This window comes from Lontra canadensis, unplaced genomic scaffold, assembly GCF_010015895.1.
Source record: "Lontra canadensis isolate GAN:19392208 unplaced genomic scaffold, GSC_riverotter_1.0 scaffold283, whole genome shotgun sequence".
Lineage (NCBI taxonomy): Eukaryota > Metazoa > Chordata > Mammalia > Carnivora > Mustelidae > Lontra > Lontra canadensis.
This window is the reverse complement of record NW_022631277.1, coordinates 29,410-100,085: the sequence shown is the minus strand read 5'-3', so window position 1 is coordinate 100,085 and position 70,676 is coordinate 29,410. Positions and strand designations below refer to the sequence as shown.

At 48.7% G+C, this 70,676-nt stretch overlaps 1 protein-coding gene and 2 long non-coding RNA genes across 4 annotated transcripts; 1 reads left to right on the top strand and 2 right to left on the bottom strand.

Annotated features, from left to right (window-relative positions):
* Positions 1-9,703: 9,703 nt before the first annotated feature.
* Positions 9,704-13,494, top strand: LOC116862639. The gene is made up of 3 exons (XR_004381668.1): positions 9,704-10,115; positions 12,057-12,111; positions 13,359-13,494. It is a non-coding gene; the product is annotated as an uncharacterized LOC116862639 (long non-coding RNA).
* A 5,701-nt stretch (positions 13,495-19,195) lies between these two features.
* LBH (LBH regulator of WNT signaling pathway) lies at positions 19,196-48,151 on the bottom strand. Of its 2 annotated transcripts, XM_032849992.1 has the most exons (5): positions 48,033-48,151; positions 47,753-47,907; positions 47,273-47,323; positions 39,588-39,690; positions 19,196-19,525 (listed from the first exon to the last, which is right to left on the bottom strand). In XM_032849992.1, exons 4-5 carry the CDS (start codon positions 39,663-39,665, stop codon positions 19,337-19,339), a joined length of 267 nt encoding a protein of 88 aa, XP_032705883.1. In that variant the 5' UTR covers positions 39,666-39,690; positions 47,273-47,323; positions 47,753-47,907; positions 48,033-48,151; the 3' UTR covers positions 19,196-19,336. The 2 variants fall into 2 exon arrangements, with proteins under 2 accessions (XP_032705883.1, XP_032705882.1); XM_032849991.1 differs by lacking the exons at positions 47,273-47,323; positions 47,753-47,907; positions 48,033-48,151 and adding an exon at positions 42,305-42,533.
* Positions 48,152-58,660: 10,509 nt separating this feature from the next.
* Positions 58,661-61,786, bottom strand: LOC116862636. Its single transcript, XR_004381666.1, has 2 exons — positions 61,756-61,786; positions 58,661-58,964 (listed from the first exon to the last, which is right to left on the bottom strand). It is a non-coding gene; the product is annotated as an uncharacterized LOC116862636 (long non-coding RNA).
* Positions 61,787-70,676: the final 8,890 nt, after the last annotated feature.

Below are 70,676 nucleotides of genomic sequence, written 5' to 3'. Positions count from 1 at the left end.
CCTCCATAAAGCTGTCTACTGGGAGCAAGGGGTGTGTGTATTGGGAAGGACTCTTCAAAGGTGGGTGTTAGGAGGCTGAGAAATCTGAAGAGAGTTGGCATTTATTGTAGAGAGATGAAGGTTGAGGTGACCAGAGAAACATTAGAATGTGGGGCTGTAGGACAGATCTGTGGAAAATGCCAGTTAAGAATTTATAGTAGTGTGAAATTCTAGAGTGGCTTTCTAAAACCTAGTGGGACTGTATTATGTTGATTATTTATTACTGTTCATCAAGTTATCTCAAAACTTGTTAAAGTTTTGTTTACTATCTCAGTTTTGGGTTAGGAATTTGAGTACAGCTTAGCTGGGAGACCTGTTTCAAAGCCTCTCACACAGCTCCAGTCAGAGTGCAGCCCAGGGCTGGGGTCTCCTTGGAAGACTCCACTTGGGAAAGATCAGCGTCAAGCTGTTGGTGAGATTCCAGTTTCTCACAGGCTATTGGGCTGAGGGTTTCAGCTTCTTGTTGACACTTGACCTATAGCTTCCTTCAGTTCTTTACCTTGTGGGCTTCTCTGGAGAGCAGCTCACAACATGGCAGTTGGCCTCCCTCAGGGCAAGTGAGAGTGAGAGAGGTTGTGCAAGAGAGAAGCCATTGTCTCTTGGGACTTAATCTCAGAACTGATACCCCATTGTTTCTGCCTTACTCTGACGGTAAAAGCAAACCACCATGGCCTGCAACTCTCAAGAGAAGAGGATTACACACAAGTCAGGAGATTGGGTTGACTGGGGGCTGCCTGCCACATTGCACGGAGAAGGCCAAATGGGAAAGGCCAGGGAAGGGGTTTGGTCAAGTTGTGTAGGGCCATGGATGCCAGAGTAAGAGATTAGAGTTTCATTCCCATAGACTACTAGGAGACAGGAGCAATTCTGAGGCAGAAGGGGGTTAGATGAGTTTTTTAAAGGTTTACTCTGAGGACAAGGAGATGTCAGAAGAGGTTCAGGAAGAGCCAGGAACCCATGGCAATCATCTCCTGAGAGGATGGGGACTTCAGCTGGAGCCTGAGAGTGGTTATGGGGAAGAAAAAATGGATTCCAGGGACAGCTGAGCAATATTACATGGTTCTCAGCCAGCCCACTGGTTGTCGCTCCAGTGAGGAGTCAAGGGGTTCTTTAAATGTTGGGACGAAAGACAATGTGGAAACTTCCAGCATGAAGCAGTAGCTGTTTTCATCTTGGTGACACCAACAGGCCCAGGGTTGGGGTAGCCTCCAAGGGCTGTAGGTGAGCCACATCATTCAGGGAAGGTGGGGACTTTCATAGAGCAAAGGAGCTTTAGGAAAAATGCAGATTTTTGAGAAGCCAGTGGAGGATGGGCTGATTCAGAGTCACCAACTCAATAGGAAAACACACGGGGTAAGAGAAGGAGGAAACAGGAAGGAGCGCTGCTGGGTGGAACCCGGCTGGGTGGACTAAGGTGGGGGCTCAGCCACCGAGCTGAGGCAAGGCACCGGGCCAGGAAAGCCGGCCACGTGGCTCCGCAACAACACAGTGGGTCCTAACCACATGCCCTTCCATGGCACTTGACAGCCCACAGGACCCTTCCATGTGGGCTCCACTGTACTTTCACAACAGTGTGGAGAGGCGAGAAGGGCAGGGTGGCTAGTGTCCACAGGAGAGGTGGAGAGAGAGAGCCTTGGGGCCCTCCGATGATTTGTTCAAGGTCATGTGGCTAGTACTTGGCTGAGCTGGAGGGTAAACCCGAGCCCTGGAGTTCACGCCCAGAGCTCTCTGCCTCATGGCACTACCTGAAATAATCAGTACTCCCCTAACTCCTGCCACCCCCCATTCAATCCCCCCACCCCGCACAGAAGTTGCCGCTCCTCCAGGGATGCAGGTGGCAAAAGGCAGGGCAATAGAGCAACACAAAGAATCCCAGAGTTCGGGCTCTGGGGCTCACTTAGGAGAAAGGGAGGAAGAGGTGGGAGTAATGACAGAGATACAGGTAGATTCCTTTGGTAGAGCCTGGAGGGCCTCTCCAGGAAGTATGGGAATCAGGAACCCACAGCTGTTAGGAACCCTAAAGACGGTCTGTCTCCCTCTCTCCCAGTCTCCAGCTTCCCACTTTCTATCTTTGTGTCCATCTCTCTGGTCTCTCCCTCTGTCCATGTGCACCCCTGTCTCTGGGCCTTCCTTTTTCCTCCTACCTGTGCATCTGCTTTACCATCTCATCACCAACAGTTTTCTCTGCTTCTGTGCATGAATGTGATGCTGAGAGAGGAGGGTACAAATGGGCTCACCCCATGGCTCTTGAGGCCATGGCACAGCTCCACAACCAGACCACTAACAGAACCTCCTGGAACATAGGATATAATACGGCCAGCCTGGTGACTCTTAGAAAAGTGGGTCCCTGTAAACTGGGGCCTGAGCATGGGGGTCTTCAGGAGGGACCCTGGTTTGATGCTGTACCAAAGAAACAACCCCTGGGGCCATGATAGTGACTGCCCTCAGCCAGGTATCCTTCAACCTCAGGGCCTTTGTACCTCCAGTTTTTGCTCCCTGGAATGCCTTTCCTAGATATTCATATAGTGGGGTCCCTCATATTGCCCCAGTCTTTGCTAACATGGAAGTTGCCCATGAGACCTCTCCTGACCACATGATCTACAACCATGCTGCCCTTCCCTCCCCATATTCCTTACTCCCGGCTTCCTTTCCCTCCATTATACATCACCATCAGGCTCACTATAGGTTTGTCATTTATTTTTTTGTTGCCTCTATCCTCCTCCTGCAATGTAAGCACCACAGAGGCCAGGAGTTTTTACTGTCTTGTTCACTTTCCTGTCCCCAGGGCTGAAGCCAGAGTGGGTGCTCAGTGAAGATTTGACAAATGTCCTCTGCCCACAACAGTGAATGTGAAGCAATGGTCTTGTGAAGTGGGGGTGAGTGGGCTCCCTTGAATGGATGAGAAAACGATTATGAATCCAGAGGTAGACCTTTACAAAAGATATCTTTCCTTCTCTAGTGCTTATGGGTTGGCAGAATGAGCTAATGGTTTGGGAATGAACACAAATACAGACTCTCTAGATAAGATAACTACAGATGTGACAAACCCTTTGAAATGGAGTGAGTGTTGTAAACATTAGTGAAGGGCACCATGGTGTGGGGTTCCCCATGGCTGGACACCTAGCCTTTAAATGACTAAGGCTGGCTTCCCCTGGCCTTGTTCCTGCCCTAAGTAACACAAAGTGTGCTACCAAGTGAGGAACCCTTGGCCAGAGAGGTTGTTGCCCAGAGTGCCAGGAGGAACCATCCAGCTTGGTCAAGACCCAGGTGGGGCAAGGCTTCTGATGAGGCAAGCCAAGTGCTTAAGGTGCAAAATTTAAGGAGGCATACACTCTGGGGTTAGTGATGGATAGGATTGGTCCTTGCATGATATTAAAGCTAAAAGCCTCCTTAAATGCTATGTCCTTCATAGGACCCTTCATAGCTCTCAGAATGGGAACCATGAAGACTTACAGGGCCCTATGCACTTCTGCCTTTGTGGACCCCTTCCTTCCTAAAAAAATATGTGTCAAAACTTGTATTTTCAAACTGTGCTAACAAAAAGACTAATATAATCCAAGCTGTATTCTATTCACATTTTTCTTCTGATTTTAAAGATTTTCATTTATTTATTTGAGAGGGAGAGAGGGTTTGAGAGAATGAGTGGGAGGAGGGCCAGAGGGAGAAGCAGATTCCCCAAAGAGTGGGGAGCCCGATGCGGGACTCAATCCCAGGACCCTGGGATCATGACCTGAGTCCAAGGCAGATGCTTAATAGATTAAGCCACCCAAGTGCCCTCTTCTGATTTTAAAATAAAACATTGTAATGGCCCCTAAAATTGTCCTGGGCCCTAGGCACTGTGCTTGGTGACAACGCTGCCCATGGCAAAGGGTTGTGTTGCTTGGGACTGAGTTCTTCTGTATTCTGCCCCTTAGATGGCTTATTTGCCTCCCCCTAGTCACAGCCCCAGACACAGGAGTATTTACCATCCCAAACTTAAAACCTCTTTCAAGTGATTTTATCTCCTTCCCTTCTCTGAGCTTCAGTACCCTCATGTCTCAAAAGGTTATAATCAAGTAAGAGATGGTCATTGCAATATAAGTAGGAGAATCTACTAAAATCACCACGTGACCCAGCAATTCCGCTCCTATGTAACACCCACAAGAACTGAAAGCAGCCACCCAGATACTCCTTCACCCATGTTCACAGAGTCCTTGGGGGAAACAGAGGGAGACACAAAATTCAATGCACACACACCGTGGAATATTATTCATCCAGAAAATGGAGGGAAATGCTGACACAGGCTGTAGGGATGAATCTGAAAATATCAGGCTAAGCGAAATAAACCAGACACAAAATGACAAATGCTGGAGGATCCCACTCATATGAAATTATCTAGAACAGGCAGATCCATAGAGACCAAAAATGGTACGGAATTTCTGTTTGTGACGACGAAGTAGTTCTGGAAACAGATAGTAGGGATGGTTGCTCGATACAACGAAAGTATTTAGAGCCACCGACTGAGACATTTAAAAATGATTAAGATGCCACATTTTATGTCTATTTTACCACACTAACAGAATATACACCCAAGTGCTTCACACAGGGTAAAAAGTGTCACACAAAAGTAAGACATTGTTATATTATTGTTATTGATAATTACTACAGCGCCATGGTAGAGGAGCGTTCCAAAGTTCACAGACAGACAGGCAGACATAAAACTGCTTTGTAAACACAACCTTCTCCAGCCCAGACCTGTTGCTCACCGCCCACTGTAGCCACAGATTTAATGCCCAAGTCGAAGAATGCATGGACAGTAGCCAAGATTCTAGAAGCCTTGGGTATGGCAGAGTGTACACTTTCACTCTTGAGACTCGCCATTCCCTGCCTTCCAATAGCATTTCCCTGGGGGGTGGGGGACATGGGCTTGGCTAAGAGTTCGAAGACAGTCTTGGTGTTGGTGGTGTGAGGAGTGACCCATGAGAGGTCAGGTTGCCCACAGGGCCCAGATGGTGGGCACTTTGTGCTGAGCTTGGCCTGACCCTGTCTCCTCATTTGGAAAGAAGGTCTTGGTATCTGAACTGAAAGGAGAGCTCTGGGAACATTCTAGAACTTCTCCAGAACCTGGGAGGGGGGCCCATGGGCCTCAATGTGGAGCTACTTCTCCTTCCATGAGCAAACCCTATTTGCCAAGATGAATCTTCCAAAACACAGGAAAGGGGGTGAGGTGGGATGAGGGAGTTCGAGGACAGAAGGACACCTTGCAAAGAGATTCCCCACACAGTTTCTTCAGATAACAAGTCTATCCAGGGGCAGCTGGGTGGCTCAGTTGGTTAAGCATCTGCCTTCATTCAGCTCAGGTCATGATCCCAGGGTCCTGGAATCAAGCCCTGCATGGGGATCCCTGCTCAGTGGGAAGCCGGCTTCTCCCTCTCCCTTTCCTATTTCCCCTGCTTGTGTTCTCTCTCTCTCTCTCCCTCCCACATAAATAAATAAAATCTTAGAACCAAAAAAAAAAAAAAAACCCACAAATACCTAAGTCTATCCTATCCTGTACAATTTTGGTTCCCAGGACACCTGCCTCTTAGGGAAGCCTGTGAATTCCCTAGAATTGGCAAGCAGTATGCTGATGTTTGTGGGGAAAAAGCTTATAGGTCCCATCAGATTTCCAAAGAAGTGCATGAGCCCCCCAAAATGCTTTTAAAATCACTGTTCCTGTGAATTTAAGGACCAGTATTTGACCTACACCCAGTTTCCAGCAAGCATACAGATGGCTTCCAACTGTGTGTTGGGCTGCACGCATCTAGCGGGAGAGAGATGATGCTTTGGGAAGGGACACTGTACAATCCTCCTACCTTCTCAAGTGAAGCAATTGGTTTTCTAAACATGCAAGCTTTACATCTGGACATGAAGGCTCGCACCAGGTGACAGCACATCAACCTGTGGACTGTGGTCCCTCCTCCTTCCTCTCAGCTTCAATGAGACGCCCAAGTCACCACTGAGCCCAGAGTACCGAGCCCGTAGAAGAATGACCCCCACAAGCCTGACTGATCCCAGTCTGTTTTAAGCCCCAAACAGAGCCTAGACAATCTGCAGGGACTTCAAGCCAGCTGGCCTGGCCCCGTGCTTCCCTGCACGGAAGACAGTAAGGAGAAGGGTCATAACGCATGGGTAATTTAAAGGCTCTGAAGAGTGACTCAGACATTCCAATGGGGCTTTTCTTTTTCCTTTTTGTTGATGTGTGAAATGTAATTGTAGTCATTTTTTCCGATGAGTTGATAAATGGTGATTGTCCGTGTCAGCTTGCAAGCTAGGGCCATTAGGAACAACTCCAGATGCCAACGTTTTTCTCTCTCCCACCCCCAACACCTAAGATAACCACCCCAAGGCCAAGGGCAGAGGTTTCCTGGTCCCAGGAATCGAAGCAAAGGAATAGGTGCAAATGGTCCCATGAGGTTATCTGGGAAGGGGGTCCCACGGAGGGGTGGGAAGCCTGTGAGGTCAGGCCGATCACGGCCCATCCCACCCCCAACTCCTTCATTCCCTGGCATGAAGGAAGAGCAGAGAAATGGCTCATTGCACATCAGAGAGGTGTTCATCAAGAACGGGAAAGACCCATCACATGGGGTGAGCACCGTCTCAGGGCCAGGAGCTGAGGTAACTGCGCCCTTCTTTCCATGGGTAACATTTCATGTTGCCCTCATAACAGTAAGGACTGTTTGAGCCTGAATGTGTACTTAGTGTCAGCGATGACACGTACCCCATCTTTAGGGCAATCTCTCTGGTTCATTATGGTCTTCTTCCAGTTCACCGAGGAGAAAACCGAAGCTCAACTTCAGTCCCATGGTCAGCTACGGTGTGGTGGGAGGATAGGTGTATTGAACCCGGTGTGACTTTGAAATTCCATCTGTTGCTGCCACACAAGGCTGCCTCCCATCAGAGAGCTGTCCGTTCAGGACCCCACTGGGGCCACGGAATTGAGCTTTCCACGGATTTCACAGGCTCACCAGCCATAGAAATACAAGCTCCCGAAGAGAACTGCTCTGTGCATCAGCTCGTTCCTCACTAACAGACACGCCAGGGAGGGACAGTGGACAAGAGGAGCTGGGGCTGGGGGTCCTGCTGGGTGTCATTGCTGTCCGCTGTAAAATCTGCCTTCCTCCAGGCGAGGGGACAGGAGGACAGACCCTTCGATCGGCATTGCACTATAGCATAGCCCTCACTTCTGTGGGGAGACTCTCTTTGGTGGCAGGACTGTTGGGGGACCTCCCCACAACCCGCCACCCAGGACGCCGGAGCCTAAACCTAGCTAGTGGTATTGGGTAAAGGACAGAGAAACAGGGCAGGACTGGGTGGTTCTTTTGTGGACTGCTTAAGGACATTCTAGCTGGGCTGCACCTCTCACGTTTGGGGAGAAGCCCCCCCACATAGTGCAGGGTCATGGCCATGGGGCCGGGCCAGGGTGGGGTAGTGACAGAGGTGAGAGAGGGAAGGGGTGTTTGGGAAGGAAGTTCTGGTGAAGGTCTGACTGGGCAGGGCAGAATCGGAGGACTCAGATGTGAACAAGAGATGGGAAGTGAGATTTTCAAAATGGACCTTTCTCTAGTTCAGTTTGTGCTAGACACTGGGTGAGGTTTGCAAACCCTAAGATCAGTTTTCTTCAGACCCTAAAGTTTAGTAGTCACAATTTTAAAAGGAAGTGGTGAGAGAGGGATGGAGGTGCCTTACCCCAAAGAGCCTTGGTGTCTCGGAATTAAAACAGCCACTAAGACTATGGGACTTGGAGCTACTCTCTCCTTAAGGTTGGGGATATCCCTCTTCGGAGCTGGTTTTGTTTTGAGTACGGGGAGGGAGTTTGGAGCCACTTTAATATTAAATCCCCTGAAGTTAATCATTTTTTTCTTTCTGGCTGCTTTTAGGATTTCCTTCTTGTCTCAGTTGTTCTAGATGTTAATTTGTTGCATTTAGCTGTGCATCTCCATCTTTTGAGGGGGGCATTTCTGTGGTCTTCTCAAATCCATGGGATGTTGTAGCTAATCTGTTATGACAAATTCTCATCCATTTCTTTGTTGACTATTGTACTCATCTCATTTTTCCCCCATCTGCTTCCGAAGCCCCAACTGGATGCGTACTAGATATTCATCTCTGCTCTGTCTCTACTGGGTGTTTTCATATTTTTCACCTGTGTATCTCCAACATTCTTTTTTTTTTTTTAATCTCCAACATTCTTAAGGAAGATGTTTGGCACGTGAAAAATCATTGCACCCTTTTCTGGTAAAGGTAGGTAAACATAGTTACCTGGCAGGGGGATAGGGGAGTAAGTCTTCTATTTAAAAGGCAAACTGAAAAACGCATTACTACAAAATAGATTTATACGCAGAAGAACTAAGATGCAGAATGGCCCTCTCTGTCTTTGCTACTCAAGGCCTTTTTTCTGGACTGGTAGCCCTGGTCCTACTCAGCAGCTTGTTAGAAATGCAGAGGCTGGGGCGTTTGGGTGGCTCAGTGGGTTAAAGCCTCTGCCTTCGGCTCGGGTCATTATCTCAGGGTCCTGGGATCAAGCCCCACATTGGGCTGCTTGGCAGTGAGCCTGCTTCCCTTCCTCTCTCTCTGCCTGCCTCTCTGCCTACTTGTGATCTCTGTCTGTCAAATAAATAATAAATAAAATCTTAAAAAAAAAAAAAGAAGAAGAAGAAATGCAGAGGCTTAGGGCACCCCAGCCCTCTTGAATTAGAATCTGCATTTTAATAAGAGCTCCAGAAAATTCATACACACTGTAAAGTCTGAGAAGAGCTTCTTCCTCACAAACCTGCCTGAGAATATTAGCATTGCCTGAGGAATTTCTAAAAATACTGGCACCTGGGTTTTCATTCCCAGCAACACTGAGTTCATGGGTCTGGGGTGAGGCCTGGGCATCCAGAGGGTTTTGTGTTTTTTTTTTTTAAGCTCCCCTGGAGATTCTAACGTGCAGCAAGCACAGAGGCAGTCAGGTGGGATGGGTGTCTGGGCAGGGGGAGAAACAGAAGAAACAGAGGAGGCAGGCTCAGCCAGCGGGAGCCAGTCCTGGCTTTTTCCCAAAGGCGGCCACCGGGCTTACAGGAAGAAAGTTACGCTCAGATCCTGGGTCCTTACCCTCCTTCTGCCTCCCCTCCACGGGCTGTGCTCCTGAACCTGGTCACTACCCGTCAAGTGAAGGGCTAAGTGAACCACCCCTCTTCGATTCCTGGTGTCCTTCCTGGAAAACAAGGTTACTTATTCCCTCTAGCCATAAGGCCTGGTATTTTCCCTACATGCTCTCTACAGCCCCACCCCCTGCTTCGTGGTCCTTTTGAAAGGGGGGCTCTCCCAGCACTGGTCCCCTAAGCAGTTTCAATAGGGCAGGTGTGTCCCTAATGTGTACAGAGTGCAAGATTCCCTTGATGTGAAAGTGGCAGTGGTCAGAACAATGGTTACCCTTTGGAGTAAGGCACAGCAAAGGGACACTCAGAAGCCTTCTGGGGTGTGCTAGCACTCTAGATCTAGACCTGGTGTCTGGTTTTATGGGTGTATACCTCACTGAGCTATTCACCTGGGAATTGAGCACTTTATGTAAATTATACCCCAATTAAAAACAAAGAGCCAGTGGTGCTCGCAGCCGGCCCCAGGGGAATGAGACGTTCAAATCACTTGACCAGCAGGAGCTGGGGGACCACGGAGGGTGCTAAAGGAGAAATGGGGTGGAGGGGCAGAGAAGGAGAGCCAGAAACCCAGATAGACACACGCAGATTAAGGTGGACAGAGAAGGTGTTTACGGGAAGAAGTCAACCTGAATTCCAGGCAGTTGAATTAGTCCTAGGAGGAAAAGGTGGGGTTTGGCTTCCAAGTAGGGTAACCAGTTTGCCCAGGACTCTTGTTTCGGGCACCAAAGATTCTGTATTCTGGGAAACGTCTCAGGCCAAGGCAGTGGGGACAGCTCAGCTCTCTGCTCCCAAGGCCTGGCTCTGGGCAGGGGTGGGGAGGAATGGAGTGGACCCAGGAGGTAATAGCCACCACCTTTGAGACCCTCCTGTTTCTCCAACAGCCTTCTGTCCAGTCTCCACCTTCACAGCGCCCATCAGGTTAGTGCACAGTTGTTGATTTGCTTATTGGTATTTTCTTGGCTCCGAGCCCCTGGGGGGTATGGGCGAGGCTTCCTTGCCTTTGCACACTATTCTAGCTCTGCTGGGCGCCCCTGCACCAGTGCTGGGGGGGGGGCGGGGGGGTTCTTGATCTTTTTGTGCCACAGAGCCTCCCGGCAGCCTGAAGACGCCTCAGAAGAATGCTTTCCATGCACAGGATCAGATGGGGAGGGTCACACAGAACATCTATTACGCGGAGAGACTGCTGGCAAAAGATTTTTGTTCGCGCATTTGCGATCAAGTCACACACGTCCTCCTCCACGAATGCTTTACCTACTGGAACCCAGCAGCGTGTGGGGTGCCAGAGTGCTCAGGACGACGAATGGCCGTTCGTGACCCCGCAGCAACCGCACCGCAGAAGGGGGACTGCTTGCGATGTCCGCTGGTGGCCGTCCCAGGTGCCAACGAGCTTGCTGTGGTGGGCGGCCCCCACTCCCACCAGCAGGGAATGCTAAGTTTCACTTAGTAGTTCATGAAAATATAGGGGTAATTTCTGGCCCATCCAAGTTCACCCGTACCCCTGAATTCTACCCATGTACTTCAGGTGAAAAAGCACTGTGTGAGTGAAGGAAAGGCAGGTGCAAACTGTAGAGTGCAGGGCCCTGGGAGTGCTCTGAGCCCTTGAGGGACGTGGGTGCTTCTGGGATGGGCACGGGAGGCTGAGAAGCAGGCTCAAACCAGATTATTAGCCGGCAAACCTTGAGGCCAGAAGCAAACAGGGGAGCCCAATCTCTGTATCTCAGAGCTGGCTGTCGGTTCTCAGTAACAGGCTTCATGGTAATAAAAATAACATTTGGCGTGACCCTGGCCTCCTCCCTCCATTGCCGTGTGTGGGAGGATAGACGGCTGGCAGAGTGCAGGCCGAGGGCAGCCGGGGAGCCCGGGCTCTGCAGCCTGGAGAGAGTTCTTTGGGGACCAGGGGGAGGTGCCTTGGGGTCAGCCCACCACCTGGCCAAGGGAGAGGCTTTGAGGGCTGCTTGGCAGCCTCATCCCTGAGGCCTCCCTGAAGAGACCCCATGGAAGACCAGCTTCAGGGAAGCCCTCCTAAGAGAGACGACCCCTGGGAAAGGTGGTACAGTCAGGCCTCCAGGTCTTAGCAGGAGTGATTATTTTTTATATATCTCACCCTGTGCACGAGTGCAGGAGACCAGAGACCCTGGGGGAGGGAGGGGTTTGCTGGCCCAGCCCAAGTGACCTCCAGCTGGAAAACTGCCTTCTAATTAGCAATCAGGAAATCAAGGCCTAGCACGGCGCCAAGCAGCGTGACCCCAGCCGTAGCCTGGTGACATCTCCACCCTCTAGACAGCATGCCCTGTGCTGCACATCAGGGCTGCAGACCCCACGGGTTATTTTTATCTAATGGTGCTATTGTTGGTCGTTGAGTAGCTGCTGCGGTGTGTTCCAGCAGCCGTGAGCTCACAGGGACGGTTTCCTGCGCTGCTTCCTCTCGTGAGGTTCCCTCCCTCCACCAGGGCTCACAGGCAGGCCACCCCCAAGGGCTTCTGGAGCTTGGCCCTGGCCTTGGAGGCAGCCAAGGGCCTTCTCTGGCTCATCCCCCCTCCTTCCCACCACAAGAGTACCCCAGCCTCTCTTCCTGTGCAGAGAATGGGGGCAAAGCTAGTTCTTCTAGGTGCCACTCTCACACGCCAAGGCTCTAGGAGATAAAAGCACTGCTTTCTAGCAAGCCAGCTACACCAAGCCAGTGGCTCTCCCACTGTTTAGACTGTTGACTGGCTGCAAGAAAAAGGTCTTTGTTTTTCCTAACTGGGGACATACATCATACCTCCGTAGGAATGAAAGGTTTCAAGGAAGAACCATCTTCCCGTGTCTGGGAAAAAAAAAAAAACTCTGATTTTTTTTCCCCCCTCTGTTCTATTCTAGTTTTTCCTGTTTGAAGATTCTGGTTGCAACCCAACTAAATCAATTTCACAACCCAGTAAGGATTCATGATTCAGTTTGAAAAATATGGTACAAGATACCTCTTTCTGGAGCTGGTTCTCTTTTCTGAATGAAGGGCACTGGGAGTTCTGGAGGTCCTCTGAACCAGGCACTGCCCTGGTTTGGAGTTCTGTTCATTTTGCAGAAAAGGAAGCTGAGACTCCCCAAGCCTGAGTGGCTTGCCCATGAATCAGCCCCAGGGGGATATTTACAGCATGGAAGATGGCAAATGCTGCAAATCAGGGCTTCCCCCCCCCCCGCCCCCGCCCTTGGAAAACCAGCCCTTAACACACTTACTGGTGCAATGGTGCTTCCCACCCTGCTCTTTCTGGTTCCGCAGTCAGTGTATCTTGAAGCCTTCTGACCTCAGCTTCCTCATCTGTAAATAACATTAAAAAATGCCCACTTCATGGGAAAAATTCTATTCACTGAAGACAGTCTGGTAAGAGGGACAATGACTGGAAGGAAACAAAAATGCAAATAATTATTTGCCTCTGTGATGGGATTTGAAATGAAGTCCCAAACTCCACTATCTTGTGTTATTTCCATCACTGCTAAATGGAGTTTGTACAGGGGGAAAAAAAAAAAAAAACAAATACAAAAAACAAAAAACACTTTGCAAAACTGTTGAGAATTAGAAGAAAGGCAGCCTATAGCCCAGCTATGAGCGGTGTAAACGGAAGAGGGAATTTGTGTTTTTCTAATTGGAAATAGCAAAGAAAGTATTGCAAATGGATTGCATTTCAAAGCAGGACTGTCTATGCAGACAGAAGAGAGAAGGGAGTATTTTGATAAATATTCTGATTCCTAGACTATACCGACAAATATATCCTACACTAATCACTAATTTTCAAAATTCTAGAATAAGGGCTTTACAGCTTCATTTATCCAGTCCAGTGCAATGGTTGCCCCCCTCCTCATCTGACGGATTCCTCCGCCTGGTGACCCCTCAGAGTAGAGTCTGACTGGAACCTTCTCCCGTTCGTGGCCACCCTGCTCTCTGAGGCCACACAGGATATCCTCATCCTCGCCATATTTATAATAATAATGGCTGTATTCATTTCCCATGGTGGCTGTCACAAATTACTACTAATTTTATGACTTACCACAAACTTAATATCTTCTCGCATTAGAAGTCAGAAGTCTGGAACGGGTGTTGCTCAGCTAAAATCAAGGTGCTGGCAGGGCTGTGTGCTTTCTGGAGGCTTCAGGGAGAATCTTTTCCTGGTCTTTCCCATTTTCCAGGGGCACCCACATTTCGTGGTTAATTGACCTTCCTCCATCCTCAAAGCCAGCAGCATTTCACGGAGGAACCTCTCTCTGACGGGGGCACTCACGCTTCTGCTTCCCCGTTTTGTGATAAGGACCATTGCAATTCGATTGGGCTCAACTGGGTAATCCAGGGTCTCCCAAGCCAGTCAGCTGATTAGCAGCTTTAATTCCACCTGCAACCTTAATTGCCACTTTTACCATGAAACACAGCACATTCGCAGGTTCCTGAGATTAGGATGTGGGCATCTTTATTCTGCCTACCACAATGGTTAACATTTTGAGTGCTTCCTATGTACCTGATATAGTTCTAAGCATGTTACTTATAAAGATGTGTTTAAATCTCACCACAGCTCTGTGAAGTAGGAATTGATTTCATAGAGGAGGAAAGTGAGGCCCAGAGAAGAAAACCAAATTGCCCAAGGTCACACAGCTAGTAAGAGGCAGGGCTGAGCTACAAATTCAGGAATCCAATCTCCAAGCCCATTCTCTGAAGCCATAATCACATTTTAGTAACTGAAGGATAGATGTACAAATATAATTCTACTTAGCTTAATCCTCACTTGATGATCTAGAAACCCCTACAGAATGTGACAGTGCCTCAGGTAAATTAATAATGACTGTAATTTGCCAGTGATCAGACAACTTTGGATGGGCTGACCGGTGGATTTCCAGGAGCTAGGATGTCCTATAAGTCTGCTTCCTTCCCCAGTGGGCTTCTCACAATGGGCAATAGTGATTCTCCACTCTGCTCTGTGGTATCTTACCTCAGCTACTTCTCTTTCCCTCTACTCCAGCCATGCTAGCTTCACAGACATCCCTCAAAAAATCAAGTCAGTTTCTACCACAGAACCTTTGCACGCACTATCACCCCCACCTGGAGTCTCTCCCCAGTATACACAAAACTCAAGCATCACTTCAAATAGGTCTCTGACCAAGAATCACCTCTTTAAAAAGGAGCCAGGAAATAGGCCCATCTTTGTGGGTGCTGTCTCCCTCTTCCCTCTCCAGTATTTTGGTGGAAAGAAGACAAGACATTAACATTCTCTTCTTTTTCCTGCTTTCTCTCTCTCGTGGTGATGAACATGGATTTGCATTTGCAGGAAAGGAGGGTCTTCACCTTGAGATTTCCCTTGACTGTGTGTGTACAAATGATCCTGAGCAAATAGCAGGGGACAGAAGGCAGGGACTAGTTTCTTAACTGCCAGATCTTTAAAGGGAAGAGAGAAAAAATCTTGACTTATGGAGCACCTACTGAGTGCTCAAAATTTCCTAGTACTAGGAAAAGAATGCTGTGGTTGCTAGACATTAAGAAATTGGTCCAAATTACATGTGGAGGGACTGAGTAGACCTTGAATGCAAGTCAGCCTGAATAACACAGCAAGGTTACTCTTCCTTTACAGAGAGAGGAGGTGAACTGGGATAAAGCAGGGAGAGTATTGAAGCAATTGGCCATAGAGGAGGAAATTTTTTTTCTCTAAATGAGTAATTATTCTATTTAGAAACTCACATGGAGACAATGGGAAACAGAAGTGAAGACTTTGTTTCTATCCCCAGGAGATATTTGCATATGACACACAACTGTTTTAGCACCACATGTAGAAAAGACTTCTTTCTCCATTGAGTTGCCTTGGCACTTTTTGTCAAAATCAATGGACTATATTTGTGTCTATTTCTGGACTGTCTGGTCTGTTCCACAGAACAATTTGTCTGTCTTGATGCAAATACCAAACTGTTTTGATTACTGTAGCTTTGTAATAGGTTTCATGATGAGATCTGGGTCCTCTAACTTTGTTCTTTTTCAAAGTTGTTGTTTTGGCTATTCTAAGTCTTTTGTGTTTCCATATGAATTTCGGAATCAGAGTCTCAATTTCTGCAAAAAAAAAAAAGCTAGCTGGATTTTGACTGTTGAATTTATAGATCAATTTGGAGACAACTGCCATCTTAACAACAGCTAATCTTCAGATCCATGAACATGGTATACCTGTTTGTAAGTTTAATTTTTCTCAACAGTGTTTTGTAGTTTTCATTGAACAGATTTTGCACATATTTTGTCAGATTTATCCCTATACCTCATATTTTTTATGCTCATGTAAGTGGTAATTTTAAATTTCAATTTCTAATTATCCATTGCTAGTATATAGACTATAGCTGAGTTTTGTATATTGAGCTTAGATCCTGCAACCATGCTGAACTCATTTTGTCAGTTCTGGTAGGTTTTTTGTTTTTTTGTTTTGGGGAGGGTTTTTTGGTGGATTTTTGGTGGGGTTTTTTTGGTGGATTTATTTTCCTATATAGATGATGTTATCTGTGAATAAAGACCATTTTATGAGGGGCTATCTCTAAGAAGGCTGTGTTCTAATAAACTCCATCCTCAGGCTGTTGGAAGGAAATAGAGGGACAATCCAGGATGAGAATGACACAAGGCTGCAAGTTATTCTCAGAGCAGCCGATCTGTAAATCTGATCGTTTTATTTAGGCTAATGTTAAAATGGATTCATATTCTATTAATCCTGGGAGACATCCTCAGCACAGATCACTTGATTATCTATACTCACTCGTTATGAACCCAGATATGGGCTAAGTAAAGGCAAAAATATCCAGCCTTAGGTTGGAAAATGTCAGAAAACCCTTTCCACAAAGCACCATCTCTTTTACTCCCACCTCCATGAAGCCTCCTTCTTGAACTCTGGGCCTTCCATCTTGTCCCCTCCAATCCATCTCCACAGAGATGGCATAAAAAAATGTAAATGATACCATTCTATGCCCTGCACATAGAATAAAATCCAAACTCTTCACCAAGGCATTAGCAGCCCTCCTGGCACTCCTTCCCCACCCCCACTAGTTAAGCTCATCCCCAGCCTTCTCTCTGCTATTAGCACTCTCTGTGCACCTCACCCCCTTCTTTGGAGGTCCATCTTGGCCCTTCCAACAGATACTCTCAGGGCATTCTATTTTTCCTGTGTGGCCCTTACTATCCTTGTCATTTGATTTACATTAAAGCAACGCAGTGAGGGCTGGGACCACGGTTAATGGTGTTTATCTCAATCTGTGAACGATGCCTGACAAATCATAGGCACTCAGTAAATGTTCTGAATGGCTACGAGAGCTCTTGTTAGCTGTATACAAGCCCATCCACTCCTCCCCCAGAGTCTTTGTGAATGACCTTTTAAGATATCATGGGTATTTGTCTTCCCTAAGAAAGGTGACTTAAAACTGTGGCTGGGTGTTGAAAGCTCCCCATGATTCTAAAAAAATAATAATAATAATTAGTGCTCGGCCCACATCCTAGCCCATTGAAATCCAAGTCTCTGGAGGTAGAATCCAGATAGTTGTACTTTTTAAAAAGCTTTCCTGGTGATACTGATGTACATCTAGGGTTGAAAACTGCTGGCACAGAAGGGAAGGCTGCTTTCGTTCAGCCAAGTGACTAAAACCCATGGATGGACTCACCCCGGAAGGGCCAACAGGCAAGATACATCCAGAACCTCACTTGGATCTCCTCCTGACTCAGCCTCCCATGAACGTGGCATCTCAGGGCTGTGCTCTGCCAGTTCCAGCAGAGGTGGAAGAAAGAAGGGAACTAGACCAGAGTGGAAAGCATTTTCAAACTTTATTTACAACTGTCACAGTGACAAAAAGTAGTTTGGAAAAAAAAAAAATGCTAGTTTCTCCCTGAGCCTCAAAAAAGAACAGATAGAAGTTACAGGAGGTTCATCTTACAACAGGCATTTTTACTGAAATACTATTTTTTTTTATATGATCAGTTAGAAATACACACAAGTTACTTAAAAAAAAAAAAAAAAAGAGGCCAGATAGGAGCTCAGCCACTTGTCCAGGAGTGGCTGGGTCCCTCCCACAGGCTCGCTGCTGCAGGTCCCGACTCGAGCTGCCAGCCCTTGGCCTGCTTGGACTCCAAAGGGTCATACAAAGGTGTCTAGCGACTGACAAAATAACAAGTCACCCCCATAAACACACATATACACGAAATAGATTTGTTATGCAGTTTACAAGCACGTTCCCATCACACGGCAAGACCAGGACAGATGAGAGGGACACAGAAACACAGGATTTTAAAAGGCAAGAGTCCATCCATGAAGGGAGGCAGGTGCAGGAGAAGAAATGCTGCTGCGAGGGCATGAGGAAGGAGGGAGGAGTCTGTGCAGCCAGAACAGGACCAGCGGGAGCAAGGGAGAGACGCCCTGGTGGAGCAGGCTGCAGGCCTCTCCCAGCCCCAAGGAGCTGGAAGAAGTTATTGCCATCGGTGTGTATAACACAAGCAGACAACACGGGTCGGGGGGGGGAGTGGAGGGGCGAGCGTCAGCTTCCCAGAACCAAATCCTGCCGCGATGTCAACCACACACCCTCATCCTGTCCCAGATCCCCCGAACCACACTAACCTTGAGGTATTAAATACAGCTCTATACACAAGTCCCAAACTGGGGTCAACCCAGACCCACGGGAGGGCTACCAGCGTGCCTCCATGGGCCCAGTTCAGCCTCCGGGAGGCTCTGGAGCTCAGCTGTCGGCTGCACACTTGTGCTGAAAGCTAGAGAAGGTTCCAAGAGTGTGTCCTGCAACCGGCTGCTCCAGATGGTTCTTAACTATAAGAAGCTCTAAGTCTGAGGCTAGCTTTCTCGTGCAACTGTGCCCTTGTAGGGGACAAGTGAGGGGCAGAGAGGGATGAGGACCAATACTCAGTGCTCCCTCACCATGCCATCCATCTACCTACGTCCAGAGCACAAGGAGAAACCAGGGGGATCTCATGACCCCTTCAGTTTCACACTTAGTCCCCAGGCTGCTGCATGAGAGCCCTGTTACCCCCATCAGATAATCCCAGATCTAGGACCTCCCTTAAAGCTCACTTTCCCAACAAGAAACAGAAAGAGTCTCCTCTTCTCTCCACTCAGCTCCCACCAGAAAAAGGGACCGGGAGCCCATGCGGGAGTGGGTACCACCGCGGGTCAGGCTGGGAGTCACCTCCGCCTGACTGCTCGGCCCAGGGGCTGCAGAGATGGTGCTAAGAAGAAGGAGGGCCGGCCTGGTACAGCCAGGGCTCTGTGCCTCTGCTCAGAACAGAGCAAGCCTGGGGGAGCAGGGGGGAGGGGTCTTCGTGTCCAGCGTCCACCTCAATGTCCCCCCCAGAGTGGGAAGTGCTCCCGTTCCTCCTAAAGGGCTGGGGGAGGGCAAAAGGATAAATCAGGAGAGAGAAGCTCAAGAGTGCTGCCTCTTAAGAAACCTCCAGAACCTGCCACAGCCGGAGCAGAGGCTGGAGGAGCAGGGAATCCTCCTTTCCCACGCTTGCCTCCAGCCGGCTTTGCAGACGCCGGTTTCTGCTGCTTTTCTTTCCCAGCCTCCTGTGAACAGACCAACATAGCTGACATAAAAGCAAAGGCTGGTGGTGGGCAGAGCTGGAGAGAGTGAGGAACGCGTCGTTTTCGATACCCCAGCAGCCACTGGCGGGCAACTTCCCAGCGGCCCTCCTCTGCTCAAGGCTTCCTTTCAAACGGGTATTTTATCTTCCTTCTCCTGTCTCCCATTGGTTCTCTTAACCTGAATGTTTCTTACTGGCGATGCACAACTCCCTACCCCCCTCCCCAGTCCCCCAGGGCCCCCTGGAATCCCGCCGCTGCCTCTAGCCTGCGCCGGTTCAGATACCCATCTCGAAGACGCACCACCTCCCTCCCCGCACCCCCCACCCCTGCTCTAAGCAGCTTCCTTTCTCAGAAGGCCTTGCAAATGGTCACAGAGGGCTCCACTGCCCAGCACATTTCAAAAAAAGAAAAGAAAAGAAAAGAAAACCAACTCGGTGATTTGCAGGTGCAAAACGGAAGCCATCATTGGACATTTTCAGAACGACTGTGGCTCACTTCCTTCTTCCATCACAATGGGAAAGAACACAGTTCAGGGACAGATGCCGTCTGGTGTGGCCCCCGAGGAGGTCGACAGGGACTCTATTGCTCCTTGTTGTCTTTCTCTGTCTCTTCACAGTTGTCCGGCTCATCCTCCTGGACCAAGAACTCCTCGGGGGGCCACCGGAGCTCCCCGCTCTCCACCTCGCCCTCCGTGGGCTCCACCACAATGGACGGCAGGCGGTCCTTGAGCTTGCAGCAGCGGTCAAAGTCCGACGGGTCGGGGAAGATCTAAAAGAAAAGCAGAGCGAGGCCCCATCACCTACAGTCCCCGAAAAGAGAAATCCCGTTCCTCTGCTGCACACACACGGGGAGGATTGAGCGGGAGCCAGGGAACACACACATTCTGCGGCCCAGGAAACCGGCCCCCAGCAGACTTTAATCCTGAAGCTGCAAGTTTCCAGGGCAGTGCCCCCAAATCTGTGGGGTGGCTCTGTTCGTAGCTTTTCTTGTCTTTTACTTGCAGATAAAAGAACTTAAAATCATGTCATCATAGTACACCGCAACTGCCTGCAGCCAGCACGTGACCCTGGCAGCCAAAAGCATGGCTGCAAATACCTTAGCACTGACACCCCCCACCCCTCAGGGTGACCATCAGTGCCTAGGAGGAGCCAGTTTCCAGGTGCCCTACATACATCGTTTTGAACCAGTACAATCGTGCTGAAAACACCTGCTGCTAATACTCTCTTAAAGACTCAGGTTTGAAGAAGGAGGTGGCCTAAACCAAACAGCCTGGAAATGAGTGGTAGAGGAATGGGATTCAAACCCAGGTCCGTTGAAGCCCGGTGCGCATGACCCGCTAACACCCCGCCCCTCACATAGATGGGTCCTGATCTCGCTGCGACTCTTAAGTCAAGGCCAAATCAGGGTTGATCAGGGACATGTGCTCGCATGGCCGCAGTCACAGGGAAGCCATGAACAGAATTTTTCAGCTGTGAACAGCTCTTGGCTCCTTGGCGGTTCTACCCCTGGAAGTCTTTTCAGAGTCCCGTCAGTGAGGCTGTTTTTTTTTAACGCCTACTGTGTGTACCGCCCAGCGCTGGGAGAAACCCCGCACCAGGCCATAAAATCAAGGGCCATGAGGGGATCTGAGGATCCCCTGCATACACACTGCCCTGTGGCTACAGCTGACCCAATTCTTGGCCCAGCAGCTTAAATACTTAATCCAATGGGCTGCTGGTCCCTTGCCATCTACAGCCCTCGGTGACAGACCCAAGAGCGGGGGAGAGGAGCCTCTGTCTGGGACACTGAGGCTCACAGGACACAGACATTGAGAGCCACGTGGCACCTTCAAGGCCATCTCTTCCAATGTCTCCATTTGGTAGATGAGGAAACCAATGGCAAACCAGGAGGTTTGCTCAAGGTCACAGAGCCTGTTAACAGCAAGAGAAAGGAAAGCAAAATCGGGAGTGGGGGGAGACAACATTTGCAAGTGAGCCTGGGCATTGCCTGAACCAGGCACCGATCAAGACAGGCCCCCAGCAATGGGCAAGCGTCCTGTATTCTCAGGAGGGAGAAGAAATGTCTCCTATAAACTCAGGCCTTCCCAGCTCCTGTGGTGCCCGATCTCCCTGCACCCCAACCCCCAGCAGTGCTGGCTCAGCCACAGACCACGCCACAGGCCACATCACAGGCCACATGGGGCTTTCGGGAGTCACGGGCCTCAACAAACCTCCCCAATCCCTGTAGACAAGTGATTATTAACCATTTATCCAATAAAGCCCTATTGCTGGGATTAAGCCTTAAGCCAGCTGCACAACCCAGCATCATTAAAGACTTAACAGGCTCATAAAAAGTATGGTAATGGCAGCCGGGAGGAAAATTAACCAGAGGAGGGGCTAGACGAGTTGGGGCAAAAGTAGACCCCCACTCCAGCCTTTCTCTTCCTGATGCAGCCGACCTTGTGGTTCTGCCCCGGATCTATGCTGGGCACACATATCTGATGCGCTGAGCAGGGAGAGGGTCAAGTTGTCTATTTGGCCTGTCCTCACTGCTCCTCACTGGACCAGGAGCCCCTCCATGGGGGTGAAACACAGGTGCCCTCCACGCACGAGCTTTGGGAGTGAGGAAGGGGAAACCCAGCCAGGGGAAAGCACACTACAGTTTGCAAAGCTCTTTCAGACCTCACCTCACATAGGCCTGACCATGCCTGAGGAGCCGTGAGATCCTGGGCTCTGAGGGACACATGGAAGGGCCAGGATTCAAACCTAGATCTGCTGTTTTCAGGGCCTCGGCCTTTTGAAAAGTGAATGGATGCCCATTTTACAGATTGAAAACTGACCAGGGAGGGTGGGCAAGACTTGGTGTCAACTGCCGTCCAGCTCAGGTGCCAGGATGACCTCTGGGCAGCTCAGCCTTTTAAAGATGAGCTTCCTGGTCTAGAAGATAAGATTCCTGGTCTAGAGAGTTGTTCTAAATCTTCCGGGCCTGCGACAGAGCTATGAAATGTCAAAAGGAGTTGGACACCTGGCTCAGCGCAGACCTTGGCCCCTGCCTCTACCCTCTGACCTACCTGCCTCTACCCTCTGACCCACCTGTGACGTCCCAGCAACCGGATTCTAATTATGATCGCCGGAGCCAAGGAAGAGCGAAAGGGACAAGACAGAGGGAGGCCAGCTGTAGGAAGATGAGAAGCATGGTGGGAGTGGAGAGCGTGTAATTTTGTTTTAGGCTGGGAATAGGTCTTTAACTAAAATTAGGGGGTTAGGATGTTAAAAAGATGATGGTGCTGACGGAAGAGAAGCCAGGCACATTTGTTGGGCAGAAGCTCAACCTTCACAATAATCCTATTAAGTATTGAGTAGTGTGAGCCAATTCTACAGAAGGGAAAATTGAAGCACAGAGAAAGCAAGCAACTTATTCAAGGCCACACAGCTAGGAAGTGGCTGAATGGGGACCTGCCCTCAGAGCTACAGGACTTCAGATGAGGTGCTCACTGGATAACACACTGCGCAGAGCTACAGACTCCAGGTCCTCACTGTGTCCTTGACATCACTTCCATAACCCCAGTCAAGTCCTCTCAACCGCCCGTGACTCAGTTTCTCCTTTTGAAAAGCAAAGCGACCTTCGCGTCTCACCAGATGGGTACAAATTCTTGGCAGACACAAAGATGAGAAAATGCTTTGAGGACATATGCTGAATTAAAATCGCAATGTCCTCTTTGGAACTGTATCAACAAGATGACAGTAAGTACGCATTCGGTAAGCAAGAGGTGGCAATTCTCACATGGTAATTAAAATAACTCCAAACAATGCCTTCCCTACCAGGAGCTGCACAATTAAGTCTCTTAAATCCTTGGGGGGAAGGCTGAGCATTGAATTTCTGATACTGCTCAGCTGCCAGAGAACTTTGCTCCCTGAATTGCTCAAAGCAGGTGCTGTTAAAAAAAAACAAAAAAACAAAAAAAAACGACAAAACAAAAAAACTCTTTTTTCCTTGACAAAGTCTGCTCCCTGAATTTTAAAAAAAGCACTCTAATATTCTCACCTTTCCATCAAAGATTTTAATTTTGTATCCAATAATACCAATTGATACCTCTGGAAACTGGAGCTCTCTCCCAAGACAAACAACATGCACCCGGAACCGATCAGCTTCTCATTTCCTCCCGTGAAGACAGAAAGCCTTGCAGAGTGTGGCTGAGTATTCTGCCGGCACAATCTTATCTTCAACAGCTGCTTAAGAGGCTGACCCTAAGGAGGTTGAGATTTTTCCACTAAGTCATGCTTTTTAATCATCTAGGCAGCAGAAAAATGAGAGGTTGCAATTGCAGTGTGACGGGGTAGGGAGGCAGTGGAAAAAAGGACTCAAGTCGGACTTGCCGAGCACATGACAGGTAGGGCTGGGGCGGCAGGCCAGACTGCCGTGCTTTCTGCCTGCAGGAGCTGGCAGGGAGTAACCAACTGCCCCCGGTCCAAAGAGAAACTGCTTCTGGTTAAACCTCTTACTCCAATGTGCCCCTTCTCTCTGCAGTGGGGAAGGGAAAGCAAAAAAAAAAAGAAGAAGAAGAAGAAGAAGGAGAAAAAAAAAAAATCCTTTTCTCTTCCCTCTGCAGCCAAGACTCCCCTCCAAGAGGTCCAGAAAGGAAGTGGAGAGGCTCTGAGAAGCATTTTCCACCCTAACCCCCACCGAGGGCAGGGCAGGTCTAGAAGCATCCATCCCCAGCTGTGGTTTTCTCAGGCCTACCCTGCCCTCCTTCTGCCAACACTGGATTCCACATCCAGCCACCCAGCTGTCCCATGCGGCTGCCAGGGCTGAGGGCTTGGATGAAACTCATGGACGCCCAGTTCCTTCCTTTACAAATGGAGTGAAGTCTCGAAGATCCCACACACCGTTCTGGCTGGGTCCTGCGTGACCCACTGCATGGGGACGGCAGGCACACAAACATGGCGCTCGTGAATCTTACAGAGGACATGTCTTTGGAGGCATCCTTGGCCAGGGGGCCTCTAACCCCAACAGGCCCTGACATTTTGGGAACTCACATGGATTCACTTGAAAAGTCAAGGGAGCTTTAGGACCTTCCATGAGAGAGAGATGGTCCATGAGATGGAACTGTGGCTGCCAATATACTGGCATTTCTGGCTGTGTGGATTAGAGCTGTCCACTAGAACTTTCTATGACAGTGGAAATGTTCTCTAGATGCACAAGCAGTAGCCAGTGGCCACAGATGGCTACTGAGCACTCAAAACAACAAAGTAAACTGTTAATTTTTTTCTCTAACTTTTATTAATATAAATTTATCTGATATACGTAAATACAAAATAAATTTAAGTGTAAATAGTTGCGTATGGCTAGTGGCCGCTGCATTGGGCAGTGCAAACAACAAATAGTTAAATATGAGGATCATGAAAAGAGGGTTGTCCAGAAAAACCATCGGGAGGTTTGGTCGATGGGCCCCCATGGGCAGTCTCATGGCAGAAAAAAAGTCGAGCTGGGGGGGTGAAGAATTAGTCAGAAACCTTTTTGCTTAAGTGTAAGAGCTGCTGGTCAGTCAGCTCCCATTTCACCCGTGGAGGGGGAATTGAAAGGTAATAGCAGATCTTCAAAGGCCTGAAATTTGGGGGCCTAGCTATCAACTGTCTGCCTCTAAGCCAGGTGACCTAACCCTCATTGCTTCTGCGGTGGGGAGAGAAGAGAGATGTCTGGCACCTGGGATGGAAAATGTGAGCAATTCTGGTTGAAGCGGCCCTCCCCTGAGTGCACATATCCCTCAGCCATCATCCCTGACAAACAACTCGAGCTGGCCACAAACTGGGCAGAGGGCTCAGCAAAGAGCTGAGAGATGCTAATAGGGAAAGCGGACACCAGCGGGAGCAGGAGATGAAAGGTGGCAAACTGGACACACAAAGGGCTCATTACCAGCTCTGCAAGCTGAGACCTCTGGAGCGTGGGCAGCTCGCTCCTCTTTGCCGGGCTCCAACAGAGGGATGAGGTGTACTGGGGTGGGGTAGAGAGGGGAGACGGGGCAGAGGGCCTGAGGTGGATAACCAGGCAGTCCCCAAGGCACTGAGAGGGACCTGCCTCTGCACACAAAACCATGCAGTGCGCCTCTCCCCTCTCTGATTCCAGAGGGGGAATAATCAACCTCACACCTGTGATGGAAACTTGCCACACCCACTGGTGGTAGACCAGGAGTCTGAAAGATAGGGCTTTTACTTTGCCCCCGTGTCTTATTATCTCCGTGACCTTGATCCAGTCATTTTAACTTCTCTGAGCCTCAGTTGCCTCCTGAGTGAAACAAGGAAGGGATTTCTACTTAATAGGATTGATTACATGTTCCTGCATGTTGAGTCCCAGCATAGGACCCAAAGGCTCGAAGCTGCAGTGGCCCATTTCCCTCCTATCTTCATCTACAGGTTGGAATTAATGTTAATTTCCACCTCATAGGGCTTTGGAGAGGATCCAACATAGGTATGTGTGAACATGTCCTATAAACTTTAAATTCCTAATGATGGCTCTCATTAAGTAACACTGGGGTCCCCAAGGAGAGTTAGAGTGAGGTCCCAATGGCTTGGACCAGGAGCAAGTAAGCAGCACTCCTGGGCTTGGGGTCAACAATTCTAGACCAGGTCCTTTGGAGAAATGGGTTTGACTTCATCACTTCTCTCCCGGTGTTTGTTTTTCCAGGGCATGGGTTAGGCCAAGCGGAACAAAAACCACTGTCTTGTCCAGATCCTGGTCTTCTGTAGAAGCTCCTGCGGCTAGCAATCTTTCTCTTATGCACCTCCACACCCCCGCCACCCCCCTCCAGCCCACTCCAGCAGTCTGCTGCCCGGGCCATCAGACCCCCTCCTGCCCCTCAGCTTCCCAAAGTCTGGGTTTCTTATTTTTCCTGCAGAACAACAATGGATTGGCTGTGTGTGTTTATTCCTTCCTAGGAGTGGCTGGTTTCTAACAATGGGTAGATCTCCACCAGCATCCTGCTCTGCCAAGGGAGCAGCGAATCCAAACGAAAGTCACCCTGCTGTTTGTCCCCTAACAACATGTGAAGGCAAGAAATATGCATGTTCTTCGAAATACTTGCCTCCTGCTATTTTACCTTCATCACCACCATCATCGCTATTTGCATTTTACTGACTTTTCAAAGTACAATGTGGTTAGTAAGAACAGAAAGAACCAGAGCAAACAGCAGAGGAGCTCCTAACTGGATTCGGGGAGGAAGAACAGTCTCATCTCCAGTTGGATGCAAGTTGCCTCATTTTCCATCCCTGACACTCTCATTCTGCTCAAATCGCCCTGGCCTGGGGCTTTGGAACATCCACCCTACCCTCTCCTACCCTTCTCCGGTGTCTCTAATCCTATGAGGAGACTTGAGGAGAGATTTAAGGCTTTGTAACAACTGTTGGATCTCCTTCCTTTGGATTAGAGATGCTTAAGCCTCCAGCCCTGAAACTTAAAAGAAAAGGAAATCCTCTAGATAAACACCATCCTTCATAAACATCTCTCAAACACACACCCATCCTGCAGGTCAAGAGTTCCAAATTCCAATTAATTAGCACTAATTGCTACTGATAACTCCGGGTCCAGTGAGCTGATGGGGATTTGGGAAGGTTAAAGAACATTTCTCAAAGTTCTCCAGGGCACAAAGAGAAAGAGTGCCATTATCTGGCATAGATGATTTCAAATACCCACATCCTATTGACTATATTATCATTGCCCTTTAGAAAGAAGACATGCCTCCCAATCACCTCTGGGCCCCTAGGGATGACAGATCCCTTTCTCCATCCTCCTCCATTAATACTGGCCAAATATCCCAAAGCCATACCTCCTCTCATTCAGAAAGCCCAAAATAGCACAGCCACCATTTCCAACCATTCTCTCATTCTTGGTTTTGGAGACAAAAATCTTGAACATTTGGCCTAGTCCCACAGACCTCCCGTCGTTGTCTGGAGTCCCCTTCCTGACCCCTAACCACGTGGCTTCCAAACACATCCCTGCATGGAAACAACCCTTTCAAGTCTCTGAGTACTTCCTTACAGCCCTGCCCCATGGCCTTTGCCTGGCTTTCACTCACCACCACCTCCGCAGCACCCCACCAGGCCATTCAGCCTGCTTCAGGCTTCACGGTCTCTCCTGATTCTTATGCCCCTGCCCTGGCTCATCTACCTTCATCTTCCCTGTGCCCTCCCTAGACTAGGTGTCATCCTAGGCTTCTCTTCAGACTCTGCTTCCTGGCTTCACCTGTCCATCACAGGCAGAGGATTTCCCAATCTATAGCTGCACTTCCCCCCTCCCACCTTCCATGAAACATCTCCACTTGGAAGACATCCATCATCTCCAACTCACCTTGTCCCAAAGTGGGGTCATCAGCTAATGGACCCATCTTCCTTTAAATTAAAAACTTTTTTTTCTTCCCAAACAGTAAGCCTTGCTTGAGAGTAGGCACTATAAGAGAGGTCTGGAGATTTTACTTGGTCAGAACTGAAGTACTGATGCTAGAACTCTGAAATGAACAAGGCTGTATTCCTAGAAGCTGTCTACACTAGCAGGGAGGCAATGGCCCTGTTGTCCTCTGATCAGACCTATTCTTTCTGTTTGGTCTAGAGCAGTGGTTCTCAAAGCTCAGATCCCAAGCTCCTTTCCTGGAAGGAGTGTCCACAGAGTTAAAATACTTTCTTAATAGTACGAAGATGTCATTTGCTTTTCTCCCTGTGTTGACACTGGCACTAATGGCATACAAAACACTGGGCGGGGGGGTGACCTGCTGACACCTTGGCAAGAATTAATGAATGCAACAGCAGCAAACTGCACCTGTAGTCATGATAGTCTTTACCACCTCACACTCACAATTAAAAAAAAAAAAGAAAAGAAAAGAAAAAAAGACCTAATATCCTTGATAAAGCAGTCAAAATGAATTTTTATTAAATAATGCCTCTTAAGTACATGTTGTTTTAGTACCGTATGTGATAAAATGGAAAGCCAGCAGATAGCACTCTGCTGCATCTCAAAGTACAATGGTCATCTCGAGAAAAAGCACTCATGTGATGCAGTTACCAGCTCAACTAGACACTTCCCCCATGGAACACCTTGTCTACTTGAAAACGTGACTGCCCGATAAACCATGGTTGTTTTGACTTGGGTGTTCGGGGGACATGTCCTCAAAAGTGAGCAAAACAAGCACGTCACTCTGTGGAAAATGACTAACAATATTTGTTCCCAATGATAAAAAATCAAGCCTTCAAGAATAAATCATATCAGCCACTGTAAACATGTTTGCTCCCTATTACTTGAAGGTTTTCTGATGAGACTGGTACAGACATGCATAAATGTGACTTTCTGATGTTTTAGGATGCAATGTGTCCATATTTGGAAGCTCTGTCTTACTCATCGAACATATATTTTCCAAATGATCAACACATCACATTACAAAACCAAAAGTGGGGAAAAGACCCATTCGAAGTGTCAGACAGACTGCTGCTGGATTTGAATGGAAGAGCACAAAAACCTCACTGATAAGGTTTCAGATTCCACGTTGCTGCTAGCCTTTCAGAAACCACCACTCGTTGAATTTTCATGAAACAGCGAAGAAAAAATACCTGAATAAGGCTATGAAGATATTTCTTCCTTTTCTTAACTTTTCTAACAGATTTTGCATGGCCCAGATTGTCTTCATTTACTTCAACCAACATGTATGGCAACAAATTGAATGCAGAAGCAGGTATGAGAGTCTAGCCATTTTCTATTAAGCCAGATATTAAACAGATTTGAAAAAAAAAAAAATGAAACAATGCCTTTCTTCTCACTAAACTTTGGTCTGGGTTTGGTTTTAAAAACATATTTATCTTTATTAAAAACCATTATTTATATTAACATGTAATGGTTTTACTGCTATTTTAAAGAGATTAAAACATGAAAATTTTAAACATTCTGTTTTAATATCAAAAGACATAGCCCACATAAACAAAGAACTCTGGGGGTCCTAAATAATTTTTAAGAATGTGAAAGGGGCTGAGATCAAAACATTTGAGAACTGCTGGCCTAGAGAAAAAAACAACCTCCAGAGTATGACCACATTAAGTTAAGGTTGAAGGAAGGTATGTTTTAAAACTGGAGAAGATTGGAGGGGAACACAAAGTTGCCTTCAAACAGCTGGAAGGCTGACATGAAGAAAAGAGCAGATTTTTTTTTAACTCCAGTGGGTGGAGCTAGGATCAGGACGGAGGATTTCACCTCATTACACAACATTCTAACAAAGGTGATAGAATCCACTCTCTTCCGTAGAGTTGGGGAAGTCAAGGCCAAGAGAAGTGATGTGAGTTTCCTGAGGTGACAGAGTTCTGTAGGAGCAAAGCCAAGATTAGAAACCAGTTATCTAGATTTGTAGCCCATCGTCCCCTGTGCTGTGATGTTCTGAAATGCCATCGCTGGTTATGTCCAAAGAACACCTAAGTGACCCAATACCACACTGCTGTCACGTGCACTCCCGCGTCTGAGCGGCTCTAGTGCCAGTTTGAGTCCACCTGCTTATCTACTCTCTGAAAGAATTTGGAAAAACTCTGTGTCCTTCCACATGTTCTTAAATTGACATCTAAAACTCCTGATATATTACAAACATGAACATTTTATTTTATTTTTCCTTTTTTAAAGATTTTATTTATTTATTCGACAGAGAGAGATCACAAGTAGGCAGAAAGGCAGGCAGAGAGAAAGAGGGAAGCAGCTTCCTGCTGAGCAGAGAGCCAGATGCGGGGCTCGATCCCAGGAACCCTGAGATCATGACCCGAGCCGAAGGCAGAGGCTTTAACCCACTGAGCCACCCAAGCGCCCACAAACATTAACATTTTAAAATGGAATTTTTATATCACTCTTTTAAATGTACCCAATGTCTCATAAATTCCAAAGTAACTTGGTATCAACCATCACCCATGAAAAAACTCATGAACAGGGCACCTGGGTGGCTCAATCGCTTAAGCATCTGCCATCACTTCAGGTCATAATCCCAGGGTCCTGGGATGGAGCCCCATGTCTGGCTCCCTGCTCCACAGGGAGTCTGCTTTTGCCTCTGCCTCTGCCCTTCCCTCCCCAACCCCCCTAACTCATGCATGCTCTCTCAAATAAATAAATACATAAATAAAATCTTTAAAAAGATAAAAAATAAACTCATAAACAAGCTCTAAAATCTTATTCTTTTCTCTGCTTGAAACTGTATCTCCATCCTTCTGTTCATTGGAATTTTAATATAAGTTTTTAGTCATTAGCTTTTTTCATACTCTCTGCAATTGACAGTCAGGTATACAAATCGACAGTTAATATTTTTATGTCAAATGACCGTAAGGCCTGTTAGTGACAACAAATCTGGATTGGCTCATAGCAGCTTTGTAACTGGTCAATAAACATACCGCAAGTAACTGTTCCACACAAAGGTAATCTTTTTTATTGGTTCCTTCATGTGATAGATCAGCGGGATTTGATGGACCTTCCTAGGCAGTAGCATTTTGAATGGCCCCTTTGTCTGATGACCTTCTGGTTTCTACACCCTGGGGAAAGTCACCTTAAAAGACTCAGGAGGGCAAGAAGCAGGTCTTTCTCTTATAAAGGGGGGTGGGGGGAAGGGCAAGCTTGACAAGAAAGTAGGTAAAGAACCTGGGGAAGCCCGGCTTCAGGAAAAGGGATTTTCGAACAGCAACACAGGGAGGCTGAAGATGTGGGACTAGGTTTCCCGAAAATGCTCTCTGCTGTCACATCCCTTCGAAAATTTCCATGAACCCCAGGGGCAGCTGTCCTCTGGTTTTAACACTTTGTTAAAACATCAAGTAGTATATACACGGAGCATTCTTAACAAGTAATTTGGCCTGAGGACCTCTGATCTCAGGCTGCCAAGGAAAACAGCCAGGAAAGATCCTAAGGCTTCAACTGCCACATCTGAGGGGCAAATGACCAAAGAATTACAGGAATCATGATTGAGTGTTAGCTGATCTTTAAGAATGCTTTCATCTAAAGGATACGAGAGTCGGAGAGAAGAAATGCCTTCATGATAACAATAGTGATGCCAGTCTCCGGAAGTTGGACACCATGGTAATTAACACCTACATGTCCACATACACAGGATGGCTCAATTATCTTACTTGTTTAAAACATATAAAAATGAAACTCTGTATCACTACATAGATGGAGAACGAGTATTACTTGTCATAAGCAGTAACCATAAAAATATACCGCCATTTCTAAAGTTTGCGTTAACACCTGAACGCACTTTGTAAACCACCAGGAATCTGCGGACCCTACTGGAACACTGGCTTGGGCTGCTTACTTGTTGCAAAGAACCTGAGGTTTGCACAGTTGTTAGGTAAAAGGCACCTGAGTTCTGGGCCCAAATGTTCTGTAATGCTCAGATCTGCTTCTAAGAGCCCAGTCCATCCTGGATTCCAGAGAAGCCATATTTCTAAACCATGACCATTCCATGAGCCACACGTGGCACCCCAGGAGAGCATGATGGTTTAGGAGACCATATTTGCATCTGTCCAAACTTCATGGGTCTCCAGGCAGAGATGATATCACTGGTCTTCCTCAAGGTCACTTGGTGTTCCATTGTCATTAACAGAATAAAGGAGACAAGTAGGGCAGTAGCCGATCCACATGTATCTGTAATCCAGAGTGTGTCATTATACCCAGGAAGGGACAAAAACATGATCACCCGCTATTTTGCAAGGCTGGCTAAGTGCTGCCTAAACATCATTAGTTGTTATCGTCTCTGCTCAAAATACACAAGGAACAAACTACAAGAAAATATACAACATCGCCTAAACACTCTGAAATAAACCAAACACCTTTCTGACTTTCGCCACAGAGCGCTTTCATGATCTCATCTCTATAGCTTTTATAACCCTGAAGTTCTAGGTGCTAGAGCTTTCCAGGTGAGAAGATTCTCTTCTGATAAATTCTTCTATTTGTTTTCTGTCTTTAAAGTAATATATAATCAAGAAGCTTAATGATGTTGAATCTCTTTGAATTAGTACTTCCAAGAATTTATCCCAAGGAAAGAAATCAGGTCTGTTCAGAGATTCATGTAAAATAATGTTCAGAGCAGTGTTCTCTGCAGGAACAAAATATTCCACAACCTAAAAATATTTGGCAGTAAGAAGTAGCATGTAACAAAACGAAATGCTTTTTTCCAAAGAAAAACAAATGGACAGAGTCACAAAATTATAGTAAGTGAAAAAAAATTTACTAGCGCATACACATATTTATCCCAATTTTATTTTTTTAAACATAAATGTACACAAAAATACTAGAAGGAAACATACCAAAATGTTTCAGTGACAGAAATATGGGTGGGTTTTTTGTATTTTAAATCCTTCTAAATTTCTAAAAGAAATCAGTATTATCTTTATAGTTATAACACACACCACTCACACACACAACTTTTGACTTAGAAACTGTCCCAAGACTCTACTCTGAGGAAAAGGTATCAACTATGGACAGACTGATATATAAAGTTATATATAAATCATCACATGATTTGTAAGAGGAAAAACAGAGATAATCTAAAAGTTTTCAACAACTGGAGAATGGGAAAAAGAATCATGTTTTAACTTTAGGATCTAATATTGTACAATTATTAAAAATTCTGGCTTTGAAGCATTTTTAAGATAAGTTGAAATGATGAGATGCTGAAGACTTCCATACTGGTAAGTAAAAAGAAAAAAGCAGAACGCAGCTCTGCAATTTTGGCTATGTGAAAATATTAAGGGCGCTGGAAAAGAAGGGAAAAGATGCTAAAATGTGAACAGCTGTGATTTGGGTAAGGTGAAATCATGGTAATTTAGAAAACAAAAAGGTTAAAGAAAATTAAAATTCTATTCTGGGCAGAGGTTATGAAGACATGGCCAGTGTCTTCATAGTTTGAGAAGTAAGCAGGAGAACAATAAAATACATACTCTGTCAGTGAAAATATGAAATTACTGGGAAAAGGAAGAGAAAATTTTCCTATCATCTCAGCACTCCAATCTAAAACAACCCCTATTAACATTCCACTAGCGGCCCTTTGGTCATAAGTGAGTGTGTGTGTGTACATGTGTGCACGTGTGTGCATGCGTGGGTGTTCGTGTGAGTGTCTACAAGTGTGTGTGTATGAGTCTGAGTCTTCAGCAGGCACCTGGGGCTCTGATCACAGACATCGGTGGCTGAGCTAGTGCTGCCCACACACCTTGGGCTAATAGTGACCTACTAAATCAGAGCTTGTATGCAGGTCTATGTCTGGAAAAAAAAACATTCGGGAATTTGGAAAGCCAAGGATGCTTCTGAAATCCAGGATGGACCAGTGTTCTACAAAGTAAAGGCAGGACCCAAGTTCAAGGTATTTATTATTAATTCTGTCTGAGAACCACCTTCAGATTCAAGTTAGGTTAAGGTCAGACCTAGAAGCCAACCACCTCTGAACTTAGATTTGTGAATGCCCTTCACGCTCAGGCCAATTCTACTTCGGGTGAGAGATCCAGAACCTTCCTTCCTGTTGGCTCCAATAATATTTGTGGCTGAGAAGCAAGCAGTCAATGCTGCTTCAGCTAAATGCTTGGGTGCCTCTTCTCTATAGTTTGCCTAAAAAAGGAGTTTCTGACAGTGCAGGGCCCTAATGCTAGCAGTCCGGGGGCCAAAGGAGCTCCCAAACTTCCCTTAAATATAAAATGCTAGCTGAACAATAGTCTGGAGAAACTTCTGGCAAATTAATTTTCTTCTAAGAAGATCTGTGCAGTAAGGGGCCTCCCCCAGCCAAGGAATGAAGCAGCAGACACGAGATCTGATTTGCTGATCAAGAATCCCCCTGGGGTGGGCACAGGGACAAGGGAAGGGTGGGGAGGCCACAGGTAGCAGAGGCGGTCCAGCGTCTCTGAGCTGGAAAGGAGGGAAGGCTTGACAACTCTGAAGCCCCATGTGAATGAGGGCCTGTCTTCATATCCTCCCAAGATCATTTCAGGACATTCACTAGATACCCAGGAATAGCTCTTGGCTCCGGTCACAAGATCCGCCACCCAAACGCATCCCTTTCCCCCATGGTACAATCCTCCTTTCTATTCAACTTCGAAGTCTGGGCCGATGTCAAGACGATGCTGATGCTTTAAAAATCTCTGCTGTGGTATGGCCGTGGGATGGCCTCGGTAGAGGGATAGCTCTGCGTGTGGGAAACGGACAGGGGAAGGGTCCAGTGGCCCGCTGCGAGCTCAGGACACGGGGGCGCAGGGACAGAGCAGTCTCAGACACCGCCCCTGGCTCCAGGCAGTGAGGATCGCGGCACCACTGGACAGGCGTCAGGCCTAACACAGGCCCTTTGAGAGAAGGCTGGGCTGCTCGGTTCTAGCGTGCAACACGTTGGCCGGGGAAGTGAAGAAAGCTTGTTCTCTCCCTGGCCATGCGACAGACTGTTGTGACCACAGCGTGTGAGCTGTTGGGGGTGCCGGGGGGCCCCCGGGGGGAGGGTGATTCCAGCCTCCTGCAGGCCCTCACCCCCTGGGGCATTCTAAAACAGTGAACACAATGTTCGTGTCAAGGCTTTGGGCCTAAGAAGGAAGGCACCGGGTCCCTCATACAAAGTAGAGCTGATCTGAACGAGGTAGGCACGGACTTAGAGGCCGCGTGTGTAGACACATGCCCACTCAGAAACGAGGCGCTCCTTGGGCTTTGGCCCCACGTGGCCCGAACTGCCTGTTTTGCCTCACCTCGTTATGAGTTGTACCAGGGAGGGAGCGGAGCGGACAGGGTGGGGAGAGGAGAAACAAAACTTGCTGCGATTCCAGTAACACATCGTGGCCACAGCTGGACGTGTCCTGCCAAGTGCTCAGCAATTTTAGCTTTATTTCCCTCCAGGGACAACAGAGGTTTTTCAAGTCTGATATTGTGGAAGATGATTTCCTAGTGACCATGGGGCTTCCATGAGGCCACGCAGCAGGGCCTCCCAAACTCTTGAGAACATGTGGGGTACCACCACTGGGCCTCACCAGGTGGTGGATGGGTTCCCCCCGGGAATGGCCTCCTGAGCAGGGCTTGTCCGGGAGGGAGGCAGGGATGACGAGGAGCTCAAACCTCTCTGAGCGCTGAACCCCGGCAGGAAGTTCGACCCGTCACGTATTTCAACACGTGCATTCGCACAGGTGGGAGCACCCGGGGGAGCCAGACTCGGGGGTCTTCCTAAAGAAAGGCTCCACACAGAGGGGGTTTCTAAACCGAGGCCCAACTTTAGAGATTTACCCAAGCCTATTCACTGAGACAGGACTTGCGCTTCTGATAAAGGGAGGCAGCAAGAGGGGGACGGGGGAGCCCACTGCTGTCGGGCCTTGCAGAGAGAGGAGATTGAGAGATCCCATCGGGGTGGGGGACAGCTCTCAGCCGGCCTAGTGCTCTACCCCCATCCTGAACGCCCAGCTCCGACTCAGGCTCTCAGACTGCAAGAAGCAAAGGATAGAGCTGTGGCAAGAGGTCAGCCCCCCCCACTCTCCCTCTTCCCTCTGGTGCAAAAGCCAGGCTATCCCTCCCTCCCGTCTTAGAAAGGGGAGGAAGCAGGGAAGTCCTGAGCTCTGCAGATCAAAGGCACAGGACACGGAAGGCTGCGGTGTGCGAAGAGCGAGCTCCTTCTCCGGTGCCTCCTCCCTGCCTTCCCAGAGGAGAGCCCGCTGCCTGTCGGACTGCGAGAGGGATGTCAGGGGGCAGGAGTACATGACCAAGAACAGCAGAGGGGATACAAGGAACAGCCAGTCAGACATGCCAGCTGATCAGAGAGGAATTTAAAGAGCCTAGAGAAGGACAGAGCTATCAGATCTCGGTCCAGATGCTAGAGAAGGGACAATTTTAAATGCAAACCTAGGAGACATACCTCTCTCTAGAACTTAGTGAGAATGGTAAGACTGCAGAAGGCTCAGTGTACTGTGCCGGGGGCAAGTCAGGGAGCAAGGCCAGATTGCCGAGAGCCCTTGGGTCCGGGCCGTGCCAGCATCTACAGACAAACGCTCAGGATCCTTCCCAACGCAGGACCCAGGCCAGATCAGCTGCAGCAGCAAAGGAGACCCCATCAGAGAGGCACTCCAAAATGCTACCCTCTTAGAGCCTCCGGAGCCAATGGAGGGCCCCACAAGGCAGCCGCTGACCTGCTTCCTTGAGTTGGGGTCAAGGAAGAAAGTGTCAGCAGGAGATGCTTTGGTGCCACAAGTGGGGGTACCGTGGGAGGCCCACGGATGCAGTGAGGGGAGGGAGCTGCCACCATCGGGGATCTAAATGTCCTCATGGGAACCCTCCCACTCAATCCAAGTGACCCGGCGACTCCCCACAGCCCACCCAGAATGTACTCAGACTTTCATGTAACTGTTTACTCACACCTCCAGCAAGGTGCCATAATCCATGCCTAGTGGGTGTGCAGACATGGAGTTCCCATACCGAGCTGACTCTCCAAGTAAATGCTAAGATGAAACCAGGCACTGGCTCTGTTGACTTTTATAGATGCTCACAAAACGACACTAACTCCCAAGCACGAAAGGTAGGGCTGACCCGAATTTTCCAGGGCATAAAGATATTTATCCAAAGCCGTGGTAGGCCTGAGTTGAACAGACCCTTTAAAAACCCTAAAGCAGAGGGGCGCTTGGGTAGCTCAGTGGGTTAAGCCTCTGCCTTCGGCTCAGGTCATGATCTTGGGGTCCTGGGATCAAGCCCCGCATCGGGCTCCCTGCTCAGCGGGGAGCCTGTATCTCCCTCTCTCTCTGCCTGCCTCTCTGCCTACTTGTGATCTCTCTGTCAAACAAATAAATAAAATCTTTAAAAAAAGAAAACAAAACAAAACCCTAAAGCAGAAGCAAAGATGGCCAGCTTTCAGATCATCAAACTCAACCTCACCAAAACAACCACCATTCACTTGGCACCTGTCAGGAAAGGCCTGGAACCAGCAGGCATCTTGGGCTGGGGAGGCTGATGGGCACAAAGAAGGAAAGAAGGCCTCCCCTGCCCTCAGAGCCTTGGGCAGGACCCGCACCCACAAAGGGCAGGGCGGCATTATTTCAGAACACAAATGCCACAGGTGTTGAACGAAGAAAGAGATCACATCTGGGGCAGAGAAATGAGGAAAGCTTCCTTCTTGGGTGGATCTGGAAGATGGGGGAATGACTGACAAAGTCCAGGGTGCCTATCCATTTTACGACCTTGTCTCAAGGTCAAATCACAAGCCTGAGGTTCTTTTTTATCTGCCAAGTTGGGATTGATGTCTCCTTCCCACTTTCAGTTCCTTGGAAAAGCAGGGCCTGGTGAAAGCCAGGTACTATTATTACTCTCGGGAAGGATGCCAAGAGCAGAGTTCTGAGATGTCCCTCCCCAGATCTGAGCCCAGCCCGAGCATGCACCGGGGATGGGCTTGGGCCCGCGCAATCCCGGCCAGTCCCCAGAGCTCCGGCGGGAATGTGTTTAATTGCGTGACACTGGCTCTGAGTGGGCCCAGAGGATATTGGTCATATAACAATCGTTGGATCAGCCGGCTGCAGAGCCCGGCCGCCGGCATAAACCGGGGCAAGCCAAGGGGTATCTGGGTGTGCAAGAAAATTAGATTAGAGATGGAGTTGCTCTCTTCCGGTCCTAATATTCTCTCAGGGCCCGGCCCCAGTCTGACCGGCCAAGCCTTCTCACAGCCATCTGCACCTGGACTGACCATGGCCTTGCGCCGCTGCCCCAGACTGCCTGTGTTCTGGGTATTGTGCCCATGTTGCTCTCCCCGGGAGCCCTGGGCCCTCCACCAAGCGCCCACCGCAGCACAGTGCAGACAGCAAGCACCCAGGACAAATGATGCTCTCCCCCTTTCTCTTCAGCAGGCAACCAGAAGACCTTTCTGAAATCTGGTGACAAGAGTGCTTTGAAGCTCCAGGTAAGGTATTTTGGAAGTGGACAGTAGCCCTCGCCCGGGCAGCAGGAACGGATTTCCCGAGGGGCCATGGGATGCAGATTCTTAGGCCAGCTCCACTAGGCGAGAGTTAGGGCCTTTTCCTCAGGTGGCATCATGACATCTTGGGAGCCTGGAGGCGATCCGATGGTCGCTGCTGCGACCCCAAGTCAGCCTCCCCCCACCAACTGCGGTCCGTTCCGCCCCCTTCACCTGTCCTGGCCCTCACTCTGGCAGGGTGGCCCAAAGGTGGAGACAACAGCACAGCAGGATGCGGCACCTTGATCCCGGGAAATGTTCAAAAGGAGAACACAGAAAGCACACACAAGCTATACTGAGACTGTGTTTGGAAGCATTCTGTGATGGAACGCTAAAACCCAGAACTGAGAGAAAACCTTACCTGTAACCACAAAGAGATTCAGTCTGATTCAGTGGCTTGGAAACTGGTATCCAAAAACACCCTCACTGGTGGGCCAGGAAACTTCTACCCTCCCACAGGCTCTGGGGCCTTCGATGGTCTCTCTCAGACCCACTCTGGGGGCGGAGGGTAGAAAAGCAACCAGGAAAGGGTATTCCCCCCCGCTTCCCTCATCTCCTCAGGCCACACGAATACTTCTTTCCAGCCAGCCAAAGGGGCTCAGCCAGACCCTGACACCGAACAGAGGGGCCTTCCTGAGCCTCCCCATCTGAGCTGACTCTGCTGTCACCTACCAAGTTACCTCACACGATCTCAGCTCTCGCCTCAGCTCTCTGATCAACCCTCCCCCATCACACACCCACAGCTCTCTATTTGTTTCTTCCTTTACAAAATAAATGCCCTGGAATGGTTCTACAGAAGGACTAGCCAGAGCCAGTCTAGATTCTAAGCAGGAACCAGCTCGAGGTCCTGACCCATGACATACCGGAAGAGCAAGGCTTTGCAGTTTGGGACTACAACAGTCTGAGCCTGTTTCTTCGTCTGTTAAACAAAGCAAGAACTCCCACCGCAGAGCTCTGATCGAGAGTAAATGAGCACCATCTGTAAAGTGCCTGGCTCACGGCAGACACTCAGTATCTGCTGAATGGGCCCATGACACTCCACTCATCTTCCCCAGGCCAAGCACCGTTTGCACACAATTTCCCTAGCTCCAAGGTCTTCCCTTAAAAATAGACTCTTTCCCCTCCCACATGTAAGAACCTCGGGACTCTCCTTGGAAATATGAACAGTTCACGTCCCCAGAGACAATAAGGTGCCATTGTAGCTAGCTGGGGGCAGCAGGCGAGCGCACCGCAGGTGAGGAAGAGCACCGTTTTAAGAGTCTGAAGGTCACACTGAGGGCACTTTTTGAGGTCCTCCTGTATTTTGGATCCATCACGTAGGACGATGTCTAATCTAGACGCCAGAAATCACACCCCTGAGACAGCTTGCCTCTGGGGAAAGGGCTCAATTCTACGTACTCTGAACATTAACTCTGTGGGCCTCAGTGGGTCAGCCATCACCTGAGGAAGAAAGCAGCATTCCACTCCACCAAATCACCTCTCCCCATAAGCTACCCTTCGAGGTGATGTTTCTAGTGCCCAAGGCACGGCTGTGAAGGGAAGCGCTGGTCTGGACTGACTGCTTAAATCACATCTGCCCCCCTTGCTGCTGCCAGTGTGAGAGGCCACAGCAGCCAGGATGATGAATGAGTGACATCGGCTCACGCCTGCCGAACCCTGACTGTGTCCCAGGCACCGTGAATGCCTTCCACACAGCATCTCCTCAGGTTGAATCTTTACCACCATCCTCTGAGGTAATGACTACGGTTGCCCCATTTTACAGACAAAGAAACTGAGGCTCACTGGCATGAAGGGAGTTTCCCAAGGTCGCACAGCTGTTCCAGGTGGCACTGGGATGCAGAACCACATCTGCCTCCAGCCCCAGCAAAAGTCAGCAGGCTCTGAAGTGCCGGAAGGACCCCGGGATGGACTCACCTGATAGGAAAGGCCGTCCTTTCGGGGGCTGAGGCCCATCTCCTCCATGGATGGGGTGTTCATCATCACTTCAGTCATCTCAGCGGATCTCAGATAGTCGGGGCTGCCAAGAAACCCAGACCAAAAGTCAACAAGCACGCGCACTTTCACATTCCTATCCTTGGTGCTTTCTGCTGTTAGATCAGGGGACTGTCTGGAGGCAGGATGAGAGGTGTTCAAAACAGAACTCACAGAAAAACAAGCTCACACCCTGAGGAAGTGCCTTGTAAGCCAGGGCATCAGGGCTCTCGGCCTCCCCAACAAAGCCCTGAAACCGCTTGGAAACCTCTCTGGCAAACCTCTCTTCCCTCCTCTCCTATACAAGTCCCCACTGGCACAGAGAGACTCTGGATTTTCTTTTAAGTGACAGAACTAGAAAAAACCGAAACAGTAGGTAGCTGAGTCCATCTGTCTATATTAAAACCAATTCAACCCGTCTCTAGGGGAACTACATATTATTATTACATAATGATAATAAGTCCGTCTCAGGGAAACCAAGTCCAATAATGCTGCCTTCCCAAATTCCTCTCTCTCTCTCTCTCTCTCTCTGGTGTTCATTTTTGCAAAATGTCCCGCTTAAAGCCCCAAGGGGTCAGCTTTCTGCAAGCTTCACATCTGCCATCCAAACCCCTTCTCTAGGCTGGCCACAGCAGCTGCAAGCTAGCAGCCTGAAAAACATCCCCTGGATTAAAAGCCTTAAGGATGCCCAGACTCTGATTGCAAAGGAAATTTCCAGAGGGGCCAAGCTGGCCCACCAATGGCTGACATGTGAAAGTGCTTTGTACTCTGTAAGCAGGATACAAATGTTCCATTATCCTCACACAAACCACGGGCACAGACAGGGTCCCGAATGCATAATGCCAAATAGTACATACCAAAGTCAGTGTACTCCCTACACAACACCCAGTATTTTCACCATCATGCCTTTACACATAGTTACCAAAAAAGAAGAAAAATGTGGGCAAGGCTTTAGGCAGACTGCATCTAAGGAAACAGGGGTTTCCTTGGATTCTTCTTCATTTCATGCTTACTACACAGAGTAGAAACAGCACTGGATTTGGAAACAGAAGCATTAGGTCTGGTGCAAGCTCTGCCATTCAAGAGCTGTGTGATCTTGAACAAGTAATATAACCTCTCTGAGCCACAGGTGCCCTGTTTCTTACCATAACGCTAATAATGCATGTATCAGTTATGTTAAATGGCTAATCTCGGGTGAAAAACCATGGCAAGCTATTAAGTGCTAACCAACTATAAAATAATTCCCAATTATTTTCTTTCCCTTATTTTCTCAAGGGATAGTAACTCTGATGGGCCCTAACACCCACCTTGGCAAGTCTGGGGTGGCCACCGGCACAAGGCCTCCAGTAGCCTTCCAAGTCTTACCCCACATGGCACCTGGCTGCTCACACGCCAGGGAGGTGGGAGGGGAGGGGCGCCCCCAAGGAGGGGGTACGCAAGCCTCACGGGTGGGGGAATTTTTACTTTGTTCTGAGAGTTCATTTCTCTAAACAGAGCCAAGGTGGGGGAGGAGAGACAGATGCTGGGCTTCCGGCAAGGGTTAGCGTCAGGAAGGGAGGGCGGTGGGAAGGGGACTCCAAAGGCAAGATTGACCCCGGTCATAGAAAGGCTGCCGCCGACCCCCAAAGAAACGGGCCAGAAGTGCGCCCAGAGGCTCTCGCCCGGTTCTTCGCCTGGTGTAGGGGCGCTCGCTCCTCGCTCCGGGCTGTGGCGCGGGCCCCAAAAGTTGAAGCGAGACGCATGAACTTTCCGGTTCCTGGGCTGAGCAGGACAGCGCGGAGCTGGAACCTGCAGGTTCCGCCCGCCGCGCCAGCACCTGAGGGCGCCCTCCGGAGCCGCCAGTGCTCCCCCCAGCCGCTCCTCCTCTTCCCGGGCGCAGGAAGGAAGCGGCAGCCGGCGCGGCCCCGGGCCTCGCTCCGCAACGAGCGCGGCGCCCGCGGCGCATCCCTCCCGGCCCGGATCCCGCGTCGGCGCGAACCTCCCCCGCCCCTGGCCCGGCCCGGGATTCTTCCACCCCGGCCGGCGAGGGCGGCTCCCCGGCCCCAGCCCGGGCCCCCACAAAGGCGCATCGGGTTTTGAAGAGGAATGAAATAGAGAGGGTGCGGCGTGTGCTTCTGCTGCTGCTTGTGGCTTTAACCGGGTTCCGTGTGGGGAGAGCTTTTTTCCCCCACCTCTCGACGCTCTGCAAAAGCCTCCGCTGCACCAGCTCAGCCCCGCTGCCGCCGGCCTCGACGCCGAGACTTGCGTGCAAACAAAAAGAAAAAGGGGAGGGGCCGGGGGATAGCTGGAGCCCCCTGCGCCAGTCGGGGCGCGTGCCTCCTGCAGCCCTCTGCATTGGGGGTTTTATTAGCGGCATTCAGGCTTGATCCCAGGTTCTCCCCCCGCCTGCCGACCTCACCACCAGCACATACACACCCTCCCAGCCGTCACTTAAGTGAGGGCTTCGAGTTCACTCCCTTTGTCTGGATGCTCTCGGCACCACCTCCCCCCACCCCCACCTTTGCAACCTTGACGTTGACTCCTGCACGGGCTAGGGCGGCGGGTGGGTGCCGGCGCCCGCGCCGCCTGCTGCCCTCGCACCCGAGTCCGCAGGAGCGGGCGCCCGGACCCCGCAGCCATGGCCGCGAGACGGATGCCCGCCGAGGGCGCAGGGTACTCACCAGTGAATGGGGAAATATACAGACATGAAGTCCTAGGGGAGGCTGACCCACGCCCTTGTGATTTAAAAACGGTCACCGCGTCCCGAGTAAGGATGTCAGGGGCGCAGACAGGCGCGGCAGGCGGCGGGGTGCGGGCACTAGGCGTTCACCGGTCCGCCTTCCGGAGACAACCCCACTGCCAGGGCGTCTGCAGCGCACACGGAGCTCTCGGTTCTCCACCGAGCTCGCGGCCCCACAAAGAGCCGGGGAAGCTGTATTTATAGGGGCGGGGGCGGGGCTCGGGCCCGGGAGGCCCCGCCCCCCTCTCGCCCACTCCTGGAATAACGTCACCAAAATCATGAATGGCTTCAGCGCTCACAGCTCCTGCAGGCGGCGGCTCGGGGGCGCGCTCGGCTCAGCTCCCCGAAGGCCGTGGTTTGCTTCCAACCGGGCTCCCTCCCCAAGACTCACACACGCAGACACGCGCGTGGATACACGCGAGCGCGCGCACACACACGCACGCATCAGTTCAATGTCAGCGCCGCTTCCTGGCGACAAACCCTCCCGCGCCCGCGGCCTGCTCCTTCCACACACCCCCTGGGCACCCGGGGCGGAGGATCGTAGGCTTGAAGAGGGCACGGGACCCGCTCCGGACGTGACCGCTCGGCGGCCGCGCTGCGCGGTAGGAGGGCGCCATCCCTCGACCCTGAATGCCAGACGCCGGCGCCCTCCTTTGCACCCTCTCGCCGTCCCCGACTCATAACTCGGGACCCCTCTTCAGAGTTCATCCCCCAAACCAGGCCCGAGGCGCGTCCCTTCCATCTCCAGCAAGCTGTGTGAGAATAGGAGCATCGCTAAAAAAGAGGCGGTGGGAAGGAGGGAGGGAGCGCGAAGCCGGGGAGACCGAGTACCCGTGGGGATCGCGTTAGCTTGCAAGGGGCTGGTCTGCAGCCCGCGGATCCGTGGAGGGTTTTATTTGTGTGTGAAAGGATGTGGTATCGTCGAAGGGTTTTTCCACTGGACACCTACACAACGGCGGCACGGGGCAGTGGGTGCGGGTGGGCACCCCAACCAGCCTTGACTCGGGATCTGAAACAAAGAGCTTGGGCCAAACCCCTCCCACACTGCCCAGGAATTACAACTCCAGGGTCTGTCCTGGTGGTCAGGCTTCGCAGCCCCCAGAGCCAGGCTGGGAGTCTGCCCCTCTGTGGCGGGAGCGCGTTGCTTCACACCTCTGCTTCAAAAACTCCTGTAAAATGGCTTTATAACCCTGATCTATGTGTGTACTGGGGATTGAGGAAGTGTGTGTGTGCAGGAGAGGAAGGGGGAGCTTTCAAAAACTTGGCAAAATTAAATGGGCTTTGGAGTCAATCATCTCTTTGAAAGGTAGTGAATGTCTTGAATCCATATATAGGCTTAAAAGTGGAAACACATAAGCAGAACTGGGGTGAGGAGTGATAGGATTCATGGTGATGTTGGTTGAACAGGGGCAGGACCATGAGGAGGCCCTCATAATTTTCATGAGCCCTCCCAAGCTAACCCAAATAAAAATAACCACGAGGATTAAATAAAAACAACCTTGCTATTTTTGGTCATTCGTACATGTCCTGCCTGAGTAATAAACAGTGTACTTCCTATGAAAACACAGCTCCAAGACAACCCCTCACTCTCTGATCCCCCCCCCAAGTTGTTCCTTCCAACCAGAGAAATTCAGGAGCTTCTGCTCACCCCCACCCCACCGCATAACATAAATGAGAAATTGATTCATGCTTCCAAGTGCCACCTCCATGGTGTTCCTCGGGGAGATGGTGAACTGATGGGGGCACCAAGGCTCCTGTGGACCTGTGCTAAGGGGAGATGCTCCAGTACGGGATTACTGCTAACAGGGTTGTTTGTGCCTTTTGCAAGGGGGGAGAAGTTCTCAAAAGGCTGGTTGGGACATATAGTCATCTAGGGAGTCAAAGGAGATGCCCGTGCTCGGAGAGCTGGTTTACACACTGTGGATTTCCAGGGACTAACGTCGGCCCTGGGAGAGCAGGGTTCCTGTCTTCTGCCATTTCTCCCCAGTAGCAATCCCTGGCAAGGCCTGGGATGAAAAACTGACTCACCATTTTCATATACCAATAGCCCCACCCCCCAGTTACATATTGATGATTACTGCTTGCGAAACTTTCTAGACTCAGAAAGCTATCCTCTACCCCTGCAACACACACACCCTTAAAATGGCCTCATTTTGAAGAGGGTGGGATGTAAGGTCTCCACCAGCAGATGTCTGGGCTCCTGAAAAATCCCCTGCACTGGAGAATCTTGGGGTAACTCCCTGATGCCTTTTTTTTTTTTTTAAGATTTTATGTATTTACTTGACAGAGAGAGACAGCAAGAGAGGGAATACAAGCAGGGTGACTGGGAGAGGGAGAAGCAGGCTGTCCGCTGAGCAGGCAGCCCGATGTGGGACTCCATCCATAGACCCTGAGGTCATGACTGGAGCCGAAGACAGACGCTTAACAACTGAGTCACCCAGGTGCCCCCTGATGCCTGCTCTTGAGGAAACTTTATATTAATGGCCATTTTAACTGAAATTTACTTCTTGTCAATAAGTTGGAGTGGAAAGCAAGCCTTAGGTTAGAACCTCAAATGTACTCTTTGTTTTCTGAAACCATGGCGACACATTCATTCATATGAAAATAGGGGAGGCACGGGACTAAACTTTGATGTCACTATAACAACTATGCCATTTCTCAATCATAATACTTGATGTAGTGCCTGGCCGTTTTCAAAGCATTTTCATGATCTCGGCTTTCAAAAGAATGTAATAAGAGTCCCATAGCACAATATGTGGTCCCTGGCCCAGAGTGTGCAAACAGAGTCTGAAATAAATTAGGGCACTTGCCGGAGATCACGCAGCTACATGCTACATGGCTCTGATCATACCTGTAAAGACACAGGGTATTTAAACATGCAGACTGACCACGGCTTCCCAAATATCCTATGAGATAGGTTTCTATTCCTATTGCTTTCAAATAAAGAAACAGAAACACCACTGAATGAAGTGAACATAGAGCCCCAGAACCTTAGAGCTGAAAGAGACTTTCCAAATCACCGAATCCAGTCTCCTCATTTTACAGGTGAGAAGACACCTAAGAGATTAAATGGCACCTCCAAGGTCACCAGGCTATTAAATGGTGTAGGTGGAACCTGAACGTGGGCCTTCAGACCACTGGTCAAATGTTCTTTCCACTACAGTGCTATGCCTCTGCCAAGAAGTCAGCAGCGAAAGTCAAACTCAAGATCTGGACTCTCCGAACCCTGTCAGCCCACCACTGGGGATTTCCTGAGCACCTACTGTGTACCGCTCAGGGAACTAAACAGCCCTCCGCACCTCTCCCTCTGCCGCCTTTGCTTCAGGGACTCAAGGGTCGAATTGCAATTCTGCTTCAACAAAAATCCAAGTGTAATCAGAACCGCCTTGCTTTCCAACATCGCCTAAATCCAGTTTCCCAGCTCCTTTTCTCTTGCACCTAAAATAAGAATTAAAAAAAGAATAAAGGTACTCAGTTACCCGTGGCATCCCTGTGCAGGTATGCAGGCCATGTAGCTAATTATTCATTGAGTAAAAAAGTCTCCATCTAAATTCCTTTGCAGTGTATTTCCATGCTTAATCTCCCTCCTGCCTTTCAAAAAGACAGCATTCCTTTTAACCTGCCTAGCAGTGGTGACGTCGGTGCTGTGTTCAGCTCCAAGGGACTTCACAAAGTAGCTGTTGCCTAAGGTGCGCTTGCATCTGCTAGCATGTTTACCCCTCATGATGACTTTAAGACATAGGCACTATTGTCCCATTTGTCAGATGGAGAGAGGTTCTGAGAGATTGAGTAACTGGGCCAGGGCCACATAGTTCTCGAATGGCTGAGCCAGAATTTGACTCTGGGTCTTTGTTCTAAAGCCTCTGTTTTCCCCACAGTCCTAGGCTTATCCCAGCCCTTGTGCCTTTATTTGTTTTAACAGATCAACTACAAGCTGAATATAAAATGTTAGCTCCAGGGGCACCTGGGTGGCTCTGTCAGTTAAGCATCCAACTCTTGATTTGGTTCAGGTCATGATCTCAGGGTTGTGAGATTGAGCCCCTTCTCATCCCCCCCATGCCATCATCATTGTTGCCATCGTCATCGCCATCATCACCATCATCATCGTCGTCAAGGGGGTGTCCGTGCTCAGCAGGGAGCCTGCTTCTCTCCCTCTCCCTGCTCACTCTCTCTCTTTCAAATAAATAAGTGTTTTGCTTTGTTTTGTTTTTTAATGTTAGTTCCAATAGCAGAGACCAGAACTACTGGAGTCCACCCAATGGGGTAGGGCTGGCAGAATAAATACATTTCCCACCCTGGGAATCTGGGAGCTTCTTAAAGATATCAGTCAAAGTCTTGGGGTTTAAAAAAAAAAACATGAGTAGAAGAAAGGGAGTTTCTAGCCAATTTTTTCAAGGAAACTCATTTGAGTACATAAGAAATCTGAAAGGCAAGAATGTGTGTGGGTTGATGTGAGGATGAAATGAGAGAGTGTTATGAAAACACTTGGTAAGCTGGAAAGCACTGAGCAGACGCGGGGCTTGTTTTTAAGGTGTTTTGGGGGGAAAGATGGGGTTCAGCAGAGCTGATTGTATCTGCTTTGGTTTTTCACTCAGTTAAGCCATGGACCGCCCCCATTTTCCCCTGGAGTCCCTTGACTGAAGTTTCCAGCGCTGGGTGGGGGAGGGGGAGTGCCAGACATGAGAGGCAAGTAGCAGAGCTCTGCCCAGTGGGTGCTCCCAGTGTCCCCACATCACCCCTCACCCCCTACGAGTTCGTCTTTGGTGCCTCACAGCAAGTGTCCACCTGGGTTCTGGACACAAGGCCAATGCCCGTTCATGGGCTGCTTTCTCACATCAGCCATCAGGTGACTAGTCCTCACACAAAACCACCCAACCTACCAGGCAAAATCCTCTAGCCTTTGACTTACTTTGCTGTGAGTTCTCAGGCCCGTTGCATGACTTCTCTGTGCTGCAGACTCCTAAAGCAATAAAGGAGGCAAGAGGAATCTTTTGAGTTCTCAGAACACTCAGAAGGCTAAGAGAAATTTCTTCTATCAATACTCAAGGGGAAGTGCTTTGCATCCTCCCATCCAGGCTCTGAGACCCGACAGAAAGCCTGTGGGCACTCTTGCCCTGTACCGTCTTAGGAGGGGCCTCCTTCTTTCCACCCAGAACCTCCTCACCACGCAAAGAAGCCTGCTATCTGGCAGCCCACAGACTCTTGCCTTCCCAAATATCAAAGAGATTCAGCCCTGGCTTTTTCTTTATTTCTATCAAGGGGCTTTTGAACCAAAGGGATCTTGTGAGAAAGAAAACTCTACGGAATCTTTGGGGTCCAGGCTCTTGAAAGAAAACACCCAAACTGGAACCAGTTCAAGGCTCTCGTGTCCAATTAAGGAAATACTCACATTCCTATCCTAGCTCCCGCTCCGGCATGCTTTCTCTCTTTCCACATCTACACAGGAATGCATGTTAACAGCCAGAAGAGAGGTTCCTATCACCAGGACCCGTATCATATAGCACGGGGCTCCTCGGGGTGGGCTCCAGCCGGCTGACACCTTCCCTGAGTTAGACAAAGAACATGCACCACGCAACAATCCAAATTCCCTTCATACCTCTCTGGCTCCCCCTCCCCCCCCCCCGCCCCTATTTCACCCACAGCCCAGGACCAGAGGAACTCGGTCATACCTGTGGGTTATGAAAAAAGAGGAAAACACAATAGTTTCTTGTGAAGAAGGGCACTTTCAGTTTTCTTTTCAAGTATACAGGATGTCGCCCTGCTTCCTCCAGGGGCAGCTGCGTCCCTCCTGGTTTCATCCCCAGGGCTCCGAGGAGGAGGAGTGTGCCAGGGAGCAGCTCCTTCAGAGGGCCTCTGCCAACTGTAACCCGAGCTCACACCAGCTCGCTGGAGTCCCAGGTGTGCTTCACACCCACACAGTGCCCGGCCCTGGGATCAGATGGCTGGGTCCATATTACACTTTCCTGCCCTTTCAGCAACAATCCCACCAGGTCCTGGGAAGCTACTATGGACCCGACTGGGGTGGCTCCCAAGAAATAGCCTGAGGGGAACTTGAGCTCTCCTAAATCCATCACCCCCAAAGCCATCCCAAAAAAACACACCCCAAGTGATATAACCCTGTGTCTACCAGGACAACACAGCTTTAGGATAAATTCCCCAAACCGCTTTAGTGATCCTTTATGCAATACTAAGGCTGAGTAAAAATGGCACACGTGCTGTGCGTACAAGTTTTGCATATGAGTTTGCACATAAGATCTCTCACCTCTGGGGGCCTGGGTGGTTCAGTGTTTAAGCATCTGCCTTTGGCTCAGGTTATGATCCCACCGACCTGGGATCCAGCCCGGCCTCGGTCTCTCTGCTCCGTGGGAAGCCAACTTCTCCCTCTCCCACTCCCCCTGCTTGTGTTCTCTCTCTGTGTGTGTCTCTCTCTGTCAAATAAATAAAATCTTAAAAAAAAAAAAAAAGACCCCTTGTCTCTGGGATGCCTGGGTGGCTCTGTGGGTTAAGTCTTTGGCTCAGATAATGATCCCGGGATCCTGGGATAGAGCCCCATACTGGGCTCCTTGCTCAGTAGGGACCCTGCTTCTCCTGCCTGCTGCTCCCCCTGATTTTGCTCTCTCTCTCTGAAAATAAATAAATAAAATCGTAAAAAAACAAAACAAAACAAAACAAACCCTTACCTCTCCCTTTCCTACCAGATGTGCTCTCCTTAATTCCTTGTATAATGAAATCAACTGGTGCCTGGGTGGCTCAGTGGGTTAAGCCTCTGCCTTCAGCTGAGGTCATGATTCCTAGGATCCAGCCCCATTGGCTCTCTGCTCAGCAGGGGGCCTGCTTCCCCCACCCCCTTCCCCTCTGTCTGCCTCTCTGCTTACTTGTGATCTCTCTCTGTCAAATAAATAAATAAAATATTTAAAAAATAATAAAGAAATCAAGGGCTGCTTCTGGTGCTTGGCATGGGGTACATCACAGAGGAGACTGGGAGGACCAGACGCCAGCCCCTTCTAAGACCATAGGATAACCACTGCAGTACAAACATGTGACCTTGGGGAGTGGCGTGATTACTTTTGTCTCGGGAAGAAGGGTGCTGACTACCAGAATACAGTAGCTCCATAAAGGTAAGGGCTGAGTCTGTTTTGTTTACCGCTGGACTTCATCAGCTGGAGGACTGCCTCGTACATAGTGGGCCCTCGGGAAACATTTGCTGAAGGACTGAATGAATGAATGAATGGATGGTATCAAGAAAAGCTAAAGAGAAAAGACACCATCGAGCAGGCCTCAAAGGATGGGTAGAAGCCAGAGAAAGCCAGTCCTTAGGACAAGAACAGCAAAAGCAAAGGCACTGGGGTGAGAAAGTGCCAGGGTTGTGCTGGGAATGAGGAGTGAGCAGAAGAATCTTGATCCTGGGAGGGAGCGTGGGAGCTCCCCGCCACCCAAGTCCAAGTTTGCATGTGAACAGAACGCCTGTTTGTTAGCAAAGGTCCTTGAACTCTGCAGAACGGATTGTGCACAGAATTTCTAGCAGAAAAAAAAAGTCGGTCACTTCTGTCCACCAGAGCCATCCAGTCGCCCTCATCTCTTCATTATTTGAGTGAATATCAACATTTCTTTTCCAGTTAGGTGGCGCCCGAGCAGAAGTGTGAAGTAGGTCAAATTGAGTTGATGTGAACTGCGTCTTCTGAGACTTCCCCTTTCCACTCCCTCTCCTTTCACACCTCTCTCTGGCCCGCCCACTGATCTGAAGAAACCCGGGCTCCCTTCATCACAGCCTTGCAAGCTCCAAAGCCACGCTTTGCTTTCCCATGCGAGAGTCCATCCTTCCTCTTCCAAATCCCACGCAGCTGCTAGACAAGCACACTTGATCTGATGCATAAATTCACACTACGGTGAGAGAGACAAGCTCGCGATACACCCGTGGCCTCTATCGAACGATGACATTTCAGGCCGGGTAAGTGGGTGAGAAGAATGAGCTCTGTGGTCACAGGGGTGATGATGGTTGGTGGCAGAAATCTGAGGGGAAACCAGGCCATGGTAAGACAGAGCAAAAAGTGAACCCCCCAGAAGGGTTGGGGTAGCTGCAACCAGTGGGCCTGCCTTCTGGAGGGATCTGATTGGAATCCTTGCCCCCAGCTGCAATCTGGCCACAGCCCTCCAGTGGATTAAGTCCACTAATCAATGAGGCGGGGGGAAAGTCTCAGCAGACCCTTTTCACTAAGAAGGTACAGAGTTTTAGGGGTGCCTGCGTGGCTCAGGGGGTTAAAGCCTCTGCCTTCGGATCAGGTCATGATCCCAGAGTCCTGGGATTGAGCCCTGCATTGGGCTCTCTGCTCAGTGGGGAGCCTGCTTCCTCTTCTCTCTCTGCCTGCTTCTCTGCCTACTTGCACTCTCTCTCAGTCAAATAAGTAAATAAACTCTAAAAAAAGAAAAAAACAAACAAACAAACAAACAGACTGAAGGGGACTCCTCTGAGTGGGCCCAGGGCCCGGGTGCACCTGTCCAGGCCCAGGCCAGGCCCAGCAGCCCAGGTGCGCCCCGGGAAAGAGGTCTTGCCCCAGCCTGAGCCTCGGACAAGCCCTGACAGTGAGAAAGACCATATGCCTTTTCACAGGCTTAATGAGGCCCTCAGGGCACAGAGGCTCCCACCCAGGGCTTCTAAGGCTCAGGAGCAGATGGAGTGGTACAATATAGCTTCAGGCAGGAGCGTGGTCAGCTCCTGGGGGCAGTGGGGTGGCTGGAGCCTGCAGCACTGCAGAACCTTGCCCTGTCCTCCCGAACTGCCCTCTGAGTGGGCCCCTGTCTCCTACCTTTTCATCCAGGCCTCCTCTTACAAACAAAACCCAGACCGGTGGAAGGAGATTCACCTGAGGCTGCTGTCTAGCTTTATGCTTTAGTGTCTCTGATGTTATTAATGAAAAAAGCTAGCATCCTGTGCGCTTGAATCTTTCTGGAGGTTGGGGGAGTTCCTTGCTCTGGCCACCTGCTCATCAGAATTTTGGAGTGGTTGGGGAGGGTGCCAATGGGAACTTCGGCTCACTTTCCTTCCAGTTCCACCCCAGCGAGGGTCCCCTTCACACATACTCCCCAGGATTATTCTCATTTTTATTGCCTTCATCTGCAGGACATAATCTTCCACAATGCTTATGCATTTCTCAATTTGTAAAGAAGAAAATATAGGGGTGCCTGGGTGGCTCTGTTGGTTAAGAAGAAGAAAATAAAAAATTAATGAATTACACTCCAGATTATGATTTTGTCTGACATCCTTAACAAGAGAATGAACAGGTCTCTTGGCTTCACTCTACTCATCTGTAAAATGGGCCTGATGTTCCCTGGCCTCAGCTCACTTCACAGTAAGGATGCAAGAGGGGCAAGCACTCTGCTTCCTTGGCAGACAAGTGCGGTATTAAATTATCCTCCACGGGATCTGCTTGAAAATGAATAGCTCAAAGAAGGGAAAGTGAAACTCACAGCAATTACTTTGTTTTGTTGCTTGTTAACAGGAAAATACAGCAAGAGTAGCAAGCCTCTCTTGGTTTCTGAGAAAGCCAGGCCAAGCCAGTTCTCTTAGAAGAGAAGGATGCCAGGTCTAATAGTTGACATCCCATCTCTCCCTCTTTCCAGCACTTTCTCACAGTATCTGCACTGATTCTCGCACCTGCCAACACCCTAGCTAGAAGCACACAGGTGTGCAGCCATGGCTTAGCTGTGGCAGCCCAGGGAGGTTATACCAGACTCCTCCAGGCAGGTCTAGGTCTCCCACATGCACAGCTGCCCGTCTACACACCGGGGCGCGGGCATTTTAAAGCAATTTGTATTACAGAGTATTTCTCTATCCCCTGGAGTCGAGTGCCAGCAAATCGCCCAACGCTTCTGTTCTTGGGACTCTACACGCCTGCACACGCACATGTGCTTAGCCGCAAGCGACGTCTCCGCTGCTGAATGAGCGCTCAGTCTTCGGAGTCCAAGGTAAGGAAATAACGCGGATCCGAATCCATACGGAAGCAGAAACTTCTCATCCGATTCACCTTGTTTTACCACCTTTGTTTTTATTGGGGCATTTGTCTCAAGCAGCAACGAACACCCCCCACCCAGTGCCCGGGGGGGTGGAGGGGAAGCAGGTGTAGGGGACTGGGGTGATTCCTGCACGTCCAGCATTCCCTTCCTCCTTCAGAGCAATGACGGGGAGCAGAGGGGGGCATCCCAGGGGTAGGAGCCTGCACCGGGATAGCCATCTGACAGTCAGAATGGAGGGGCGAACTGGAGAGGGAGGTCTGCAGGGGGCTGCGGTGGTGGCCCAAGCGGGAGGCAGCGCTGAGCCTAGCCCAGACGCAGGTGGTGGCAGGAGGCGGGGCAGAGGCGGAGCCTCCCGAAGTCAGTACTTGCTTGGCTATGAGAGCAGAGGAGAAAGGCAACTGGAGAAGCCTTGGATGTCTTGAGCCGGGACTGCAAAACTGGCACCACCTGCTGGAAAGCCAAGTGCAGAGGAGCTGGTCTGGGGGGAAGGGAGTCCTGCCTTTTAGGGAGCGGGGCTCCCACGGGAGGACATCCCCGAGTTGTAGCTTTGTCCACACGTGCTGTCCTAGCGACCAGGCCGGTTGTTTCTCTCACTCTTGGGTCCGTGATGGCTCAGGTTTCAGTTCTGAAGGTCAGGTGCCTGGCCACTCTGGGGGTGCCTGGATGCCGTGGCGGATGGGTTCTTCAGAGGCAGATGTGGCAACAGGGTTTGGGACCAACACCCAGGAATGGCAGGAAAAGCGGGAGCGGGCCCAGAAGGAAGTCTCATGGAGAGGCAGGCTCCACCAATCTTGGCCAGTCCTACCGGGAGCTGGGGAGCAAATCTTACCTGTTGGAGTGGACAAAATTCCAGGGTCTGCCTTTCCTGGCTCTGCTGGGCCCACCGTGTGAGCTGTCCTGGGAAAGGACATGGTCTTGGAAGAGGTGGCTTTTTGGCTGGTGCCAACCCGAAAGGAGCTGATGGCTAGAGGCCATCTCCCGACCCCACTACCACAGCTGGGCAGTGGGTCCTCCTGTGACAGGGGATCCAGGTGGCGCATTTCTCTCTCTACCACAGACCTAAAGCTTGCAACTCTGCGTTATGGCCTCTCTTCACATTGTCATGCATTGCAGAGGGCGGCAGCTTGGGGAATCCTCTGGGAGGGACACATGGAACGCTAGCCCATGCCCCCCATTTTGCAGGCCACAGAACTGAGGTGCTGAGAGAGGAATTGCCTTTCCTCAGCTCTGATAGTCAGTGAGTGAACTCAGGACGAGCACTTGGTCTGGTCCTCCGGTCCCTTGGCTTGTGCTTGTCCCAAGAAAGGAGACTGCTCTGTGCCCAGAGGCTCATTGCAGGAAGACCATTACTCCCAGTCTGTGGGTGGTCTGCATGTTGTGACCGCAGTTTGCCCATCCGTGTCAGCAGGTTGGCTGGGAGCACAAGGGGCTCACTCCCCAAAGTCCTGAGTGAGGATGACACCAGGCCTGGGGGAAGGACTAAGTTCAGATTTCCAGAGAGGCAGGGCCCAGAGGGCCCAAGAAGACCGCCCTTCAGGGTGTCAAAGCAGTGCCCATAGAGTAGTGTGGGGGATGAGCTTTAGGACTTCCCCCTTAAGGTATCAGAGGACTTCTGATTCTCCCCTATGGGGAGCCTCAGTACCAGGAATGGACTGGATATGCACATGTCCCTGAAGCTTCTGCTTCTTTCTTGTACCTCGTGGGTGCAGGGAGCGCCGGGGGATTTAGGTTAGGGAGTCACAACTTGATTTGAAGACACCTTAGCCCAAGTATATGGGACCTTATGGTATATGGGAAAGTGTACCCCCATTAGATCCTCTTTTCTCTTAATCTTCCTCCCCCTCGTATGCTCTCGTATTTTTTTTAACTTTGCTCTATTTTACGTAATGTCTGTAAACTCCCTCAGATGCTTCCTAGAATGATCTTATAGGTAAACAACTGGGATGTATAAGCCGGGATGGCTCCCCCGGAGGGTCTGAACCTGGCCCTCCCCACCCCGCAGTGCACATCGCTGTCCCATCTCTGAACCACTCTGGGTGAGGTTTTAATGCTGATGGTGTCCCCACCTATTGAGGGACCACCCCGACTCCAGTCTCCCACAGGTCCGCAGGGGGGCGTCTCTCGTTCCCCAGGCCACGCCCCAGAGTGGGGTGGCTGCCACACTCAGTGAGATCCGGACATGATGCAAGTTCATGGCTGGAGGCAGTCTGGGTTTCGCAAGAGCACATCACAGTTCTTCGAGGCATTTAAAGATCTCCGGGTCAGTCGGTCCAGTTATAATTGCCTTCGCTTTGGTGTTCCCACAAGCTGGGGCAGTTTTGTCTTCCGAATGGCCCTAAGAGGCATTCTTTCCAAGCTGACGCATCAAAGCATCTGCTCTAGGTATGAAGAGTTTCAAATGGCACGTCCTGTGGGTGAAGACGTCAGCGCCAGAGGGATGGAAAACGAGGCTTGTCCACCTTTCTGAACAGCTGCCTCGATCGAGGCCAGGAATTACGGGGCCCCATGTTGATTCTAGGGTTCCTGAGTTCCTATGCTTGGCCCTGATGATTCCGTACAAAAGGCATTGCTCATTCTCGGGGATCAAGAGGGCAAATGGGCACGGGCACAGTCACCCTGCCCGTCTGCAAGCTGCTTATCAGCCGTTGGCCTTGGCTTATTTCAGATCACTGGGAAGGGGAAGGAAGGTAGGAATGAAATCTCTTGGCAATGACACATACATCACATGAATTAACCTCCCTTAGCCTCTAGTTCCTTGCCCATCAAGGAGAGGGCAGGCGTAATATCCCCCACCTTGCAGAGCTGGTGTAGCAAGGAAGAGCTAGATGGCAGAAAACACCTGTACAGCACTTGACAGAGTCAAGACACAGCTCCTCAAATGGCTACTATTTCGACTGTGTAGCAGGCCCACAGTCATCTGAACGTGGAGCCTGTTCACTCAGCGTGGTCGGTGGGCCAGCACCGACAGGCAGCACCCCTTCCCCCTCAAGCTTGTTAGAAATGCGATTTCTAATGAGACCCCCCCCCAGGTGACCATATATGCATTACAGTTGGAGAATCATGGAATTCAGGGACATCAATGCTACCTTTGAATCTGATGGCTTTGATGGCATTTCTCTTGGCAACCGCCAGAGTCAGTAATGAGTCCGTCAATCAAATCGAGGCAATAATTACCTACCATGGTCTGCACCCCCACCCCCACTCCCCTGCCCCCCCACCCTGGGCCAGTCTGGCTCTGGGGCTCTGGCCAGGCCGCTGCTCTGCTCACCCCGTTCACCTGCCTCCTGCGGTCACCTGTGCGGTGGCCAAGGCTCGGGGGAGATGAGGGCTCCTTGTTTACCGGGCAAGCTCAGATAAGGTTTCTCACAGCCCCACCTGAGCGTCAGTGCCAAGGTAAACTTGCTCTCCAGAACTGCTCCCTGACTGGAAAATGTGTCAGTCTATTTACTTCTCACTCCCACTGGAAAAAAGGTTGGGTGGGGGGCAGGGAGTGGTTGGCCATGATATCATTCTTTCCACAGAACTTCTCAAAGGCATCGCCTTTCACGGTGACTTCCAGGCCGCACTTGCCTTTCGCTGCGCCTCGAGGAACAGAGCTGGCCAGGAGCACAAGCTTCTCTTCCTTCTCCCCTGCCCTCTGCCCTCTCTCCTCCCCCACCTCTCTCTGGGGTCTTGCAAGCAGCCCTGGAAAGGAACCTGGAAGCCAACAGGTGGGGGAGAGAGTTTTCCTAGCATTTCTTGCAGAGGTGACCGGCCTCTGGGGACGGGGGTGGGGGGGGCTGCTAGGGATGGAGGGCAGGTGCTGGCTCGAAGGGGCCAGGAAAGGGACTTCCTGGGGGCAAGACTGGTGTTTTCTGACACATCAGAGAACTGGGAACAAAGAGCAAAACCAGTTTTCTCAAAGCCCTACAAAGAGTCAGCAACAGTTGGGGGCCGCTGTGTTCATCACAGTTCTTGTTTCTGCTTCTCTGGAGAAGAGCTAAGACTTTCTGACTGGGTTTCGGGTGCCCCCCCCCCCCAGCTGAGAGACACTGCAGGCTAGCGTACAGCAGGGAGGGAAGCTGGACTCGGTCAGGGAGGGCGAGCCCATCACTCACTCCTCTTAGCAAGATCTCCTGCAGGTCAATGTTGCTTCCATCTTGGGTCTGGGGTACTTACAAGAAAATAAGAATTAGGGGCGCCTGGGTAGCTCAGTGGGTTAAAGCCTCTGCCTTCGGCTCAGGTCATGATCCCAGGGTCCTGGGATGGAGCCCCGCATCGGGTTCTCTGCTTAGCAGGGAGCCTGCTTCCTCCTCTCTCTCTGCCTGCCTCTCTGCCTACTTGTGATCTCTGTCAAATAAATAAATAAAATCTTAAAAAAAAAAAAAGAAAAGAAAAATTAATAAAACAAGAGCAGGGCCTTGCACAGACCAGTACGGATAACGTGTTATGGACTGAGGAATAGGATTAACCCAGTCCAAATGAAGAACTTTTAAAATTTTATTTGTAATTTTTCAATACGCAGATAAGATCAGAGACTAATAATACAGGGAACCCCTGTGGACAAACTTCCCAGCTGTATCCGTCAGGAAAGACTCGGCTGTGCTGTGCTAACGAACATCCCCAAATCTCCATGACTGAGAGCAACAAAGTTCATGTGTTACCCATCCACCTGTCCCCCACGGGCTGCCTGGAGACATCGTGTCTGCTCAGGGACTGGGGAAGAGAGAAGGTTTGACTCGGCACAGCCATGTTGGCCAAAGCTTTGGTCAGAACCAGAAGTCACTTCCACTCCAGTCCACTGACTAGAGTAAGTCTCTAGGCCACCCCTAACTTCAGAGTGGACGGGAAATGCAATCCTACCATGGGCCTGGGAGGCAGAGAGCCAGCTACATTCGGTGGGCTGTGCTAATGATGGCCGCATCAGCTACAGCAAATATTAGCATATTGTCTTATTTGCTTCAGGTCTTTCTACTTCAGAGAAAGTAAATATTAGAGATACAATGGATTTCCCCTCTGTACTCCTCTCCAGCCCATCTCCTCCCTCACTTCCCAGAGCTAAGCACTGTTTTGAATTCAGTGTTAGTCCTCTTCATGCATGTTTTTATATTTTTTATGATTTTTATTGCATTTTTATGTATCCATAGCATTATAAAGTATTACTTATTACTCCCTGCCAGCTTTTAAGCTACATACGTGTCTATATACAGTATCAGAATCTTAATGCTGTGTTCCTTTCTCCCTTAGCATTATAATTGTGAGATTTTTATCTATGTCAACACATGCTGTACTGTACTCCTTTGTAGAACTATAATACGATTCAGCTATCCATTTTCTTGTTGACGGACATTTAGGTGGTTTCCAAGCTACAGCAAACATCTTAGTATACGTCTCCTTGTGCCCACGTACAAGACTAGATGCCTAGAAGCAGAACTTCTGGACATGACCACCTACGACTTTACTAGCTATTGCCAAATTGCTCTCCAAAGTACTTGTACCAACTTACAATCCCACTAGGAGGGAGTGCGTTTCCATGATTTAACAGCTCTGCCAACACTTGGCATTGGCTGACTTAAATTTTTGCTGATCTAATAGGTGTGAATGATATTTTACTGTTGCTTTGTTTGTATTTCTTTGCTTAATAGTGGAAGCAAGCATCTTTTTGTATTTCTATTGACCTTCTGGGGTTCCTTTTCTACAAATTATCTACAAATTGATAGTTGATATTCTTTCCCATTTCTTCCCAAGTGCTGTTTATCTTTTTCTAATTAATTTGAGGGATTTCTGTACGTGTTACACTCATTGCATGTATCTTCTCTCAGGCTATTGCTTGTTTTTCACTTTGTCATTATAGCCTTTGGTTATGGAGAAGTTAATTTTTATGAAGTCAAAATTATCGATTTTTTTATGTTCTCTTTTTTGTTGGTTTGCTTTCTTAAAGAGAAATTATTCTTTATGTTAAGATCACAAAGAGTTTTTCTGGGGGCTCCTGGGTGGCTCAGTCATTGGGTGTCTGCCTTCGGCTTGGGTCATGATCCCAGGGTCTTGGGATCAAGCCCCGCATCAGGCTCTCTGCTCCCAGGGAAGCCTGCTTCTCCCTCTCCCACTCCCCCTGTTTGTGTTCCCTCTCTTGCTGTCTTTCTCTCTCTGTCAAATAAATAAATAAAATCTTTAAAGAAAAGAAAAAAAATGAATATTTCTGTATTTTCACTCTGTGCTTTGAAGTCTTGCTTTTTATTTTTAGTTCTTTAATCTACGAAGAGTTGATCTAAGGGAGAAGTCTAATTCTGTATTTTCCATATGGATAGTCATTTCTAGGATTCATTTATTAAATAAATTACCCTCTCCCCACACATTGTAATATCATCTCTGCTTGGTATTGTTTCCAAACCTGGGTGGGCCCGTGGCTAGGCTTTCCATTCTGTTCCAAGATTTATCCTTTTGCCCAAACTCTGTTGTCTTCATTACGAAGTATTTTGATAATAAATCTTGATATCTGGTAGGGCAAGTTCTTCCACGTTCTACTTTTTCAAAATTGTTTCTCAGTTATTCTTGGCCCTTTGCTCTTCCAAATCCATTTTGAGAAATCAATTTCTTCCAAATCAGATTGTCTAGTTCCAAACAAAACAAAACAAAACACCCTGTTAGGCTTCAAATAAAATTCTGTTGATGAATTTGACAACTTTATGATTTGGAGTGTTCCTCTTCATATTCTTTTATATGGCATGTGCTTATGATTTCGCAGCCCTCAGTAGACCCTCATTTCCTCCTCTGCTCCCCTCTCCAACCCTTCTGACCTTGACCTTCAAACACTGCTTACTTCCTGTTTCTTATTGTGGCTTCAGTATCTTTACTTCCAATACTCGCCTCTTTCAAAGGTCTCCTAATTCTTCTTTTCAGTATGCAACAGGTAAAACCCAGACACACAGTACAATGATAAGGGGGAAGAGGAGGGGTTCTCATAGTCTCCTGGGAGGAGATGTGAGAGTATAATTACCTATGAAGGGGTGCACGGTAATCTTTTCTGAACTTCAGGAGGTAGCATGGGTAGTCGTTAAGAGGCCAGACTGCTAAGTTTGAATCCTAGCTCTATCATTTACTGATTCTGATCTTGGGCATATTACTTAGTATCTCTGTGCCTCAGTTGTCCCTTCTGTCATGTAGGAGTAAAAGTATTAATTATGTCATTATATCATTATGGGAAATAAACAAGTTAATGTATTTAAAGAACTTGGGACAATACCTTGTATACTGTGTGTCATCTATTACTGTCATTACTAAGATAGGATTTCCCAAACACATTGGAAAAATATGACTAGATGGAATGTTCAAACTAGATGATGTTGGAGTAATTCATTAATCTTAACACGGAAGGAAGAAGTTTTGCTGGTTTTCATTGTATCTTCTCAGTAAGCTGAGAAACCTTAACTGAAGGTTTAATCATTAGTGATCCTCAGTGGTGCTAGTTCAGTGTTAACTATGTCATAAAGTTCATGGAATAAATGAGTTGAGGGTTGGATGGTGTCCAAGATAATCCAATCCAATTTCCCACCTCATACCTGAAGCTGCTTCAAATAAAGCTATACAAAAGGAAGACTTTTATGAAAGATCAGAAAAGTGGGAATATTGAAAGGACATCAAACCAACTTAAAAAGTAAAAAAGAGGAGATGGTAGAAAATCACATGAATCGATAAAGTTTCAAAGGTTGATCAGAGTGGCCATTAAGAGAAGCCCAAAGTGAAATGGTGTTGTTTAAGAGCTGATAGCCTAGGTAGAGGAGAGCCTGTCTTATCCAGAAAAATGTCTGTGCCTTGGAAACCAAGGGGGCCTTTTTCTATATTACTGCCTATGTGGGCTATTTGAGGGGTTTGGAAGATGTCCTTCCCCCACCCTGACACCAGGCTCCAGGCGACCTGACATTTCCCACCACTGGTACACATTTTGGGTTAAGACTTTGGGTACTCTATTGAAATATGTATTTCTTCTAATATGTAGATAGAGAGAGCACTCATGAGAAGTAAACTCATAACAGCTAGGAGACCCTTAGACTGAATTCCTTAGCATAGGCCTAGCTGAGAACAGGGTCCTAAGGTACAAATGCAGCGAAGGAAGTTCTGCTGGGCAGAGAGGAAGGGAAAGGCTCAGAGTGTGGGACCCTCTTACAAGCAGGGGAGACCAGAATGGGAACTCAATGAAACCAAAGAAGGGGAGGGTGAAGGGGGAGGAGTGGGGAAATACAGTACAAAGTTGTGGTTGAGCATGTGGGAGGGGAGAGCAAAGAGTGGGCGGAATCACCAGCCTAGAGCTGCTGCTCCATCTGGATGGAAGCTGGCTCTGGCTCCTGGAAGTCTCTTCCCAATGATCTGGAGAGACACAGACCTGTGGGGAGTCATGGCCACCTCTAAGGAAGCAGGATTTAAATCTAGGACTCCACATCACCATGGGGTAATCTCCCTTCAGAACTCAGACCCAAGGGCTAGAGGTTCTTAGGTACACTGTGATGTGTCCCTGATGAGAGTGGCACCTTGTTACACTTGACCCTTCACACTTACAGAGCACTTGAACTTCTCTTTTGCTGCTCTATACACCCTTACAAGCTGGACAAGGCAATGTCATCATCCCCACGTTATAAAAGAGAAAACCGAGGTTCAAAGAGCAGGACAACTTGCCATACGTCTCATAGCTGGACAGGAAAAAGTCAGGCCAGCTTCACCTTGGGATCCCTACCACTGCCAGAACAGAGCTTGAAGTCAGAACCAGTTTGGATACAGCAGTCACTATCTCAGAGCATGGCTGGGCCAGGCTGGCTGTCCCAGGTGCTTATTCCCACAGGGTTGGATCTGCTAAAGGGGCTGCCCCCCCCCAAGAGGTCGTGCCTCCTGGTGTGGTAGGCACACAGTATTGTCATGAAGCTTGGTTGCTACCCTGACCTGATAGCACATCATGCTCTGAATGTATGGTCTCTCCACTCCTCCATTCTCTTCATTCATTCATTCATTCATTTGCCACACAGTGGGCACTGATGAACTAGAAATACAAAAATCGGACTCTGTCATTGCCTTTCCCAGTATGGGGGAGCAAGGGCAACAGAATGTTGACTCTTTTCAGAGAGGGAGGATACTGCAGTGATTAGGATCACAGACTTTGGAGCTAGAATGGGAAAATAAATTATGGCGAGCAGATATACTTGAAGACATAATTACAGAGACTTTCTTAGAAATAAAGAAAATATAAAACTTCAGACTGAAATGATATAGTGTTAAACAAGATAAATGAAAAACGAGCTCATGCCTGGACATGTTGTAGTGAAATTTAAGAACACTAATGACAGAGAGAAAATTCTCAAAACATCTATAAAGAAAAAAAGTAGATCAGCTAAAAAGGAAAAAGAATTGGATTACCTGGATGGTTCAGGTGGTTGAGCATCTGACTCTCGCCTTTGGCTCAGGTTGCAATCTCAAGGTGGTGGGATCGAGCCCCAAGTGAGGCTCTCCGCTCAGTGTGGAGTCTGCTTGGGACTCTCTCTCCCTCTCCCTCTGCTCCCCCACCCCACCAAAGTAAACAAATAAATCTGTAAAAAAAATATAATATAATAATAATAAATAAAAAGGAAAAAGAATCAGCATGACATGAAACCCCAATAACAGAACTGGACACAAGACAATGAAGTAATATTTTAAAGTGTTGATGGAAAAAGATTTCAAATCTAGAATTTTATATCCAGCTAAAATACCACTTAAATGTAAGTAAAATAAAAATAGTATTAGTTATATAAGCCCTTTTTATTAGTTATATAAACCCCCTTTTCAAAAATTCTTGGAGCTAATTTTTTAGTGCAGGAAGGGAGCTAGAAAAAAGCTCCAGAATAAACCCAAAGAAGAAGAAGGAGAGAAGAAGTAGAGGAGGAGGAGAGGAAGAAGAACAAGAAAAAGAAGATGGAGGAGGAGGAGGAGAATAGGAAGGAAGAGAGAAAGGAGAAAGAGAGAGGGGGAGGGAGGGTAGGAAGAAAACATATAGGTAAGGTCAAAAATCAGAGAAATGGACTGCAGCAACAAGAAGACATTAAACCAGCTAGTGTTTTGAAAAGATTATAAAATATACAAATACATGAAAAAATTAATGAGGGAAAGAAAGAGAAAATGTAAACATAGGTGGGGCGACTGGGTGGCTCAGTGGGTTAAAGCCTCTGCCTTTGGCTCAGGTCATTATCCCAGGGTCCTGGGATCAAGCCCCACATCTGGCTCTCTGCTTAGCAGGGAGCCTGCTTCCTCCTCTCTCACTCTCTGCCTGCCTCTCTGCCTACTTGTGATCTCTGTCTGTCAAATAAATAAATAAAATCTTAAAAAAAAAAAAAGAAAGAATTGCTTTAAAAAAAAAAAAAAGAAAATGTAAACACGGAATAAACACTGAAAAAACCACAAACACAACAGAAAACTTTAGACTAACAGTATTATGAGAAATTGTAATTAGGAGACAATAAAATTGATGTAATTTTGGCAAAATGTGATTTCCAAAATTAGAATAAGAATAAATAGCACACAGAGTTGAAAGGACTCAGTTAAGAATTACAACACAAAGACCTCCCACTTCCTGAAAAGCCCTAGGCATAGATGGTTTTACAGAAAAGTTCCACCCACTTCTAAGGAAAAAATAATCACATGAGATATATAAATTGTTCTAGAAACTAGAAATTGGTTTCTCCTTTGTTATAAGACTGGTGTAACCTTTATTACAAAGTCAGATAAGGATTATAAAAACACGCAAAAAAACTACCAGACTATTTCATACTTGAATCTAGATATGAAAACTATAAATAAAATATTAGTTAACTGTATCCCACAATGTATTTAAAGAGTTATGACCAATTAAGTTTTATTCAAGAATACAGGAGACTTTAATATGAGGAAAAAAACTATTAAGGTAGTTTTTATCATTAATGAACTAAAGAAGAAAAATTTTATGCATTTAAAGTATTTGATGAACACCCTTGAATTTAAAAAAAAGTCTCACAGAGCTAGAGTAAATGTATATTTTCTCAACTTGACGAAGGCTCTTTATTGAGTATCTACAGCAAATACGGTATATGGAGAAAGTTTAGACGCACCCCTGCCAGACCAGGTGCCTGCTCTCACTGGTATGGACCAGCCCAGTACTGGAGGCTTAGCCACAGCCACATAATCAGAACAAAGAAGAACCAGAGGAGGGAAAGAGAATGATGACCACACTGAAAACAGAATATAATCAACAAATTATTAGTACTAATACAAAAGCTCAGCCTTTTGCTGAATAGTTTGCTGAATAAAGACAATATTATAAATATGAAGATCTTCCCTCTACATCAGCAATGGAAAGTAAGTAAAAGTAGAAAATATTTTTAAAGTGTACAATTTGGGGGCATGTGGATAAAGAAGATGTCACACACACACACACACACACACACACACACACGCTGGAATATTACTCAGCCATGAGAAGGAAGGACATTCTGCCATTGTGACAACATGGATGGAACTTGGGCTCATCATGCTAAGTGAAACAAGTCAGAGAGGGAAGGACAAACACTGTATGATACCACTTATACTCGAACTCTACCAAAGCTGACTCATGGAAATAGACTAATGGTGTTTACCAGGGGCTGGAGGGTGGGAGGAAATGGGTAAATGCTGGTCAAAGAGTATAAACTTCCAGTTACAAGATGAGCAAGCCCTGGCGGCTCTGCAGCGTGGTGATTATAGTTGGTAATATTCTGTATCGTACACTTTAAAATTGCTGAGAGTAAAAGTTAAATGTTTTCCCCACAAAAAAAGAGATGGCAATTATGTGATACGAGGGAGCTTTTAGCTAGCACTATGGTGATAATCGTTTGGCAATGTACAAGTGTATCAAATCAATACTCCTGTACCCCTTAAACTTATACAATGTTATTATGTCAATTATATCTCAATAAATCTGGGTGGGGGGGAACTTGAGTGTGCATAGAAATCACCTGGAGATCTTCTTAAAATGCAGATTTAATTCAGTAGACCTAGATGCACCTGAAATTCTGCACGTGCTTCCGACATGCTCCTGAGTGATGGCGCTGCTGCTGGTCCGGGGACCATGTCATGGGGAGAAATACCGTAGAGCTGCACTGTCCAGCTGGCAACCACTAGCCACATATTTCAATTTTTTTTTAATTTTTTTTTTTAGATTTTATTTATTTATTTGACAGAGAGAAAGTGAAAGATCACAAGCAGGCAGGCAGAGAGAGGGGGGAAGCAGGCTCCCCGCTGAGCAGAGAGCCCGATACAGGGCTCGATCCCAGGACCCTGAGATCATGACCTGAGCCGAAGGCAAGGCCACTGAGCCACCCAGGCACCCCCACATATTTCAATTTTATTAATTAATTAAACTTAAAATTTAACTCCTCTGTCACACAGGCCACATTGCAACTTCTTAACAGCCACATGTCACTAGTGGTTACCATACTGAACAGAATATTTCCATTATTATGGAACGTTCCTTTAGGCACCACTGGTCTATCATTCAACTATCTGAATACGTAAAACTTGTACAGAGGATCAAGCAAGAATGTCGATGATTTACTGTTAGCCTTATGAGGAGTTAACTTGGACTTTTAGGTGATGACTGAGGACTGACCTTAAGTGACTGATTCTGAACATCACCGTTATTGCATTAGACACAGGAGTCGAAAGCATGTACGGGGACACCTGGGTGGCTCAGTGGGTTAAAGCATCTGCCTTCGGCTCAGGTCATGATCCCAGAGTCCTGGGATCGAGCCCCGCATCGGGCTCTCTGCTCAGCAGGGAGCCTGCTTCCCTCTCTCTCTCTGCCTGCCTCTCTGCTTACTTGTGATCTCTGTCTGTCAAATAAATAAATTAAATATTTTTTTTTTTAAATGAGCCCAGAAACACCTCTCAGGTGTTTTAGAATTAAAGTCCAGAGTAATATAAAACATCAGAAGCCAATAAGAATATAAAGCAAATGAAATAGGTACAAGCCGCAAGTTATGTATTTCAGGATGGCTGGAGTGGGGAATGAGGAAAGCTTATAAGGCACTAGGAATATAGCAGAAGAAGCACCAGAGATTAGGGTTCATGAGTTGAAAACAACAATACCAAAAACTTTGCATCTGACTTTGCCTCTGAGGCTTTTATAGGATGATATCATACTAACATTCGTTGAACACACACACTTGTTGAAAGCGTCACAAACACAGTCCTGGCCAGAATCGTATCTGGCTCCAGCTTCCAGATGAATGAATGAATGAATGAATGAATGAATGAATGAACTAATCACCTGATCAACCAAACTGGAGGGAGCACCAATTTGGGGGCTGAGAAGGAAGTGTGGAGGAGTGGGAGTACAAACTGGGGTGATGGGAAGACAAAATGGAAGAAATCGAACCGGCCAGAGAAGGTCTTCGCACAGCTTGATAACGGTGATGCCTCATAGGTTGAGAACGATGACCTGACATTTCCACGCCAGAAATTTAAAAAGAGATTAAGGTCAGATGGAGAGGGATGGGAGATCTCTGTCGGGGGAAACATTAGGGCAGAGTGGTGTCCTTAGGGCCCCAAGACCAGATTCTGAGTTTGTTTTTAACCACCATCGGACTTTAAACAAATCAGTTAAACTTGCAACATTTCTTCATCTTAAAAAATGGGGTTAAAGGCAAATCTGTCCTCCCTGCCTCTCAGGGTCATCAGCTGATGAATAAAACCATGAATGGGACCTGAAGTCATGCCCCTGGGCAGAAGCAGAAAGGGCTGTTCCTGGGTTTGGAGCTACACGGCCTGGAAGGGACTCTGTCTGCCCTTGGTCCCTGGGGCAGAGGGAACTGGCTCACATCGCCGACCCTCATACTTCTCAGCTGTTGCCCAGAGAGGTTCAGGGCGTTCCTCCGAGGACAAAAGACCCCAAGGGGACAGAGAGTCCGTTAGAGGCACACCACACTGGGCCGGAGGGTCCTAAACTCAGGATGACCCCTACAAAAGACTGTGGGCAGTGGCATCCCCTTCTCCCTCTGCATATCCCCTCAAGGCCAGCTAGAGCTCCCTCCCCCAGCACAGGCGTCATAAGGTGACCTTGTCACCAGCTCACACGCTAGTGGGGACGATGTCAGGGGAGTAGCCCGTGAACTGACCCCAACTAACCTGTGTGCAACTTGTGAGTACACGTTACAATTTGCAAAGTGCTTTTACCCGATTGTTCCAACAGTCCTATGACGGGGTTGTTACGATCTTCGTTTCCTCGCCGTGGGAGCAGGCAGACAGGAGAGATGACACCGGAAAGATGACAAGGCAGACAGATGGCCCAAGTTCTAGATCGTTTGTATTCAAATCCTGTGCCACTAAAGGCCTTCTGGGAACATCCTCCTACTTTCTGGGGGCAGCCACAGAGGGGAGAGTTTTTCCTTCCATGCTCTGGCTCTGATGCACACTGCCTGAAACCGGCTTTTCTAGCGGTCCACACGGGCGTTCCTGCGTTTTCTCTGGGTTCTCTGTGAAAGGGTCTTCCTCTACTTACTCCTGGGACCAACCTGGGTTTTCAAGGATGGAAGCATAGAGAATGGCAGGCTTCTGCCGCCTCCTGGTGACTCATGAGCATTGCCCTGGCAGCGAACCCATTGTTGAATTCCACCAAATCCACTTCTTTGAGATCATTTTCTTTCTGGAAGATAAATACTCTGGGGAGCTTTTCAGTTTTTTACTGTGTCTGAACAGATTACAGATCATGATATCATACTATAAAAGCCTCAGATGCAAAGTCAGGAAACCTGGACTCAAACCACTTGTCTTTTGTGGGATATTGGGCAAATCTTTGAACCTCAGTTTTCCTTGTTTGTAAAGTGGGAGTGCTGTGTCCACGCTGGAGGGTTTGTGAGGGTTGAGCCCTGGGACACACCTGAGGGTCCTAGAGCGGGGGTTGAGGAAAGTCCCAGTACCACTGTCTCATCATCATTGCCCTGAGGGACCGTGGCCGCCCTCACATGCGCACTGAACTCAATTCATGTATTTCGGATACCTGTGGAATTGGAAGGCAGTGAAAGGCAGGCCACAGCATGGTTTTCAGAGGATCCTATAAGGCTCGTTAGAAGTAGCCAACACCCCAAGCATTGCCCAAATACTCCTGTTCCAAAACCTCACCTCACATCCACTGGGAAAAGGTTTCCAGTGTAAAGCTCGCCTCCCACGAAGCAGCCCATTTCCTCTCTGAGCAGCTTGGCCTGGGAGCAGGTGCATTCTCGCTGCTGGGTGAGGACCCCACGTGACCACTTGCTGAGGCCCAGAAGTGAGGTCAAAGCGCAATCTTGGGGCCTACACTGTATTCTGCCAAAAATCCATTTGCTTTATTCTTTGGTGGCTTAAATTGGGGGCTACCTGGTTTTGCCTTTGTTAAAATGACTCATTCACAAATTTCCCCACTGGGGAATGGCTTTTGGAGTAATAGACTCCTGCCTTACGAAGCAGGAGTTCTTGAATGGGTCTCTCAGCTGTTCCTAGCTCGGTGTGGAGTCCAGACCTTGGGGCCTACCGCATAGGAATCGGGACCATTGCTGAGAGGTAAACTAGGGACAGGCAAGCCCAGGCGTGAGGGATGGAGAGCAGTGAGGGGACCAGTTGAGGCCATCTGGGAAGAAGAGCACCCAAAGCCAGAGGTTGGAGAAGCATCCAGAAAAGAAGTAAGAGGACAGTGGAGAAGGCGGCGGCAGTTGCTTGACCATTTGGCAGAGGAGATGCTGAAAATCATCTCATACTCAGCCTTGGCCACTTACAGAAACCATAAGAAGTCACCCAGTCCGGAAAGCTACATAGCTCCTCGAGTTAATATTGAGCCTGAGTTCATACCTTCTGGGAGGAAGGGGAAGGGACAGGAATGACCATGGAGGGTCAGGTCCCCCATTCCTGCCTCTCCTTTTATTGGTGCAGCACAGCACCGTTTCCCTGTTTCACGACTTGTGGGGTGCCTGGATGAAGTTAATTCTGCGTGTTTTATCTCCTCTGCTGGATAGTGGATGCCTTCAGGGTGGGACCTGGGGCTGATTTCCTCACATCTTGGGAGCCTCACAGAGTGCCTGGCATACAGCAGGTGCACAAAAATGTCTATTGCATTTAAATGTCCGGCAAGTTGTGGGAGTCATTTAAATTTGAAAACCCAGCGTCATTCAGTCTGAAGTACCCCCGCCCACCTCCTCACAAGTGCATTAGAATTATCTTGGGAACTTTAAAGCAAAATATCATTGCCCTGGTCCCTCCTCAGACCAATTAAATCGGAATCTTGATAGCAAGATTCTCATAGTTTAAATGCCCAACAAGAGCTCATTACCTGAAGGCAGGATTCAGTGAATCCTTTTATAAAGCTGAGACTCACTTTCTAATGTATGGTAAGAATCCACTATATTACGTTTGAGTTATCTCGTAATGCATTTTCTTAAAGTTGAGCCCGTGTACACAAAATCTACAGAACTTGAAATTTTTTTTTTATATTTTATTTGTTTATTTGACAGAGAGCTAGAGAGAGACCACAAGTAAGCAGAGCGGCAGGGAGATGGGGAGAGAGAGAGAAGCAGGCTCTCTGCTGAGCAGGGAGCCCGATGCGGGGCTCGATCCCAGGACCCTAGAATCATGACCCGAGCCGTAGGCAGCCGCTTAACCAACTGAGCCACCCGGGCGCCCCAGAACTTGAAATTTTTAAAAAGGAACTAGGAAATAGAAAAGGGAAAAAGGTCATTTTCACAGGGTATTCAGGAACTTGCCCATTCATGGGATGGCAAAAGATTCAGTATAATATAATGCTTGAGCTGAATATTTTTTAAAAGGGGGACAAATAAGGCTAGGGATGGAATGGAGTGAGAGAAAGAAGACCCCCACCTTCCAGTAAGTCTCTGTGTGACCTGTTGGGGCAGATCCTGGTCTGCAGACACCTTCCTTGGAAATCTGTGTGTATCTGAATGTCCTTATGTTTACATGGGGTAGAAGTAATATAGACCTAAGTGAGGGTTTTAGTTATATTGAAGTATCTGCTAAGAGAAGCTCGTGAGACCCGCATCTTGTCTGCATAGAGCTGGCTGCATGAAGTTGGCAGAGGGTCTGCTGATCATGGCATTTCAGGACTAGAGCAAGGAGGGACAGGAAGCCCCTTGACACCTGTTTCTCTAAGCATGGTCCTGAACGATTAGTGTGGACCTCATCTGCTCGTCCCTAGAACTACTGATCTCAGTCTCCATCATAACGAGATTCCTGGCTGATTCACAAACACGTGAAAGGTGGGGCAACACTGCCTTGAAGGGTGCCCCCCTCCCCATCTTCTAAAGACAGCCCGGCCTCACATGGAAAGGCTTGATCTTTTCTTACTCGCCCCAGTAGCCAGTATGTAACTCTTCCAATATTTGAACCACCTTTCTGAGCCCTCCTGTTTTTTTTCTGTCTATAGGGAACAGAAAAAAGAAAGGAAATAGCTGTCATCATGTATCTCAGGCCCAGAGGGAGAGAGGAAGAGATCAAAAGTCAACATCTGTGATTCTGCAAATAGAAAATGAGGTGTTTCCCAGGCGGTCCGGGAGAAGCTCTCAGGTGCGCCGCTGGTCCTCTGTGGTCCCATCTGAGGTGGCTGGGTTCTACCCAGAACCTTTAGAGGGAACCCCAGGGCTGCCCGTGCTGGGGCAGTGGGAATGCTCAGCTAAGCTGCTGGGGAAACTTGGGGCAGACTTGCCAAGGCACAGGTCCCAGCAGGGTGGGTCCCCAGCAGCTCCCCTGCTCACTGGAGACCTTCGAGAAGGAGTAGGATGACAGAGCCCCTGGATATAGGACGCTCTGTACAGGCAACAGGCTGTTTACCTCCTCCTTGCCCACAGCTATGAGCCAGTGCCTGTCCTTCCTCTGTCTGGGGACCAGGTCTATCTAGAAAGTGATGGAGAGTCCCAGGCTTCTTTCTGGTGTTCTTGTCAGGCTGTTTCTCTTAGAGAAAAGCCGGAGTGTTCCAGAGTAACAGAGCAGCCGGCATGCCGAGTTGGAGTCAGACACAGGAGTTTGGAGGAGTGAGGGGATTAGCTGCTCTCCCAGAAATCCCTAAGCCGTACCTGGACAGGGTCCCCATGAGGGCTTCCCCACACTCTCCCAGTGTGCTCCCCCTTTTCCTTTGACACTCAGGGTATAGGACGAGATGCCCGTGAACCTTTGTTCTCCTTCACCACCATACTTGGCTCCCAGCTGTGCCTGCCCTTCCTTCCCATAGCCGGGGACCCCCTACCAGACAGGCTCACTTGGGCACAGATGTGGTTTCCCCTTCCTTGTTCTGGATTCTGGCCAAGAGCGAGCCT

Bases quoted from the DNA above. Each gene is read 5' to 3' on its own strand.
- LBH (XM_032849991.1), bottom strand. From the start codon at position 42,330: ATGTCTGTATATTTCCCCATTCACTG. The intron at 39,691-42,304 runs GTGAGTACCCTG...GTTTCTTGGCAG, and splicing joins GTATATTTCCCCATTCACTG to CCCCGACTATCTGAGATCCG. The intron at 19,526-39,587 runs GTGAGTCCATCC...CTTTTCTTTTAG, and splicing joins AGGACGGCCTTTCCTATCAG to ATCTTCCCCGACCCGTCGGA.